Source organism: Nicotiana sylvestris, chromosome 12, assembly GCF_000393655.2.
Source record: "Nicotiana sylvestris chromosome 12, ASM39365v2, whole genome shotgun sequence".
Lineage (NCBI taxonomy): Eukaryota > Viridiplantae > Streptophyta > Magnoliopsida > Solanales > Solanaceae > Nicotiana > Nicotiana sylvestris.
Genome location: NC_091068.1, coordinates 159,426,101 through 159,497,906, shown reverse-complemented (window position 1 = coordinate 159,497,906; position 71,806 = coordinate 159,426,101). Strand labels below are relative to the sequence as shown.

General features: G+C 39.0%; 4 protein-coding genes and 1 long non-coding RNA gene across 5 annotated transcripts; 4 read left to right on the top strand and 1 right to left on the bottom strand.

Annotated features, from left to right (window-relative positions):
• The first annotated feature begins 34,676 nt into the window (after nt 1–34,676).
• LOC104238682 (uncharacterized) lies at nt 34,677–37,082 on the top strand. The gene is made up of 2 exons (XR_011404424.1): nt 34,677–34,973; nt 36,887–37,082. It is a non-coding gene; the product is annotated as an uncharacterized lncRNA (long non-coding RNA).
• Nucleotides 37,083–40,644: 3,562 nt separating this feature from the next.
• Nucleotides 40,645–44,032, bottom strand: LOC104238683 (pentatricopeptide repeat-containing protein At2g15980). The gene is made up of 2 exons (XM_009793119.2): nt 42,210–44,032; nt 40,645–41,429 (listed from the first exon to the last, which is right to left on the bottom strand). Exon 1 carries the CDS (start codon nt 43,927–43,929, stop codon nt 42,454–42,456), a length of 1,476 nt encoding a protein of 491 aa, XP_009791421.1. The 5' UTR covers nt 43,930–44,032; the 3' UTR covers nt 40,645–41,429; nt 42,210–42,453.
• A 12,142-nt stretch (nt 44,033–56,174) lies between these two features.
• LOC104238684 (uncharacterized) lies at nt 56,175–57,402 on the top strand. Its single transcript, XM_009793120.2, has 2 exons — nt 56,175–56,523; nt 57,106–57,402. Exons 1-2 carry the CDS (start codon nt 56,266–56,268, stop codon nt 57,337–57,339), a joined length of 492 nt encoding a protein of 163 aa, XP_009791422.1. The 5' UTR covers nt 56,175–56,265; the 3' UTR covers nt 57,340–57,402.
• A 2,632-nt stretch (nt 57,403–60,034) lies between these two features.
• Nucleotides 60,035–62,415, top strand: LOC138884012 (uncharacterized). The gene is made up of 4 exons (XM_070164749.1): nt 60,035–60,187; nt 60,257–60,410; nt 60,792–61,613; nt 61,682–62,415. The coding sequence occupies exons 1-4, from the start codon at nt 60,035–60,037 to the stop codon at nt 62,413–62,415; spliced, it is 1,863 nt and encodes a 620-aa protein (XP_070020850.1).
• A 12-nt stretch (nt 62,416–62,427) lies between these two features.
• LOC138884011 (uncharacterized) lies at nt 62,428–64,501 on the top strand. Its single transcript, XM_070164748.1, has 3 exons — nt 62,428–62,526; nt 63,695–63,884; nt 64,005–64,501. The coding sequence occupies exons 1-3, from the start codon at nt 62,428–62,430 to the stop codon at nt 64,499–64,501; spliced, it is 786 nt and encodes a 261-aa protein (XP_070020849.1).
• Nucleotides 64,502–71,806: the final 7,305 nt, after the last annotated feature.

The following is a 71,806-nucleotide window of genomic DNA, read 5'->3' as shown; positions in this document are numbered from 1 at the left end:
ACAAATATTACAAAAACTGAATACCCATTTTGATACGAGTTCAACAATATAAAATTTATCAAATTCTGATACCATTTGTTCCCTCAAATCACGATTTTTCATTTTAGAATTTTTCTTCAAAACCAACTCCTTCCCCAATCCAAAACACAATTTAAATGATAAAAATAAAGACAGATTCATGGAGTATCCGAGGCCGTTTATTCAAAAGTCCAATTCTGGTCAAATTCTCACCGTTCAAACTTCCAAAACTAGATTCCTTCTTCCAATTTGACTATGAATCATCTATTAACTGAATTCAAACATGCACAGAAATCGATGCTCATCTTACGAAGTTGTTCAAGACCGTATGCTGCCGAACGAAGCTTAAATTCTCAAAATGACCGGTTGGGTCGTTACATTTATTAGTCAAACAAAGTATACAAAAGAACTCATCAAAAAAATTGGTATGTCTAATGTAAAGGCTATAGGAACACCTAAGAGTCCATCAACCTCTTTGGATGAAGACATAAACGGTAAGATTGTTGATAAAACAACGTATCGAGGTATAATTGGCTCATTACTCTATCTTACAGCTAGTCGACTAGATATTATGTTTAGCATTTGGAAATGTGCTTGATATTAGTCGGATCCTAAAGAATCTCACTTGACTGTTGTTAAACGTATTATCGGTTATTTGATAGGGACAGTCGACTATGGTTTATGGTATGAAAGTTTAGAAAGTTTTGACCTCAAAGGCTTTTCAGATGCAGATTTTGTAGGAGATAAACTTGATATAAAAAGCATAAGTGGAGCGTGCCAATTACTTGAAAAATTCCTTATATACTGACACAATAAAAAAACAAAGTTGTGTAGCTCTATCTACCACAGAGGCATAATATTGGCAGTAGAAAACTGCTGCACACAAGTACTATGGATCACGCATCAACTGTTAGATTATGATTTATGCCTTAATTATGTGCCCTATTATGTATGACAATACCACTACTATTTGTTTATCAAAAAACTCTATACATCATTCTAGGACAAAACATATTGAATTAAGCTTCATTTTATACGTGATCATGTTGCTAAAGGGGATATTGTGTTAGAATTTGTAAATACTAAAAATCAGTTAGCAGATAATTTTTACAAACCCTTTACCTGAAGAAAGATTTTGTTTCCTTCGGAACAAAATTGGTATTTGTACAATTCCCTTATAACTTTGTTTAATGTTTTCCATAATTGCTGTAATTTATTTCCATATATCTCGTTATTTTCACCCAAAAAATCTTGTAAGTACTTGATTAGTCTTCACATGCATTTATTATAAACTGACGGCGGGTTTTTCAGAAGGCAACTTTTCAGTTGCCTTTCATACGTCTCTCCGGGAATCGAGGCGACCACTCTTAATCCTTTTTAACCCCCTTTTCCTCGAGTATATCTCCCATTCTCTCAAAGAAACCAAACTCATATCCCTCCGTTCTCTTCTACTCATGGCTAAAACCAAACCCTCTCTTTTGTCTTTCACACCCAGAAGAAGCCACTGGATTAAGAAACCAAAGATGACCCTATTGATATCGAATCCTCCGAAAGCACAGATCACTTACTGACAGATGAAGATTTGGGTGGCTCTCAATAACACATTCTCATCTCCCAAAAGAGGGAAGGAAAATGACCACTGGAGTCCATCCCCAAACAACTCTCTTAGAGAATGGAAAAAACTGAAAGTGTAGAGTTTGATCCTGAAGACAAAATGAATTTCTATGGCCCTGAAGAGAAGGCTAGGTTTGTTGACTTCAAAGGGAAGTCAATTGCTTTTGGTCGCACTGTAAGTTTAAAGTCTATGCAAAACTTTTACTCAGATGTTCTGTCTATTTTTGAAACTCAGAAACTTGTCTCTTTATTTGCTACTGTTGGTGATACTGCCTATGAAGAGCCTGTGCATATGTTTTATGTAAATTTATTTGTGAATGATAAAGACGATCTAGAATCCATGGTCTTAGGAACTCGTATTATCCTTGATTCTTATCAGTTTGAGAAAATCTTTGGTACAAAGTTTGTTGGACACAATTTCTTTGTGCAACATTCCTGGCCAGATAATTTTGAAGTATCTTTTGAAGAGGCTAAGAATGTATTGTCTAAAAAACCCCTAATATAGAACCAAAGAACTTGAAGTTTGAACATCGTGTTTTAGCCCATATTATTGCAACAACTCTGCTACCTCGTGCTGGCTCTCTGAGTGCTCTATCTCTCAAAGATGTATTTGTTCTGTATTGTTTAGTAAATGGTAAAATTATCAATTGGTTTGCTTGGACACGTCAGTACATGCTTGAAAGTATCAAAGATGTTTCATCTTCTGCGAGCAGTCTTCCCTATAGTTTATTAATCTCTCACATCTTGAAAGTCATGAAAGTGGATCTGGCTCCCTATGCTCCTAAGACTATCTCCAGCATCTATGATAAAACTGTCTTTGCCATGATGAGGTATACCTTGATTGAGGAAAATTGGCTTAAGAAAGACAAAGCACCAGAAGTTATCCCTACTCAGAACAGTGGGGGAATCAAATATGAAGCTAATATATCTTTCTCCTCGGACCAGCTGATGATGATGCATCAAAATATTACAGGTATCAAGGAATTACTAACCTCTATGCAGGAGCAGGTGGATAAGATCAGGGAAGTAACCAAGGAAACTGGAGCAGACATGGCTAAGTTAAGGATCACTCTCCAAGCCACAAGGAGGCAAAGAATCATGGCCATGCAGGATGTCACTGAGAAGTTGGCCAAAGTTACCAAAGACATTGATGCCTATTATGACAGCTTCTGCCATAAAGTGATCAACACCCAGAAGTACTTCCTTGGAAGGAATTGAGTGACCGGGATGCTTAAGACAATCTTTTTACTCTTTCTATTTTATGTGGTAGTTTAAGACTATCTCTTTTGGTTGTGTCTTGGATGAGCATGTCGGTCGACTATACTCCCTATAACTGCTTAGTTGTAAATAATTTTTTCCTGCCTAGTTAGAAATATTATTGCACATTGCTTCTCTTGTTCTTTTTGATTGATGTCAAAGGGGGAGAAGAAAGAAAAAGAGTACAGGTATTCAAGAGTACACGTAGTCAAGAACAACACACAAGAACCAGCTTGAAGACAGGGGGAGCACACCAGATAGGGGGATCACACTTGAAAAAGGGAAGAATCCATAAATTAGTCAAACTCTTTTAAGATTATTGTCATTATAAAAAAGGGAGAGATTGTTAAGTTTAAAATTTTAATAATGATAAATAAACCTAAAGAAGCTTTGACTAATGATATATTTTTGTATGCAGATTCTGATTCTTGTAAGTAACATCATTGCTAATAGGAAAAATGATCTACTCAACGACTAGATATCTTGAATTGGAAAGTACATCAATGAAGCCTAAGAAGAAGGGAATCAATCAGTATTGACCAAGATTTTATCAATCACAGATAGCAATCAAGATTGGAATGAAGATTCTACAGAAGTTCAAGAAGGAAGCAGTTCGCCAAGATTGGAATGAAGAAAGCAATCAACCAAGATTGTCTCCAATCAAGGAAGATTGAAGGAAGCAATTCATAAGGAATAAAGATGAATCTAGCTACCATTCTAAGTTGGATTCACGCGGCAACCCTTGGGTCATTCTCTTAGATGTATATGCCTCACAAAGAAAGGACTCCTAGAATTGTTGCAATACAATCCCAGAAGACAATGGAAGCAGAAGACTCAAAAAGGCTATAAAGGAAGAAGCAAAAGAACTTAGAAAGCTACACAACTACGCAAACTGTTTTCTAAGCCTTTCTAGTTCTTCGTACAAACACTGTATTCTTGAGTCTACAAGTGTCACAAAAGATAGGAAGAATTAGAACACAAAAGAGATTTGTGTCAACATTATAAATATCATTATTACTGAATATCATTGATGGTGAACGAACTAAAACCATCACTTTTGTAATCCTTTATCAAAGATCTAAGAGAACCCTTGTGACCCAAGGGAACTGGACGTAGGTACCACACCGGTACTGAACCAGTATAAAAACTGTTGCGCTTTCTTTACTTTTCTGTTAGTTTATTTCATTCTTACTGAAATTTTCACTGTGCAAAACCTAGTCGACTAAACTCACACGTAGTCGACCAAAATTCTAAATTAGTTATAATTCCCCCTCCCCCCTACTTTCAACTCAAGTACCTAAATTTGACCCATAAGAAACCTTGTACAAAATTGCAACAAAATTCTTTTATGTTTTCTTTGTCATGTAAATTATCAAATTTAGTTGTTTTTTTAATCATAGGCGAGATCAGTTTTATGATCCACTATAGATTTTAGGTAAATTTCACAAATCATCATATAACTATTTTTTTTACCAAAGTCATATAACTTTATTTTCTCACATAAAATTCATATAACTATGATTTTTTTCATCAAAGTCACATAACTATACTTTCTCACACAAAAATTATAAACTTTTACTAACTTACACAAAAATTATAGTGATCGAAAAATATAATTATTTAGAAGTATTTTCTTATTTTGTGGTTTTTTATATTTTCTTTTCACTCTGATAAATAATAATCCAATTAAAATATGAATGATTCAACCCGATTTAGCCCACCCGACACAATACAAAAATTGAATAATAAATCCTTCAAAATATAATACTTCTATCTTTTATTTTTCTTTTCAAGATTTTTATTCAAATTGATAGCATTTTTATTTTAAGTGCTCTCTAATTATACATTTTATTTTTTTATTTTTTTGGTCAGAATCTCATGCAATCCGAACTAAATTTTTTATAAGGAAAGAATTCACTTTTAATATTATTTTAACTTACGTATATGGGTATCAGATCAGGCTGGGTTAGGTCATTCCAATTTTAAGAGAAAAATATAAAATTAACCAGCCGACTGAAGCTAATTGCATTTGCTAACCAAAATATATATAAAATGTGTATGTCATATGATATAATACACACACACACACACACACACACACACACACACACATATATATATATATATATATATATATATATATAATATTTTATCGGCTATTATTTTTACGAGCGGCAAAAATATACTCATACTTCTTCTATTTTAATTGGGTAATTATTTATTAGACTAAAAATAAAAAAAAATAAAAAAAATGTAAAATAAGAAAATACTATCGGGAAATTTATTTTCCGACCACTATGATTTTTGTGTGAGTTAGTGAAATTTTTTTGATATTTGTGTGAGAAAATAAAAGTATATGACTTTGGTGGAAAAACTCATAGTTATATGACCATTTATGAAATTTACCTATTGATTTTATGATCACTACAAATATATTATTAATTGTATCACCCTTTATCTATGAGATCAGTAATTTAAAATAAAAACATATATGATCACTAAATAGAACAGAAGAAATCTTGCAGGATCATTTTCTTATGTTACAATTTTAAATGGTCACACCAGGTTATTTCCTCCATTTTCATTCTCTTTCGGTTCTAGTCAAAAAGAGGATATTAAGATTCAAAATTTGTTCACATAGGACATGCATTTTCACTACTATGAAATTCATAAATAAAGTAGCTAATGGTACGATTACAATTTTTTTATAGTGATGAATTTTCATGTATTCTTGATTGGGTAGATCAATGAAACTATGATAACAGTTGCAATATGAGCTAAATATGCAACAACAATTCAAGATTGCATACCTAGACGGAAACTAAGCTCCCACTCATGACCCATGTAACAAGCTACCCTAAGTAAAGTGTAGAACAATTAGTAGTCATGTGTAACGACCCGGTCGGTCGTTTCATGAGTTTTCACTCTGTTTTCCCCATTTCTGCTTTCTTATGTGTTGTTCAGCTACATTTCATTGTATCGTGTTGGTTGGTTCGGGCTTGGAGTAGTTTTGGAGTGTTATGAGACACTTAGTCTCTTAAGTTGGTCATTTAGTTGGAAAAGTCAATCGGAAGTTGACTTGTGAGAAATCTCCAAATTTGGTTTTTATGATTCGGATAGCTTCATTAGGTTATTTAGGACTTAGGAGCATGTTCGGAATGTAATTTAGAGGTCCGTGGTAGATTTAGGCTTGAATTGACGAAATTAGAAATTTGGCATTTTCTGGGCGGCAATGGAAATCTTGATGTAGAGGTCGAAATGGAATTCTGGAAATTAAAGTAGGTTTGTGGTATCATTTGTGACGTGTGTACAAAATTTCAGGTAATTCAGAGTTTATTTGATAGGTCTCGGCATCGTTTGTGGAATTTGAAAGTTTCTAAGTTCTTAGGCTTGAATCCGAGGTTGATTTGGTATTTTAGTGTTGTTTTGAGTGATTCGAAGGCTCGCCTAAGTTTGAATGATGTTATGGGATGTGTTGACATATTTGATTGAGGTCCCGAGGGCCTCAGGTAAGTTTCGGGAGGTTAACGGACCAAATTCTTGGTTTTGAGAGTTGTAGATTTTACTGGTTTTCTGTTGTAGAGATTTTGTTCATCGCATTCGCGAAGAGTGTCTTCTGTGGTGGCGGATTTTGTTCTACGCTTTCGCGAAGGAGGGGACTCGAACGTGAAGGTTAAGGCAGCATGTGCATCGTGGACGCGAGAGTGGGGTCGCGTTTGCCAAGAGGAGTGAGGTAGTTGGGGACCCCAGGTCTTTGGTCTACGCGTTCGTGAGGTGGTGTCCGCGTTCGTGAAGGAGTGAGCTGGTTAAGCATCGCATTCGCGAAGCAGTTTTCGCGTTCACAAAGGGTTAAGTGGAGGCAGTCTGAGTTTGGCCTACGCAAACGCGAGAGGACGGTCGCGTTCACGATGAAGAGAGCACCTGGGCAGAATGTATAAAAACCCATCTTCGCAAATTTTAGCCATTTCTCACAATTTTTGAACGGTCTTGAAGCTTTTTGAGAGGGATTCAAGAGGGATTTGAAGGGAAACACTTGGAGGTAAGGTTTTTGAACTCAATACTCGATTCTATGGTGATTTCTAACTAATTAGACATGAAATTAGTGGGATTTAAAGCTTAAAATTGGGGAATTAGGGCTTGAAATTGGAGATTTGAGGGGCCATTTGAGGTACGATTTTGATGTTCTTGGTATGTATGCGCTCGTGGGAGGATAAGGATTCTATTGATATGATTTTTATCGAATTCCAAGACATGGGCCCGGGGGTCGGGTTTGGCCAATTTCGGGATTTTTGAGTTAATGTGATTATTTTTGATTGGGCTTTGTTCTTTTAGCGTGTATTAATGATGTGAAATTGATTTTGGTTAGATTCGGAGTATTTGGAGGCCGATTCGAGGGGCAAAGGCATCACGAATTAGGGTTTGGACCGGTTTGAGGTAAGTGATGATTGTAAATGTTGTCCTGAGGGTATGCATCACCGGATTTCACATTGTAGTGCTGCTTTGAGGTGACGCACACGCTAGATGACGAGCATGGGATCGTGCACTGTTGGAGATTATGACTTGGTCCGTCTCGTACGACTGTTAAGTGGCGTATTTGATTGAAAACTATTTGATATCATTGTATTTTGGAAAGTATTACCATGTTTTGGACTGAATACCATATTTGGGCCTCGTGCCAACTGTTTTGGATCCTTAGGGGCTTTTTACTATTATTTTTCACTGTTTTGACTTAATATATGTACTCAGTCATGCTGTCTTTTTACTGTTTTCATAACTCAACCGTATTTACTCTGTTTTGATATTTTAAATGATATTTTGGGCTGAGCCTCATGTTTTACTATTGCCCGAGTGGCTTGAGAGGTTTTCTGACTGAGTGAGGTCGAGGGCTTGTGTTGTGAGGATATTATGGGATTGGGATGCATGCCGCAGCATGTTGTACGGATTTGTGATATATGAGAGGCCGAGAGCCTAATCTATCATACCACGAGATGGCTTGTAACAGTGCTTGGGCTATAGGAACCCTTCCGGAGTCTGAACACCCTCAGTGAGCACGGGTACCCAGTATGAATGATGTGATATTGCCCGAGTGGCTGTTGTTGTTTCATGTTGTTATCTGAGGGGCTGATTGTGAGGTAGCCTGAGGGGCTGGTTCTGTTGATATTTTGCCTGAGGGGCTGGTTCTGTTGATATTTTGCCCGAGGGACAGTTTAAGGTACATGTTTTGACCGAGGGGCTGTTTACGTTTCTATCCATTTACTCACTGTTTTCATCACTCGTTTGAAACTATTGAAAGATGTTTTAAAAAGGTTTTACTGAACTGAGTTGTTTTTACAAGTTAATTGATTTACTGTATTGTACTGGACATATACTGTTTTGTTGTAGTGATATGACGTGGAATTACCTGTTTTCTTACTGCTCAACTACTTTTACTTTTATTGCTTACTGAGTTAGCGTACTCACATTACTCCCTGTACCTTGTGTGCAGATCTAGGAGTCTCGGGATGCGATAGTGAGTGCTGATCAGTCTTCCAACAGGTTTCCGGAGTTGGCTAGGTAGCTGCTTGGCGTTCGCAGCCCTGCACTTCTCCTTCTTATCTTCTCAGCTTGTCTTAGTATTTTATTTTCAGACTATGTTAGCCTTTCTTGTTCGTAGAAGAGTTTTTAGTTGCTTATGACAGGTGACACCCCGATGTCGGGCTTGTGTTATATTTTTGCATTATTTATTTTAACTTATATTATGGGATTTTAGTTAATTAATGGCTTAAAATGACTTCTTATGATTTTCTGGTTTGTTTTGGGTTTGTGTTAGCTGGCCTAGTTTCACGATAGACGCCATCACGATCGGGTCAGTTTTAGGGTCGTGACAAGTTGGTATCAGAGCCTAAGTTACATAGGTCTCACGAGTCATGAGCAGGTTTAGTAGAGTCTCGCGGATCGGTATGGAGATGTCTATACTTATCCTCGGGAGGTTGTAGAGCCTTTAGGAAAAACTTCACATTCTTGAATTCCTGTCATGTGAATCTGTTGATTCTAGTAACTAAAATTTTGTTATTCTATTCTCTCACAGATGGTGAGGACACGTGTTACCGGTCAGGACGGATGACTACTAGTAGCACCAGTTGGGACCACTAGAGGCCGAGGACGCGGTCGAGGACGTGGTAGGGGCAGGGGTGTAGCCCGCACAACAGCTAGAGTAGCACCTGCTATGCACCAACCACACTAGTTCATGATTAGGTCCTAGTTGCGGAAGCTCCAGCAGCACCAGCTCAGGCACCGGCTATGCCTTTTGTGATTCCAGGCCTTCAGGAAGCCCTGGCCCAGATTCTATCAGTGTGCACTGGCCTAGCTCAGGCTGTCTCAGTTACTACAGCCGCAGATACTTCTCATGCCAGGGGAGGCACTCAAACTCCCGTTGCTCGTACACCTGAGCAAGTCGTGCAGGGACTTCAGATACCGGGGGCACCTCCAGCCCAGCCGGTTGTAGCTGCTCAGGACTATGTAGCTCCTGTTATGCCAGAGGATGAGCAGCGCACATTGGAGAGGTTTGGTAGACTTCAACCTCCGACTTTCAGTGGTGCAAAGGGTGAGGATGCCTAGGTTTCTTGGATAAGTGTCAGAGGATGCTTCGGACCGTAGGTATTCTGGAGACCAGTGAGGTCTCATTCACTACTTTCCAGTTCTCTGAGGCTGCACTTAGTTGGTGGGAGGCTTATGAGAGGTGTAGGCCAGTTGGCGCAGCACCCCTTTCTTGGCAGCAGTTCTCTGTTCTCTTTCTAGAGAAGTTTGTACCTGAGTCTCACCGAGAGGAGCTGCATAGGCAGTTCGAGCAGCTTCGTCAGGGTGACAAATCGGTGACACAGTATGAGATACGGTTCTCCAAGTTTGCTCGTCATGCGGTCTAGTTGGTTCCCATAGATCGAGAGAGTATCATGAGGTTTATAGATGGCCTCGGTTTTCAGCTTTGGTTGCTTATGACCAGAGAGAGTATTAGGTGTTACTTTTGATGAGGTTGTTGACATTGCTCGACAGATTGAGATGGTTCATGGTCAGGAGTGGGTTGAGAGGGAGGCTAAGAGGCCTCGTGGTCAGGGTGGATTCAGTGGTACTCATCAAGGAGGTCAGTTTTAGCATGGCAGAGGCTGTCTATTTAGGCATGCTCAGTCAACTCGCCTAGTTTATCGTGGGGCATTATCGGGCCATGGTTCTCACAGTTCTGATCAGGGTCATTCCTCACTCAGTGCCCTTCCAGCCCAAAGTTTGTCTCGTGCTCCATCAGTTCAGGGCCCTTCTATACCAGGTTCTTCTGCTAGTCATCCCGGTGCTAAGGGTTCCCTTCAGTCCCCGTCTCCAGCACTAGGGGGTTGTTATGAGTGTGGAGAGTTGGGGCATATGTGGAGACAGTGTCCCATTGTCTTGGGGGTTTATCTCAGTAGAGGAGTCAGCCATCAACTTCAGCACTAGTTACTTCACCACCCACCCACCCAGCTAGGGGTGGAGGACAGTCAGCTAGGGGTCATCCTAGAGGGGGAGGTCGATTAGGGGGCGGTTAGGCCCGTTTCTATGCACTCCCAACTAGACCCCATGTTATTGCTTCAGATGCTGTGATTACAGGTATTATCTTAGTTTGCCACAGAGATGCTTCTGTGTTATTTGATCCTGGTTCCACTTTTTCATATGTGTCATCATATTTTGCTCGTTATTTGGATACGCTCCCGTGAGTCTCTTGTTTCATCTGTTTATATATCTACTCTGGTGGGCGACACTATTGTTGTGGACTGCGTGTATCAGTTGTGTGTGGTGACTATTGGGGGTTTGGAGACCCGAGTGGACCTCTATTGCTTTGTATGTTTGAATTTGATGTGATATTAGGCATGGATTGGCTATCTCTGTGTCGTGCTATCTTGGACTGTCATGCTAAGACAATGACGTTGGCTATGCGGGGTGTGCCATGGATTGAGTAGCAAGGTTCGAATGATTTTGTCCCCAATAGGGTGCTCTCGTTTTTGAAGGCCCAGCGGATGCTTTGGAAAGGCTGTCTTGCATACTTAGCTTTTGTGAAGGATGTTAGTGTAGAGACTCCTAATATTGATTCTGTTCCAGTAGTGAGGGATTTTCTCGATGTGTTTCCTACAGACGTGTTGGACATGCCACCAGATAGGGATATTGACTTTGGTATTGATTTGGTGTCGGGCACTCAGTCCATTTCTATTCCACCATATCTTATGGCATCGGCGGAGTTGAAAGAGTTGAAGGAGCAGCTTCAGGAACTCCTTGATAAGGGGTTTATTCTGCCTAGTGTGTTGCTGTGGGGTGCGCCTGTTCTATTTGTGAAGAATAAGGATGGCACAAAGAGGATGCGCATTGATTACAGGCAGTTGAACAAAGTTACAATCAAGAAAAAGTATCTTTTGCCTCGTATCGATGATTTATTTGACTAGCTTCAGGGAGCGAGAGTGTTCTCCAAGATTGATCTCCATTCAGAGTATCATCAATTGAAGATCAGGGACTCGGATATTCTTAAGACAGCCTTCAGGACCCAATATGGTCATTATGAGTTCCTTGTGATGTCTTTTGGGCTGACCAGCGCCCCATCATCGTTCATGCATTTGATTAATAACGTGTTTCGGCCTTATCTCCACTTGTTTGTGATTGTTTTCATTGATGATATTCTAGTATACTCGCGTAGCCAGGAGGAGCACGTTGAGCATTTGAGAGTTGTGTCGTAGCGGTGGAGGGAGGAGAAGCTTTATGCAAAAATTCTCCAAATGTGAGTTTTGGCTAAATTTAGTGGCTTTCTTTGGACACGTGGTGTCTAGTGAGGTATTCAGGTTGATCCGAAGAAGATAGAGGCGGTTCTGAGTTGGCCCTGACCGTCCTCAGCCACAGAGATTCACAGCTTTCTTGGTTTGGCGGGTTATTACCATCAGTTCATTCTAGGATTTTCATCTATTGCATCACTCTTGACCAAATTGACTCAAAAAGGTGCTCCATTTAGGTGGCCGAATGAGTGTGAGGCGAGCTTTCAGAAGCTCAAGACTGCCTTGACCACAACTCCAGTGTTAGTTTTGCTATTAGCTTCAGGTTCATATATAGTGTATTGTGATGCTTCGAGGGTTGGTATCGGGTGTGTGTTGATGTAGGAGGGTAGAGTGATTGCTTATGCTTCTCGTCAGTTGAAGCCCCATGAGAAGAACTACCCTGTTCACAATTTAGAGTTGGTTGCCACTGTTCACGCATTGAAGATTTGGAGGCATTATCTTTTTGGTGTGTTTTGTGAGGTGTTTACTGATCATCGTAGCCTCCAGCACTTGTTCAAGTAGAAGGATCTCAATTTGAGGCAGCGGAGATGGTTAGAGTTGCTAAAGGACTATGATATCACTATCTTGTACCATCCGACAAAGGCCAGTGTGGCGGCTGATGCTTTGAGTAGGAAAGTGGTGAGTATTGTTAGTTTGGCATATATTCTTGTTGGGGAGAGACCTCTTGCAGTTGATATTCAGGCATCGGCCAATCGCTTTGTGAGGTTGGATATTTCGGAGCCCAGTCAGATCGTAGCTTATGTGGTTTCTCGGTCTTCCTTGTTCGATGATCCTCATTTGCTTGTCCTTAAGGATAGAGTTCATCATGACGATGCCAGAGATGTGACTATTAGTGATGATGAGGTGTTGAGGATGCATGGCCGGACATGTATGCCCAATGTAGACGGGCTTCAGGAGTTGATTCTGGATTAGGCCCATAGCTCGCGGTATTCCATCCATTCGGGTGCCGCGAAAATGTATCAGGATTTGAGACAGCACTATTGGTGGAGGAGAATGAAGAAGGACATTATGGGATTTGTAGCTCGGTGTCTCAATTTTCAGTAGGTGAAATATGAGCATTAGAGATCGGGTAGCTTGCTTTAGCGGTTAGATATTCCAGAGTGGAAGTGGGAGTGGATCACCATAGATTTCGTAGTTGGACTCCCACGGACTTTGAAGAAGTTCGATGTTGTTTGGGTGATTGTGGATCTGCTGACCAAGTCCGCGCACTTCATTCCTGTGTGAACTACCTATTCTTCAGAGTGGTTGGCAGAGATTTATATCCGAGAGAATGTTCGCTTGCATGGTGTCCCAGTTTCCATCATTTCAGATAGAGGTACTTAGTTTACTTCGCAGTTTTGGAGGGCTGTGCAGAGAGAGTTGGGTACTCAGGTTGAGTTGAGCATAGCTTTTCACCCTTAGACGGGCGGGCAACCCGAGCGCACTATTCAGATATTGAAGGACATGTTGCGCGCTTGTGTCATTGATTTTGGTGGTTTGTGGGAGCAGTTTCTACTGCTCGCGGAGTTTGCATATAACAACAGTTATTAGTCGAGCATTCAGATGGCTCCATATAAGGCTTTATATGGGAGACAGTGTAAATCTCCAGTTAGTTGGTTTGAGCCCGGCGAGGCTAGGATTTTGGATACAGACTTGGTGCAGGATGCTTTAGACAAGGTGAAGGTGATTTAGGAGCGGCTTCGTACAGCGCAGTCAAGACAAAAGCGTTGTGTTGACAAGAAGGTCTGTGATGTGTCTTACATGCTTGGGGAGAAGGTTCTATTGAAGGTTTCACCTATAAATAGTGTTATGAGATTTGGGAATAAGGGTAAATTGAGTCATCGGTTTATTGGGCCTTTTGAGGTGCTTCGAAAGATTGGGGAGGTGGCTTATGAGCTTTCTTTGCCACCCAGCTTATCGAGTATGCATCCGATACTTCATGTTTCTATGCTATGGAAGTATATTGGTGATCTGTCTCATGTTTTGGACTATAGCACGGTTTAGTTAGACTATGATTTGACTTATGACGTAGAGCCAGTGGCTATTTTGGAGCGTCAAGTTCGAAAGTTGAGATAAAAGGATGTAGCTTCAGTGAAAGTACAGTGGAGAGGTCGGCTCGCAGAGGAGGCTACCTAGGAGACCTAGCGGGAGATGCGAAGCAGATATCCTCACATATTTGAGGCTTCAGGTATATTTCTTGACTCGTTCGAGGACGCGTTTGTTAAAAGGAGGAGGATGTAATGACTCGGCCAGTCGTTTCATGAGTTACCGCTCTGTTTCCCCCATTTCTGCTTTCTTATGTGTTGTTCAACTACATTTCATCGTATCGTGCTAGTTAGTTTAAGCTTGGGGTAGTTTTGGAGTGTTATGAGACACTTAGTCTCTAAAGTTGACCATTTAGTTGGAAAAGTCAATCGGAAGTTGACTTGTGAGTAAACGATCTCAGAATTTGATTTTTATGGTTCAGATAGCTTCGTTAGGTAATTTGGGACTTAGGAGCGTGTTCGGAATGTAATTTGAAGGTCCGTGGTAGATTTAGGCTTGAATTGGAGAAATTGAAAATTTGACGTTTTTCGGTCGGCAGTGGAAATCTTGATATAGAGGTTAAAATGGAATTCTAACAATTGGAGTAAGTCCGTGGTGTCATTTGTGACGTGTGTGCAATATTTCAGGTCATTCGGAGTTGATTTGATAGGTTTCGGCGTCATTTGTGGAATTTGAAAGTTTCTAAGTTCTTAGGCTTGAATCCGAGGTTGATTTGGTGTTTTAGTGTTGTTTTGAGTGATTCGAAGGCTCGACTAAGATAGGATGTGTTGGCATGTTTGGTTGAGGTCCCGAGGGCCTCGGGTGAGTTTCGGGAGGTTATCAAACCAAATTCTTAGTTTTGAGAGTTGTAGATTTTGCTGGTTTTCTGTTGCAGAGATTTTGTTCATCGCGTTCGCGGAGGGTGTCTCGCATTCGCGAACAGTGTCTTATGTGGTGGTGGATTTTGTTCTACGCGTTCGCGAAGGAGAGGACGCAAACGCGAAGGTTAAGACAGCATGTGCATCGCGGACGCGAGAGTGGGGTCGCGTTCGCAAAGAGGAGTGAGGCAGTTGGGGACCCCGGGTCTTTGGTCTACGCGTTCGCGAGGTGATGTCTGCGTTCGCGAAGGAGTAAACTGGTAAAGCATCGCGTTCGCGAAGGGTTAAGTGTAGGCAGTCTGAGTTTGGCCTACACGAGTGCGAGAGGACGGTCGCTTCGCGATGAAGAGAGCAACTGGGCAGAATGTATAAAAACCCATATTCGTGATTTTTAACCCATTTCTCACCATTTTGAACGGTTTTGAAGCTTTTTGAGAGGGATTGAAGAGGGATTCAAAGGGAAACACTTGGAGGTAAGGTTTTTGAACTCAATACTCGATTCTATGGTGATTTCTAACTAATTTAAAGCCTAAAATTGGGGAATTAGGGCTTGAAATTGGAGAGTGTAAATTGGGGGTTTGAGGGGTCATTTGAGGTCCGATTTTGATGTTCTTGGTATGTATGGACTCGTGGGAAGATAAGGATTCTATTAATGTAATTTTTAACGGATTCCAAGACGTGGGCCCGAGGGTCGGGTTTGGCCAATTTCGGAATTTTTGCGTTAATTTGATTATTTTCGCTTGGGCTTTGTTCCTTTAGCATGTATTAATGTTGTGAAACTAATTTTGGTTAGACTCGGAGCATTTGGAGGCTAATTCGAGGGGAAAAGGCATCGCGGATTAGAGTTTGGACTGGTTTGAGGTAAGTAATGATTGTAAATGTTGTCCTAAGGGTATGAATCCCCGGATTTCACATCGTGGTGCTATTTTGAGGTGACGCACACGCTAGATGACGAGCGTGGGATTGTGCACCATTGGGGATTATGACTTGGTCCGTCCCGTACAACTGTTAAGTCGTGTATTTGATTGAAAACTGTTTGATATCATTGTATTTTGGAAAGTATTACCATATTTTGGGTTGAATGTCATATTTGGGCCTCGTGCCAACTGTTTTGGATCCTTGGGGTTTTTTACTACTATTTCTCATTGTTTTGACTTAATATATTACTCAATCATGCTGTATTCTATTGTTTTCATAACTCACCCGTATTTACTCCGTTTTGATATTTTAAATGATATTTTGGGCTGAGCATCATGTTTTACTGTTGCCCGAGTGGCTTGAGAGGTTTCTGACTAAGTGAGGCCGAGGGCTTGTGTTGTGAGGATATTATGGGATCGAGTTGCGCGCCGCAGCATGTTGTACTAATTTGTGATATATGAGAAGCCGAGAGCCTGATCTATTATACCACGAGATGGCTTGTGATAGCGCTGGGGCTGTAGGAACCCCTCCAGAGTCTGAACATCCCCAACTAGCGCGGGTACCCAGTATGAGTGATGTGATATTGCCCGAGGGGCTGTTGTTGTTTCATGTTGTTGCCCGAGTGGCGGTTTATGGTACATGTTTTGCCTGAGGCTATTTATGTTTCTATCCTTTTACTCACCGTTTTCATCACTCGTTTGAAACTATTGAAAGATGTTTTAAAAAGGTTTTTACTGAACTGAGTTGTTTTTACGAGTTAATTGATTTACTGTATTATACTGGACATATACTGTTTTGTTGTAGTGCTATGACGTGGAATTACTTGCTTTCTTACTGCTCAGCTGCTTTTACTTTTATTACTTACTAAGTTGTTGTACTCACATTACTCCCTGCACCGTGTGTGCAAATCCAGGAGTCTCGGGACGCGATAGTGAGTGCTGATCAATCTTCCAGCAGGTCTCCGGAGTTGGCTAGGTAGTTGTTTGGCGTTCGCAACCCTACACTTCTCCTTCTTATCTTCTCAGGACTCAGCTTGTCTTAGTATTTTATTTTCGGACTATGTTAGCCTTTCTTGTTCCTAGAAGAGTTCGTAGTTGCTCATGACTGGTGACACCCCGATGTCGGGCTTGTGTTATATTTTCGCACTGTTTATTTTAACTTATATTATGGGATTTTAGTTAATTAATGACTTAAAATGACTTCTTATGATTTTCTGTTTGGTTTTGGGTTTGTGTCGGCTGGCCTAGTTTCACGATAGGCGCCATCACGACCGGGTCAGTTTTAGGGTCGTGACATCATGGACGGTGGCGGAGCCGCATTGAAGCAAGGGGTGTCAAGCGACACCGCTTCGCCGGAAAATTACACTATTTTGCTAGATAATATTTCTTTATTTTATGTATATTTACTATACGCTGACTTCCCTTAACTTTGCGATATATCTAATGATTTATGTTTTGACACCCCTTGATGAAAATTTTGGATACGCCACTGGTCATGGATACCACTTGTGAGCACGTGATTTTTGCCCTATATGAATTACTCCCGTAAATTCAAAACAAAATAACTTCTTTTCATTATTTGGAATTTTTAAAATTTGGTGGCATTTTCTGATAATTGTTTGCATTTGTCTGCGCATTTTTATTTTTGTTTAACTAATGAAAAATACAAAAAAATATAATAAAATATGTTGCATTTGCATTTAGGAATTAATTTTATATTTTTAGGATTAATTGACAAATTATTTTATAAAAATAGGAAAAATCACAAAAATAGTTTATTTTGCACTTTTTATTTGTAACTTTGAATTTTAGTAGTTTTTTTAATTGGGTTTCTAATTATTTGTAGTAACAATTATTAGAATTAATTAATTAATTTAATATGGTAGGTTAATTCAGTTTAAAAATTAGTATTAATTAATCTAGGATTTATTTTGATTTTGGGAAAAGAAAGGAATTGTGAATTGAAAAGAGAATGAATTAAAAAGGGGTAGGAAATAATGAAAAGGAAATTTGGGCCAAAATCAATCCCAACCCCCAGCCCAAACCTACATCATCTGCCTACCCGCCCCAATCACACAGAAACCCGGCCCAAACCCGCCTGACCCGATCCACTCCTCAAAAATACACACCCTAGATACAGAGCTCAAAATCAGAGACCCTAAACGATGAACGCTACTATTCGTCTTCTCCAAACTCGCGCGAACAAGCCCCAAATTCAGGCAAATCCATGGCGAGTGAGCATCAAACCCTTAACTCACGCGTTCCTCCTTCTCTCATCTCGCTGTTACTAACGGTTTCTGACCCAAGATTCCCCTCTTCTCTCACTCGTCCAAATTTGGATTTATATAACGATTGGAAGGTTCTGGAGGGGGATTCGCTGGATGAGTGTGAGGCATTGGATTGATTTCACTCAATCCGAGCCCCACATTCATCAAGGGGTTCATTCTCAAAATGACTCAACCCGATTTTTTGAGGAGGAGGATTTTTCGGAGAAGAGATGAAATTTTGAAAATGGTCTTACTTCTTCTTCTATACTGAAATTGAAGTTGAGTTCGAGAATAAGAAAAGAGATATATATAAATATGTTCATGATTCTTTGATTTTTTTTTTTGGTTTTCAATTACTTTCCAAAACAAAAAATCAAAAGAGATATTCCATCCTTTCCTTCTGGGTTGGAGGTGGTTTGAAAATGGTGCTTGATTGAGAGTCGTTGAGTTTGTTGTTGTCCGAGTTTTGATTTCTACTCGATTTTGTTGGTGGTTGTGCTGATATTAGCTATTGTATTTCATTTGTACGCAATGTTTGAGCACAGTTGATCGGAAGTATTTATTGATTCCAGGTTCATTTCTTCTTCATTTATATTTTTCTTCCGTGATTTTGTGTTGTGTGCGCATGTTCTGTTATGTTTTCAATCTAAGACTGCTTGAAAGTCAGTGTTTGGCTGTTTGAATTAAAAGCTGAGTCATGTTGGCCTTGGTTCAGGTCTATTTCTGGTTGTTCTTTGTATGTGTTTATTCTGTATTGGGCGAGCGATTGTATGCATTGGTATAATGGCTGCAGCTGTATGAAGTCGTCCCATTCGTTTGTTAAATTTAAGCATGGAAACAGATTCATAAACCTTAAGGGTTGAAGCTTTCTTATTCGACCATTTATGTCGGTTTAGTTGAGTTATAGACTATTCGGCTATATGTTTTGTTTGTGAAGAGGTATTAGTTTTCTGTGTGCAAATGTGAATCCATTGCGCTTGCTAGATTTTTACATGAATGGCCAAACTTCTGATCCACTCTATGGTTGTTAGATTAGACGTATTTGTTGTTTGTCGATTCATTGAGTCACAGAATTTCTCACCCATCTCGAGTGCAATATGAGTTTATGAAATAGACACTGGTCATCTTTTGTTGTTGTTGTGTTACTCAGTCAATGGTATTTACTAGGACATGCTACGAATGCACGAAGATAAGCGATTCAATGCTTGTTCTAAAGCAGTAGTTGGTCTAAACTTTGGCTATCCAAGTACAATTGATTTAAATTTCAACAATAGCTTCTTGAGGTTTGGTTCATTCCTGTTGTGTTTGGATTAGCTTTGCGTTGGTCTAAAGGGGTCGAAGCTCCATCGTGTCGCTGTTTGTATATGCTCAGATTTGCGCTATTTGCCTTATCTTGCTGGAAATCTATCTGTATTTTTACAGCTATAAGAACTTTGTTCTTTCGCACTGCCAAAAACAGTTGATTCAAGTGATGAATCATGCTGAAATATGCAGTATTGTGGGATATATGTTTGGATTGTTAGCCTGCAGAAAATCTGCCTTTGTTTCATTTTTGTTACTCTCCTTCAGACGTCGCTGTTATTTTTCTTGTGTGTTCCTCCTTTCAAGGATCGGCAGGCAGTCATGATTCACTCAAGAGTTTCATATGATATTCGAAAATGCCTACTTGTCTATCATTTCCTTTTCAAAGTAAATCTGCCTTCTTGTTGAAAAAATGCATTAGTGTACTGTTCACTTGCTTCAGGATACAAGGAAAGTATCAGTGGTAGTTTTTTTTTTGAAACACAAAGAGCCTTCAGTTCATTTTGCAATATTGATTGATAAGTGATTACATTTGGTTTATGGGAAGCTTTGGAATGGCCTTGTAAAGGTTTATTTCTCACACTACTTCTTGGTTGAGATATGATTCATGAACATATGAGTTTATTTCTTATCTTGAGTTTATTTCTTATCTTGAGTTTATTTCAAACATAGGCCTGAAACGATTCTCGCTGTTACTTGTTATGGCTCATTTGATCTGGTTAAGCTTGTTTGTCCAGTTTGGGCCAATCTCAGGCCCAATGACTATGTTTATTAGAAATTCTACCCATGTGCAAATATTGAAGCTTGGGCCCTCTTGGCTTCCTGACTAATACGTCTGGCCCATATTTTAGTTAATTAAGTTTTCTTTTGTTTATTTTTAGAGATAAATAAGTAGAAAAAATATAGTTGCTTCTAAGTTTTCCCTTAAAATAAAATGAGACGAGCCTCGCCCAATAAACACAAAATTGTGGGGCCCTCAATAATGGCTATAAAATAATTAGAATTTGGGAGGGCCGTTTTGAGAATTTCATGGTCGTCCCTAAAAATAATGTTACGTTAGAACCCTTAGGCACGACTTAACTAAATTACTTCCTTAAACTCGAGTGCGCATTGATGCGACCCAAATTCAAATCTCGACGAAGTCAAAATGTGCCAACAACCACGGGTGCATTGATTGCAACGTAGTTCGAAACGCATTTTCACGACGTCGCAATTCTTTTAAAATAAATAATGATAAAAAGCGGTTTACGAATAAATGACACATAAGCTAGCATGTGTTAAAATCAGATAAAATCAAATGCAGCAGTTAAGCGACCGTGCTAGAACCACGGAACCCGGGAGTGCCTAACACCTTCTTCCGGGTTAACAGAATTCCTTACTCGGATTTCTAGTTCGCAGACTGTAACAGAGTCATATTTTTCCTCGGTTTGAGATTCAACCGGTGACTTGGGACACCATTAATCTCCCAAGTGGCGACTCTGAATAATTAATAATTAAATCCTGTTCCAATTGTCCTTTAAATGGAAAAACTCCTTTGCGCCCTTACCGGTGTAGGTAAAAAGGAGGTGTGACAGCTCTGGCGACTCTGCTGGGGACCGAACCCAGAATCTCTGGTTCAGGGTTCAGAATTCGAGCTTAGATAAATTGTTGTATTTAATTGTATCTGATTTTCCTACATGTTTTATGTTGAATGTGCTAAATGTTACCGCTTTGATATTATCTGAACTGTATATAAACTATGACGTCATCCTTCTCTCTTTACCTACGGGGATGTGCTTACTGGTTGAGACTCCCTATTCTGTTAGTGTCATGCCTTGAAATAAGAAAGAGGCCGGACAAGTTACGAAGCCGGATGGCCTTTTGGTTCCCGGTAAGTTGCCCCCTCCTCGACTCGAGTTGTTCGCTCGGGTACACAGTCTAGAACACTGACCCAGATTTTGAACATAGAATAACGTGACTTCATGCCGTATCCCTAGTAGGAACGCTTATTTGCATCACGTTGCATTTGACTTAGAGGACTCAACACAGGGGTTGGGTCCGTCCAGGACTAGCAACCTGAAATGAAAAGACCATCCTGATGCATTCTCTTGTGCTGTGCATTTATTTGTTCTGAACCTGCATGTTGACCGGTTTCTGAATCTCGAAAATGTTGGAAATTTGAGGAAAGAAAAAAAAGAGGAAAAGAAAAGAGCGAGAAATAACAGGTAGGGAGTTAAAAACCCAATGCCCAAACACTGTCGAAACTCTGCCGAAATTTTGAGAAAATGAAAAAAGAAAATGCTCTATTTCTAAGAGTCTGTTTTACTAGAAGCAAAAGAAAAATAGAAAAAAAAAAGTCTTTTATTGTTGGAAAAGTGTTTGTTGATAAAAAAATAAAAATAAAAAAAAAGAAAGTTTTTTATTTTTTAGTTTGGAAAGTAGATTTATTGTTTGTTGAGAAAGAAAAATTGAAAATGGAAAAGAGTATTGTTTTAAAATAGTTCGGTTAATTGGCCCGAAGTACGCATGGTTTGATTCTCACAGGGCGTGAGATACGTAGGCAACCCTCATTGGGTCCAACCTCCCCTTTACAAAAATAGCCCAAAAAATATCAAAATTTTAATTTTTGTCATAAATAAACCAGGTGATGCCCTTTTTGCCAAAAATAGCCAAATGTTCCCAAACGGGGCGCCGGAAGGCTGACTTTGCGCAAATAGCCACCTTTGGTCATATTTTGATTCTGACCCTCACAGCCTTAAAATCTTCGTCCCCGAGGCGCTGGAAGGCCGTGTTTGCAATACCGGGTCATTTAATTTAATTTGGAAAAACAAGAAAAAGACTCAGTGGTCAAGTGAATATCGTTCAGATTTTGGGTCAAAATTGGCATATAGGGGAAAAAATCTGTCATTTTTGGGGTTTGTATTTCTTTTGATTAGAGTATATGGGTCGTTTGATTTTCGAGTCTGTATTTCATCATTAAGTTGGTCAGTTTTGTTGTTATTATGAAAATGGAAAATTCCAAAAAATGTTTTATTGTCGTTTACCTTTTATTTGCAAGAACTACGCACGGTCTGATTCATGTGGGGTCATGATACGTAGGCAATCTCCATAAGATTCGACCGCAACCAAAAAAAATGAAAAATGAAAAATGGAAAAGAAGAATTGAAAAAAATGGGAAAAGATGTTATGAATAATGAGGACCGACCCAATCCATTCTAACATGTTTTGTTTTGAATTGTGAAGAAAGTTGAGGTGGTCGGTTGTGGTAAGCTGGAAACACAAGATCCAAGGAAAATGATAACTGACATCGAAGCTGTTACGAGTGCTCAAGAGACTCAGGGTCAGAGGGTTCAACAAGGGTCTACTGTGGTTGAGGAAAATAGAACACTGAAACAACAAATGACCAAAATGCGTCAAGCCTGGGCCAATGGCCAAGGACAGCCTTGTCACGAGTCACAATTTGCTACACAGCAAGAACAGTACCACTATCCCGAGTACCACTCGTACTCGTTTGAGCTTCCTGTAAACATCGAGAAACCTGCCCGAAAGAGAGTACATGAAGAAATAACCCAAAGAGTGAAAAGATTAGAACAACGGTTGAAAGACACGCAAGCAATGGCATGTCAAAAGAGTGTTGCCTTCAGAGATTTATGCATGTTCCCCGATGTCCACTTGCCGCCTGGTTTCAAGGTTCCAAAATTTGAAAAGTACAATGGACATGGAGACTCCATAGCCCACCTGAAAAGGTATTGCAACCAATTGAGAGGTGTGGGAAGAAATGAGGAATTGCTTATAGCTTATTTTGGGGAAAGTCTCACGGGAGTAGCATCTGAATAGTTTTTGGATCAGGACACATATTGCGGGTACATCTGGGATGACATGGCATGAGCCTTTGTCAAACAGTTTCAATACAACATCGACATCGCCCCAGACCGCATTTCCCTTTCTAACCTAAAAAAGAAACCAACTGAAAGTTTCAGGGAATATGCCATCAAATGGAGAGAGCAGGCAGCTAGAGCTAAGCCACCCATGGATGACCACGAGTTAATCACTGTCTTTCTACAGGCTCAAGAGCCAGATTATTTTCAATACATGACATCCGCAGTGGGTAAATCCTTCCCGGAAGCAATCAAAATGGGAGAAATGGTGGAGAACGGTCTTAAGACAGGCAGAATTATAAGTCAAACAGCTCTCAAAGCTGCAGCTCAAGCTGTCCAAATTGAATCTGGTAACACGAATGAGGGGGATGAAGAAATCATGGTGATATCAGGGTCGAGAAGAGGTCCTAGGAGAACACCTCGAAGGTATGTGTAGCCTCATCAAGTTTCCCATGACCCCCTTAAGCATTACTATCCACCTCCAAACCCCTCATACTCTGTTGATCCTTCCCAGTATGTTGCCCAGCCATCAAATCACCCAAGAAAGCGAGCACGAGTATCACAAAATCTCCACCAGCCTCCGCAAAATTTTCAATTACCTTGTAACCCACATCCAAGCCAGGGGTATAGAAGGGAACAAAAGTTGAAAGATAGTTTTACACCAATAGGAGAGTCCTATGCAAGCTTATTTGAGAAGTTAAAACAACATGACATGATTGCACCCATTCCTCCAAATCAGGTGGACCGACGTGCGAGAAGCTTTGACTCATCTAAAAGGTGTGAATACCACTCCAATGCTCTGGGGCACAATGTGGAAAATTGTCGGGATTTGAAAAGAGAAATAGAAAGGATGATCCAGGAAAATTTGATTCAAGACAGTGGCACCCAGAATATCACGCTGCATCCCTTACATGAGGAGACACACTTGGTGGGGATGATGCCCGGTGACATGGGGGATGAGAATACTCTTGGGAACTTGTTGACTGAAGTTGAAGATACTGAAACAGATAGTGGTCATGGCAATATGGATGCGAAGCTTAGTGGCTAAGATGTCGTGCTTGTAATTGGAAAGACGCTCCATTCCTAAGTCAGCTGGGGAGGAGCTTTGGTGGTCCATTTGGCTGTCATTTCTGTTGTCCGGATTATTTGCAGGGTTGTAATCCGGCTATTGTCTTGTGTTCAAACCCTCATATCCTTTCATTTTTGTCTAGCTTGTTTAGTCGTAATGGTTCGTTTAAGTGTTGTCCATGGATGTTTCAGGTTCATTCTAGGGTTGTACTCCAGTTTGTTTGCTTGTTTTGTTATTCGAGTTATTTCGTCGTTGTCTAAATGCAAAATTCTGGTCTTTTGTTACTTCCAATCATTGTTCTTCGTTTAGTTCTTTTCTATCCTTTTGTTTTGTCTTTTGTCTAACGCTGGTTCTAGTGCCATGACATGCACGCATAATTCTCAGTCGGATCTTTAAAAGCTATGTTGGTCGGGAAGCAAGGAAACCATTTTTGAAAACGATAAGGGCACTTGAGGGAATAAGAACAGATTGATATGTCTTGAGATTGTTTGACACCCGAACCATGTGAAACTGGGGCAAGTAAAACATAAAAATCCCCGTAAAAGCAAGTTGGCCACCGGTCGGAAATGGCCGTCAATTCCGATGCGGTCAAGAGATGATGTGTATGGTTTCTTTATTCTGATTGTACTTGCTTTGTATTTGGCATATTTTGAAGTCTGAAATGACGAAGGCGTTTTGTTCTGCTATCTAAACACTTTACCCTTTTGTCAACCTCTTTGAGCCTTATTTGTTTTTTTTTCATACTCCTCTTTCGGAATCAACGGCACAATTAAAAAAATGCAAGTGCCGGAGATACGCAAATGGAAAAAGAAGGAAAAAAAAGGAAAAGGAAGAAAGGAAAAGGAGAAAGAAAGAAAGAAAGGAAGAAAGGAAAAGAAAAAAAAAGAAAAGGGGAAGAAAAGAAAGGAAAAGAAAAGAAAGAAAGAAAGAGAAGAAAGAAAAAGAAAATGAAGAAAATAAAGGAAAAAGAAAAAGAAAAAAAAAAGAAAGAGAGAGAAAGAAAATCGCAACAACGTAGTTTCTATGACGTGAACTACGTATTGACTTGATCCCGAAAGGGTACGTAGGTAGCCTCTCTGAGGTTCAGTCATACCGAAAAAAAAATCCAAAAGTCCCCAAGCAAGAAACTAGGGCAGAAATTGTGGTTGTTGTGAGAAGTCGGATTCCGAAAGTTGTAAATTTAACCCATTTTGAAATTGTTTTGAGCCTTTTGATACCCTTTCTTTCTAACCATCCAAAAGCCTACATTACTATCCAAAGAAAGACCTTCTGATCAGTCTATGAGAGATGCCAAGTCAAGCAGGTAAGGTAATTCATGTCAGGGGCAACACTCCGGTCCAAGCAAAGAAAATGAAAATGAGAGAATCTTATTAATAAAAATCCTCATGGATATCGCAAGGTGATGAAAGCTGAGAGAAATAAAAATGAGAGAGTATTATTGGTGAAAACCTTCACGGGCACCTTGAGGCGATAGTAAGTTGAGAGAAAGAACGAAATGAGAGAGGTTTGATGGTGAAAACCCTTTGGGCACTACAAGCCGAATAAAGAATGCGAATCAAATTGGATAAGCGGAGCAATGAAGCCCAGTTTCACGGCAAAAAAGAACAACAAGAGCTGAACATCAGATTTGCTTAACAGAATAGGTCGCAGGTGCATGTCAAGGTCATTAGAGTCGGTATCCACATCCGATAGGTTTCTACTGTATAGTTTTCTTGGTAGGAATCATCTCTTTCTATTGTCCTTTACTCTGTTCTTTTTGTTTTGTTTATTTGCCCTTTCTGAGTCTTTTGGTCGTAACAAGTGAGGAATGACTTTAAAATTGGCCACCAGCTTTCCAATTGCACAAAATGGGGTCTCAAGTCTGGAAAAATAACAAGAACACTGAGCTGGTAATAATCCACATACTTTGGGATCCTTATGAAACACAAAGTTTGGTAGATGTTGGTTCAGGAATAATGCAACAGATAGAGGGTATTGGGATTGAACGGGGAAAAAGGGTATTTTAGTGACACAGATGACGGGGAAAGTGGTTAATCAGTAAACATGCAAGACCTTCATGAAGAATCAGTTGTCACAGAAAACATATGGGGTCAGATAAGAAGACTAGAACTAATAATTAAGAGATAATCGTCAAGAAGGGTGGAATTTATCAGCCAAGTTTCAAAGATGGTCGGACAACGAAAAGCATGGAAAGGATAAAAGGAAAGTCATCCCAGTGGGAGTACCACAACCAACCACCGCACTTTTAAACTGACAGAATTTTCTTTGATTTGAAACAGGGGCATGGAAATATTATTTATGGCAGAATATATGCTACAGGAGGATTATCAAACTGGGGCAGAAAATTTTCTGTCGTGTTGAAATTTTTTTTCGGGTACCCATCTGAAGAACATGAAGGTCAATACAAGTGTCTTTAAAAAAAGAGAAAAAGATAGGGAAGTAGTTTTCAGGAAAGAAACACCAGTTCTAAGAAAAGTAATTTTTGGAGGAATGAAACACTAGTTTTTAGGGAAGTGGTTTTTTGAAGGAGGACAACACCAGTTTTTAGGGAAGCAGTTCTGAAGGAAGATAATTCAAGTTAGTGGGTAGATAAAACAAATTTTGAAGGAAAATGGTTAAAAGAAATCTTAGTCTGATGAATTTTTCACCTTGGATAAAGAAATCTTAGTCTGTTGAATTTTTCACCTAAGATAAAGAAATCTTAGTCTGATGAATCTTTCACCTAAGATAAATGCAAAAGTTGGAAAAACGAAAGGAAGGCATAATTTGGAAAAAGATAAAGGCAGAAGTTGGAAAAGAAAGGAGGGCATAATTTAGATAAAGGCAGAAGTTGGAAAAAAGAATGGAAGGCAAAATTTGAGGAAAAAGAAAGGAAGGCATAATTTAAAGAAGGAGAAGACAGAAGTCGAAAAAAAGAAGAAGAAAAGAAGACATAATTTGGGAACAAGAAAAGAAGACAGAATTTGAAAAGAAAAGAAGTTGGAATTTGGAAAATTAAGAAAGTCGGGATCACATAAAAATGGACCTAGTCTGATGAATTATCTCCTAGAGTCAAAATCTCAGTCTGATGAATTTTCCTCCTGAGACCACACAAAAATGGACCTAGTCTAATGAATTATCTCCTAGAGTCACAATCTTAGTCTGTTGAATCTTTCTCCTAAGATGGAAATCTTAGTCTGATGAATTTTTCACCTAAGATAAAGATAAAAATCTTAGTTTGTTGAATCTTTCTCCTAAGATGGAAATCTTAGTCTGATGAATTTTTCACCTAAGATAAAGATAAATCTTAGTCAGTCGAATCTTTCACCTAAGATGAAAATCTTAGTCTGATGAATTTTTCGCCTAAGATAAATTTTAAATTTTAAGATACATTTTAGTCTTTAAATTTTTAAAAGTTGCATTTCAGTCTTATCACAATTCATGTTTTAGTTCTTATTAGTATGTGGTAACAAACACCCAGTTTCCAAACTGGGGCAGAAAGTTTTCTTTGTTTTGTCTATTTTTGTGAAGTCAGGAACCCGCCTGGATAATAGAGGAATACATTCAATTTCAAATTCAGCAATCAGGAGCCCGCCTGAAGAGTTTTCAATAGACCTTTTGTCTTTTGAAGTCAGGAGCCCGCCTAAAGAACAGAGGCATACAATTCAAGTTTCGGAAGTCAGGAGCCCGCCTGTATAATAGAGGTATTTCAAGTCAAGTTTTAATCAAATTCTTATTAATATCAAGTAACATGTACCCAGTTTCCAAACTGGGGCAGAAAGTTTTCTTGGTTCGTTTATTTTTATGAAGTCAGGAGTCCGCCTGGATAACAGAGGAATACATTCAGTTCAAGTTCAATAGTCAGGAGCCCGCCTGAATAACAGAGGTGATACATTCAATTTCAAGTTTCGGAAGTCAGGAGTCCGCCTGGAGAATAGAGACATACAATTCAAGTTTCAGCAATCAGGAGCCCGCCTGAAGAACAGAGGTGATACAATTCAAATTTTTAGTTCTCAATCGATTTCTTTGTCTTTTTGAAGTCAGGAACCCGCCTAAAGAACAGAGGTATACAATTCAAGTTTCGAAAATCAGGAACCCGCCTGGATAATAGAGGAATACATTTCAAATTTCAGAAGTCAGGAATCCGCCTGGAGAATAGAGACATTCAATTCAAGTTTCGGAAATCAGGAGCCCGCCTGAAGAACAGAGGTATTACAATTCAAGTTTTAGTTTTCCATTAATTTCTTTGTCTATTTTGAAGTCAGGAGCCCGCCTGGAGAACAGACGCATACATTTCAAGTTTCAGCAGTCAGGAGCCCACCTAGAGAACAGAGGCATACAATTCAAGTTTCAGCAGTCAGGAGCCCGCCTGAAGAACAGAGGTATTACAATTCAAGTTTCAGCAGTCAGGAGCCCGCCTGAAGAACAGAGGTATTACAATTCAAGTTTTAGTTTTCCATTAATTTCTTTGTCTATTTTGAAGTCAGGAGCCCACCTGGAGAACAGAGGCATACATTTCAAGTTTCAGCAGTCAGGAGCCCGCCTGGAGAACAAAGGCATACAATTCAAGTTTCAGCAGTCAGGAGCCCGCCTGAAGAACAAAGTCAGGAGCCCACCTGGAGAACAGAGGCATACATTTCAAGTGTCAGAAGTCAGGAGCCCGCCTGGAGAACAGAGGAATACATTTCAAGTTTCAGCCGTCGGGAGCCTGCTCGTATAACAGAGGAGATACGTATCAAGTTCAGCAGTCTGAAGGAAAGGAAAAACATCTTAGTTTACAATTCAAGATGGCAACAAACGGATGTCTCCGAGAGAATAGAGAACAACAAGGCAACAAGAAGCACAAGATTAAGTTTGAAGATACAGATAGGACTTTTTGTAATCCATAGATCATAGTGTAATAAGGGGGTTCAGTAAGCAGCAGCTGCAGCAGCAACAGTGGAAACCCAACTTCATGGTAGTCCCAGCTACCAAACACTCCCGAACTACACTGACCTGATTCCTTTATAGCCAAGGATATGTAGGCAACCTCGGAAGTAGGGTGCGGTCAAATCTTTCAAAAGATGCTTCCCACGGAGTATTCAAATGGGCAAAAATCGCTCGTGTCTGCTCACTTATCTTTGCACGTAAACTCTTCGTGTTTTCGGGCAAAGAGGGGCAGCTGTGAGCACGTGATTTTTGCCCTATATGAATTACTCTCGTAAATTCAAAACAAAATAACTTCTTTTCATTATTTGGAATTTTTAGAATTTGGTGGCATTTTCTGATAATTGTTTGCATTTGTCTACGCATTTTTATTTTTGTTTAACTAATAAAAAATACAAAAAAATATAATAAAATATGTTGCATTTGCATTTAGGACTTAATTTTATATTTTTAGGATTAATTGACAAATTATTTTATAAAAATAGAAAAAATCACAAAAATAGTTTATTTTGCACTTTTTATTTGTAACTTTGAATTTTAGTAGTTTTTTTAAATTGGGTTTCTAATTATTTGTAGTAACAATTATTAGAATTAATTAATTAATTTAATATGGTAGGTTAATTCAGTTTAAAAATTAGTATTAATTAATCTAGGATTTATTTTGATTTTGGGAAAAGAAAGGAATTGTGAATTGAAAAGAGAATGAATTAAAAGGGGGTAGGAAATAATGAAAAGGAAATTTGGGCCAAAATCAATCCCAACCCCCAGCCCAAACCTACATCATCTGCCTACCCGCCCCAATCACACAGAAACCCGGCCCAAACCCGCCTGACCCGACCCACTCCTCAAAAATACACACCCTAGATACATAGCTCAAAATCAGAGACCCCAAACGACGAACGCTACTGTTCGTCTTCTCCAAACTCGCGCGAACAAGCCCCAAATTCAGGCAAATCCATGGCGAGTGAGCATCAAACCCTTAACTCACGCGTTCCTCCTTCTCTCATCTCGCTGTTACTAACGGTTTCTGACCCAAGATTCCCCTCTTCTCTCACTCGCCCAAATTTGGATTTATATAACGATTGGAAGGTTCTGGAGGGGGATTCGCTGGATGAGTGTGAGGCATTGAATTGATTTCGCTCAATCCGAGCCCCACATTCATCAAGGGGTTCATTCTCAAAAGGACTCAACCCGATTTTTTGAGGAGGATTTTTTGAAGAAGAGATGAAATTTTGAAAATGGTCTTACTTCTTCTTCTATACTGAAATTGAAGTTGAGTTCGAGAATAAGAAAAGAGATATATATAAATATGTTCATGATTCTTTGATTTTATTTTGGTTTTCAATTACTTTCCAAAACAAAAAATCAAAAGAGATATTCCATCCTTTCCTTCTGGGTTGGAGGTGGTTTGAAAATGGTGCTCGATTGAGAGTCGTTGAGTTTGTTATTGTCCAAGTTTTGATTTCTACTCGATTCTGTTGATGGTTGTGCTGATATTAGCTATTGTATTTCATTTGTACGCAATGTTCAAGCACAGTTGATCGGAAGTATTTATTGATTCCAGGTTCATTTCTTCTTCATTTATATTTTTCTTCTGTGATTCTGTGTTATGCGCTCATGTTCTGTTATGTTTTCGATCTAAGACTCCTTGAAAGTCAGTGTTTGGCTGTTTGAATTAAAAGCTGAGTCATGTTGGCCTTGGTTCAGGTCTGTTACTGGTTGTTCTTTGTGTGTGTTTATTCTGTATTGGGCGAGCGATTGTATGCATTGGTATAATGGCTGCAGCTGTATGAAGTCGTCCCATTCGTTTGTTAAATTTAAGCATGGAAACAGATTCATGAACCTTAAGAGTTGAAGCTTTCTTATTCGATCATTTCTGCCGGTTTAGTTGAGTTATAGACTATTCGGCTATATGTTTTGTTTGAGAAGAGGTATTAGTTTTCTGTGTGCAAATGTGAATCCGTTGCGCTTGATAGATTTTTACATGAATGGCCAAACTTCTGATCCACTCTATGGTTCTTAGATGAGACGTATTTGTTGTTTGTCGATTCATTGAGTCACAGAATTTCTCACCCGTCCCGAGTGCAATATGAGCTTATGAAATTGACACTGGTCATCTTTTGTTGTTGTTGTGTTACTCAGTCAATGGTATTTACGAGGACATGCTACGAATGTTCGAAGATAAGCGATTCATTGCTTGTTCTAAAGCAGTAGTTGGTCTAAATTTGGCTATCCAAGTACAATTGATTTAAATTTCAGCAATAGCTTCTTGAGGTTTGGTTCATTCCTGTTGTGTTTGGCTTAGCTTTGCGTTGGTCTAAAAGGGTCGAAGCTCCATCGTGTCGCTGTTTGTATATGCTCAGATTTGCGCTATTTGCCTTCTCCTGCTGGAAATCTATCTGTATTATTACAGCTATAAGAACTTTGTTCTTTCGCACTGCTAAAAACAGTTGATTCAAGCGATGAATCATGCTGAAATATGCAGTATTGTGGGATATCTGTTTGGATTGTTAGCCTGCAGAAAATCTGCCTTTGTTTCATTTTTGTGACTCTCCTTCAGACGTTGCTGTTATTTTTCTTGTGTGTTCCTCCTTTCAAGGATCGGCAGGCAGTCATGATTCACTCAAGAGTTTCATATGATATTCGAAAATGCCTACTTGTCTATCACTTCCTTTTCAAAGTAAATCTGCCTTCTTGTTGAAAAATGCATTAGTGTACTGTCCACTTGCTTCAGGATACCAGGAAAGTATCAGTGGTAGTTTTTTTTTTTTTGAAACACAAAGAGCCTTCAGTTCATTTTGCAATATTGATTGATAAGTGATTACATTTGGTTTATGGGAAGCTTTGGAATGGCCTTGTAAAGGTTTATTTCTCACACTACTTCTTGGTTGAGATATAATTCATGAACATATGAGTTTATTTCTTATCTTGAGTTTATTTCAAACATAGGCCTGAAACGATTCTCGCTGTTACTTGTTATGGCTCATTCGATCTGGTTAAGCTTGTTTGTCCAGTTTGGGCCAATCTCAGGCCCAATGACTATGTTTAATAGAAATTCTACCCATGTGCAAATATTGAAGCTTGGGCCCTCTTGGCTTCCTGACTAATACGTCTGGCCCATATTTTAGTTAATTAAGTTTTCTTTTGTTTATTTTTAGAGACAAATAAGTAGAAAAAATATAGTTGCTTCTAAGTTTGCCCTTAAAATAAAATGAGACGAGCCTTGCCCAATAAACACAAAATTGCGGGGCCCTCAATAATGGCTATAAAATAATTAGAATTTGGGAGGGCCGTTTAGAGAATTTCATGGCCGTCCCTAAAAATAATGTTACGTTAGAACCCTTAGGCGCGACTTAACTAAATTACTTTCTTAAACTCGGGTACGCATTGATGCGACCCAAATCCAAATCTCGACGAAGTCGAAATGTGTCGACAACCACGGGTGCATTGATTGCAACGTGGTTCGAAATGCGTTTTCACGACGTCGCAATTCTTTTAAAATAAATAATGATAAAAAGCGGTTTTCGAATAAATGGCACATAAGCTAGCATGTGTTAAAATCAGATAAAATCAAATGCAGCAGTTAAGCGACCGTGCTAGAACCACGGAACCCGGGAGTGCCTAACACCTTCTTCCGGGTTAACAGAATTCCTTACTCGGATTTCTGGTTCGCAGACTGTAACAGAGTCATATTTTTCCTCGGTTCGGGATTCAACCGGTGACTTGGGACACCATTAATCTCCCAAGTGGCGACTCTGAATAATTAATAATTAAATCCTGTTCTGATTGTCCTTTAAATGGAAAAACTCCTTTGCGCCCTTACCGGTGTAGGTAAAAAGGAGGTGTGACACCACTTATTGATAGTGGTGGCAAAATGGTTCAAAGAAAACAGTTAGCCACCCATATTATCCCCAAAAAAATGGATTGGATAATGAACTTTTTAAAAACGGGTAAAATATGGATAAGAACCATATTATCCATTTAGAAAATGGATAATAAATGGGTAACCAATGGATAACCAATGTGTCTAACTTTTACATTTGTAAAGCCTCAAATTAGGGGTTCCTCAAATTAGGGGTTCCTCAAGTTAGAGACACTAAGAATTCTGCCAAATGTGATTATATGCAATAAGTCATGGATAATATGGTTACTCTTATTATCCATCGATTATCCCGTTTTTTATCCGTATTAAATATGAGTCTAATCGAATAATTTATTCGTTTTTTATTACCCACTTTCAATCCAAATCATATCCGATCCGACCCACCCGTTTGTCACTCCTACTTATTGATATGAAATTCGGAGACAAGTAATGCAGAATGGTCATAATAAAGTTCATAAGTCATTTTAAAAAGTACTTGAAGGAGAGAAGATTTCGTGAGACTCTACTCGACAAATAAACCAATTATTGTCGTGGGTCGTTTGTGACATGGATTTGTAAAGCAAGGAGTATATACAACTGTGGGCCAGAAAAGGATAAAAGGGACTAAGCACCTAGTTTTCCAATTCCCGGGGATACCACAATTACTTTACTGGCTTTATCCAAATCCTTAATCTAAAAGCACACAGATATTTTTGAATCTAACAGCTAAAAACTATAACGCATATGGAAATTAAATATGTGGGCGGCCTACACTTCGTATCCTGTCGTTGCGGTTTCACCCTTTATATAAACAAAGACTTCAAATCATAACAAAAGCATCTACAAAAATATTACTACTACCTTTTTTTTCTCCTCTGTTGTGAAATTGAAAAAGTGATAGATATTTGAACAAGAAGAATGTCTGGGCTAATTGATATGTGGTCAAATGAGGTAGCCAAGTTGCGAAACAAGACAGGTCAAGATCAAACTGGATCAATAGCTGCTGAACCCATTTTCTCAAACGCAACTAATTATAATGAAATGGTTCGTGGAAATCATGAATCTCTCTCCTTATTTCAAAGATATGGGTTGGCATCCAACTTGGGTAAACTCAATAAGTTGGTGAATTACTCTGAGGCTTCAGTCTCTATGATTGTGGATTGTGTTAGTCCCTGAGCAAAGCAATTAAGCATATATATCTTTCTGTTTTTCTTGAGTTGAGGAAACTGTACTATTACTACTTCCTTTACTCATATTCCAACCTTTTATGTTATGGTGGGTATAAGTTAGGTTCTTGAATAACTTGTGTACATATACTTACAGTTAATCGAAATCCTTCAATGCAATTTCTTTCGATTTTTTTTTTAATTTAAAATACTAGTTTTTCTTTCTTTCAAAACATCAGCGCGTGGTATACAAGTTTAGATCTAACGACTGGTCTAGTAACCTTTCGGATTGGGGATCCACGTTGGCAACAACCACACCCCCACAATATTTCAGTTTATGCTCATATCGTCACCTTAGTAGGGTTTAATCACCAAATCAGAATGAATTAATATGATTCCTTTACACTTAGGACATCAAAATACCAAACCATGAACGAAGAAAGTTACGAGAAGAAAGCATATTGACGTAAAAAGGTGATATAATTTTTGCGATAGAATTAAAAGGTAAAGTATGTTAAATAATTTAACCAGCGAGTATAAAAGCTAGTTACAGTCGAAAATAGTCTGCCTTTAAAATAATAATCGAAAATATGTATTTTTATATAGTTTTTGTATATGTATCCACTTTGTATGTTATAAAAAAAATTATATAAATTTTATACACTTTTTTGGCTATCGAATATAAATAGTTTGTGGTGCGGACTGAGTCGGGTTTAAACAGCCCAGTCCAAATATGTGACCAGCTCACCCAGCTTTAATTAATCACGAACTCATCAAAGCTAGGGTTTAAGCTCGTTTCATCTCTCCCTCAGAAGAGAAATCTTGCAAACGACGAAACCATGTTTCCAGGATTGTTCATGCGTAAACCTGACAAAGCAGCTGCTCTCAAGCAGCTCAAGACTCACGTCGCCCTTTTCGGAGCTTGGGTCGCCGTAATTCGGGTCACCCCATACATCCTTCACTATTTTTCGGATCAGAAAGAAGAACTCCTCCTCGAACTCTAAATCCCTATTCTTTTTTGAACTTCTTTCTACTCAGGTAAAATTTTCTCTTCTAATAGAAATTATATACTCAATTAGGCTCAATATTATTAAGTGATCATGTCCGAATTGGAAGATTAGATACATTCACTCAGATATTCTGCCTTGACTTTGGATTAGAAGGATTATAGACTTAGTCCCGGTTATTCAGTTCACTATCTGTAGTTCTATGGAGACTTGTGATTTTTTTGTTGGGTCAGCTTGATAATCTGGTTAATTGCTTATGTTCATGTATAAAACTCAAGTGGATTAGGGCGCATCTATCTTTTCCACTTAAATACCAGACTTAGTTTGGTCGCATGATTCGAACTCGTGAAATGCGCCTCCAACACATTCACTGGTGTATTAACTTTGCCCGTTGAACCAAAGGCCTGGGACGCTTCCTAGATTAACATCTCTTGCTAGTGTTATCGTTGTCCTTCATTCTTTTGATTTTCCATACTGTATTTGTTGTGTCTCAATAAGAGTGGCTTATCCTGGGGTTTTTCTCTTCATGTCACCATGTGTCGGCATATCTTTTGGGGGCTGTAAGGCCGTTTGAATCATCTTCTGCACTAGAGTGTTCCAAGGTTGTGAATTTCAGCTGAATAAGAAGTAGTTGGTTGGTAAGAGTGCTTGAGCTTTAGCAACAATGAGTTGGTTCATGGATGGATGAACATTTATGCTCCTTTCAAATTTCAAGAACCTCCTAATGTGATATTAAAATCTAAGCCACTAAGGTAACTCGTAAGTGCAAAATCTAGTTTCATGAGCTTGCTGAATCAATATGAAGAATGATATAGTTTTCATTGAAAGATAACTTGGAGGCTCGTTTGATGTTGTGTTTAGTTATATTGTTAATGTGATTGAGCAATAATGGAATAGAATTGCTTTTTCATCCTAGTAAATCTTTTGTGGGTTGACAATCTTGCCTCTAATGTTATTCATATATCAAAATTTGAAATTAAGAAACACATGACTGAACCAAGGTCGTGGCGTTTCTTGTGTTTTTGGTGTTGTATGTAACTTAGGTTCTGGTGCATAAAGTAGTTGGATTGAGTTGTGTAAGTTGCCGAGCACCAATTATGAAATGATCTATGATTTGGAGTACTCTGGTTGAGGGTTAAGGAATAAACTTCTACCGGAAATTCCTATGTGTTTATATTTTATGAGCTTTATATCTACTAGAATATGAAAGTAATCTTAAGCTCTTTACTAATAAATGCAAGAAGAAGCTTGTATGGTGATGGTCCCTATCGCCTGTGCATGAGTTTGGATTTCATGGTTCTATTTGGTAGGTGATTAGAAGTTTGAAAATATGAATTTTACAATGCAAGTGGATCGAGTTGATTCTGTAGATGCAAAGTAAAGTACTAGGAATTGAATGATTATATGTGTGTGAGTACGGCAAAGTTGATGAAGTAACATGTTTCATCATCTTTTCTTGAATCTTGTGAATATTACTGTTGTTCCAGGACTTTGTTCAACAGCAAAGGATGTGTGGCAGGCGCATATCATGAGTTCGAATCTTGGGCGGTGAACCAAGTCCGGTATCTAAATGGAGAAGAGTAGAGGGGCCCCTAGCCCATTATCTACCAAGTGTCGAACCGTGGCACCAATGGCCCTTAATTTAGTATGGCTTTCGTGCAGTTCCTTAATCTTGATATGTTTAAGTTGCTTACTCCTAGTATATCAGTTGCTTATAATTTCAGTTTGGACTAGAATTCATGCATGTGCTCACATAGGTAATTATGGATTGGGATTGCTGTGTTGTTGCTCGAGTACAATTTCTGATGCAATTCCATTTTAGGCCCTTTCAAAGTTGTACCATTCTTCAGTTAATTGCCTGATTTAAATACAACTTAAGGTCTGTCTTTCTTTATATACAAGTCTCTGATAATGTCCTTATCTTCTTGTCTTTCCCTTCTGCAGTTTCTCTAGAGGAAGGAATGTTTGGAAGAAAAGGAGCTAGTGTTCTCTACACATCTGTTGACCCTCTTCTCAGTCATTTCTGTCTCTACTTTTCATTTTCATTTGACGATATGATTCCGAAATTTGTCAGGTTGGCATATAATTGGGAATTGTATGGTTGTACCCTAGTTATTTGAGATAAAATTTGCTGCGGAAACTCTCTTTTGGTTTATCGACACCAAAGTCATGTGTGAATTTGATGGCTTTCCCACCTAGATTAGATACCCATCTTCCCCAGTAATCTTTGCACTATGTTAATGCATAAATGATCCCATAAGTGAGATTTAGCGTGGCTCGATATGTATAATATATGCATTATATATATATAGTTTATATGTATTAGATAGTATATCAAATTTAAATACAAAATAAATTGCAAAGAAATATTCAAGGAAATGTCTTATAATTTTTATTATTACGACATTAACAAAAAATGACAATATCTTTCTTAGTCTTCCTCTCTCCAGTGGAATGAGCACAACAAGGTACTAATACCACCATTAAAAGGAAAAAAAAACTAAGGAAGATGTGTCAAAATACAAGTTACATATTAGTCTATGTATTATCTCTAACAAATTTCATAAATCCTTCAAGGTCCGGAGGAATTTCTGTTGGTGGTGGCGGAAAAGAAGCTTGTTCATCACCGCTTCCGGGCGAAGTAGCATCCTGCGCAAGTTTCGCTAGCATTTCTTCATAAGCTTCGTTTATCTCCGGTTTTGATTCTGCAAGTCTAAAATTTCTTCTTTCCGAACGGATCCAATCTTTGAAGAGTACTGATTTTCTAAGCTCTCCCTCATAGACGCTCTATGATCACCGATTTGAAGTCTTGCTTGACTGAAAGCGCTCTCCGATGCCACTGTTGAAGCTTGAACACTTAAAATATCTCGAGTCATCCTTGAAAGAACCGGATAGTGTTTTTGTTTGTCCTTCCACCATTCCAAAACATCAAAGGAGCCGTCGAAATTCTCTGATTTAAGTCCCTGCGACAAATAAACTTGAAGCTCATTTAGTTGTGAACTATCACCAATATTATCACCTTGAGAACCCTGAACTCCATCCAAGCACTAAGGGCTTTTAGGCCCGCAGTTCTTTTAGATGATTGCGAACTAGACGAAGTAGGAGTTGGAACATTTGGTCTAGCATAATCTAAGGCAAGTTGATAAGCATTATAAATTGTTTAGCATTTATTTTAATTGAGGCTTTTGCATCTCCAAGTGTAGCAAATTCTTCATCTGAAAGTGATAAAGCGTTATAATTTTTTGTGTACCAAAAGTGAGTACCTCCTAATTTCATTGTAGGATTTAACATGGCAGCAACACCAAAAATAGGGGGGATAGGGAAAAAATATTTTTTAAACTTATCTTTCATAGAATTAATAGCAAGTTGATAAATTACCCTACCCTCTGAAAATTGAGTAAACAAATCTGTAAGTGCTGCAATATAAACTAAACAATTAAAAATAGTAGGATAATATTGCCCAGATAATTCATTTGTAGCAACATGAAATTGTTCTAAAAAGTCTACAAGCATTTTAACATTAGTCCAATCCTGATTTATAAGGTGCTCATCATCATCACCACCAACACGAGCATTATACGTTGCGTTTATTGGGTTTCTATATTCATATGCAACAACTAAACTTTCATACATGTAATTCCATCTAGTCGGACAAGGTTTAGGAACCTTTCTTTCTCTAAGGCTAAATTCATCACATTTTTTAAAATATTCTCTAAGTCTACTTCTACGGTTTGAATAAAACAGTCAATTAAGAGCCATTTTAGCCTTTTCAATTTCCACATTTAAAACTTTCATACCATCACCGACGATTAAATGGTAAATATGACAAATACATCTAACATGAAAAATATTACTAAATGCAGGATTTAGTGTAGTTCTAAGCAAGCCTATAACATTAGTGTTACTATAAGTATTATCCATTGAAACTGACATTATTTTATCTCTAATACAAAAATATCTACAAATATTTGCAACTGTGTTAGCAATAAACTTACCTGTGTTGCGTGAATTAATTATTCTATAAGCAATAATGCGCTTTTGCATTATCCAGTCCTCATCAATCCAATGACTTGTAACAGTTAGATAATCACAGTCATTACCACTTTTATCACTATCAGCAGTAATAGCAATGCGACAATCTATATAAGTAAATAAATAGCGCAAATATTGTTCATTATGTTTATATTTATAAATATCGCTCTTTACGGTTGCGCGAGGTCATACTTTATAAGTAGGATTAAAAACTCTTCTAATATAATGCACAAAGTGAGGGTTAGAAGGAAAACTATAGGGTAAGCACATAGCAGTAACCATTTTTGCCAATTCTTCACGATCTTTATTTGGATCATAATATAAAATGTCACCGGTAATAGTGTTAATTCCCGGTTGAACTAGATTTGACTGTAAAATAGGGTTAATCTCAGTATCTAAACTTCTACCCTCTTGCGCAACTTTCATTTGTAAATATCTAGCTTTATCTCTAGGGTGTTTCTTTATGTGTCTAGTCAAAGTACTCGTACCGCTACGCTCTCCAATATATTTATGAGCCATCAAAGACCCACAAATTTTACACTTAGCCTTATTTTGTTCTCTTAGTTGAGTAAAAAAGTGCCAAATAAGAGATGTTTCGGTCCGTTTAGAAGGTTGTCTATTAAAAGTAGGGGTTACTACAGGAAGGTCAGGCGGAGCATCATTTGGATTATTATTAGTTGGGTTATTAACAGGACTAGTATGTGTATCATCTAAATCCGATTGCATTTCATCTAAATCATCATTTTCAAAGATAGTTTGATTAGGATAAAGAGCATTCATAACTTCATCATTTAATTGTTGACCTGGTGCAACATCATGGCAAAATTGACTATCGAAAAATTAAAAACAAGGGTTATCACTATCAAGAATAACAGGTAGAGGAGGACGGGTAACAGGTCTGGGTCGGGGAGCCGCGGGAAGAGTAGTAGCTTGGCGACTAGATTCACCAATTTTAAATTTTTCCTTACCCTTACCACCAAATATTTTTTTCAAAGAAAAGTCCATATTAATTATAATTAGACTAGCTAAAACAAACAAAACTATAATATTAAAACTTAAGAGTTGGAACGAGTTTACCGAATTGACGAACAACTTCTTGAAAATTGAATATCTTTGAAGACTTGAAGACTTCAATTCACCAACTAAACAATTTTTCACAAAATTGTAATAATAAAGTAAACAATTATAGAAGAAAATTAGAGAGAGATTGATGAATTTGTGAGTAAAAATGAAAGAATGAGGTGGTTTTTATAGTTGAGAATAGAGAAAAAGTGTAATTATAAAAAGTTTGGGGTTAAAACAAAGTTTGGGGGCCAAATGGCTATTTTTTAAAAAGCCAAACTGCTAAAATTGCAGGCCAACGGCAAGTTTTTAAATTTCAGACCGTTGGCCTTTATTTTATTTTTTTTGAAAAATAGTTGTTGGGTCCTCTTGGCCCGTTAGGCCCGGTTGAACCGACCCAGGCTCGCCTGCCGGTCCCCGGCTAAACGGTCCCGGGCTCGCGGTCTATTTGATGAGGACCGGCCCGTTTGGCCCGTTTGCTAGCGGTCCCAGGTCGGGCCCGGGCTGGGCCCGGCCCACAATACACCCTTATCGTATGGTTTTTTGACTTGTCAAAACCACCCAATAGAAAAGAAAGAATGAAGCAGATAAACAAGTACTCAATACCATACCATCAACACTGAAAACTCAGTTATAGAAATGTTGCATCAAAAAGTTAATCTCTCAGTTTAGTTCAGAAGCATGCCCCCTTCACTAATTACATTAAGCAAAATCAGAGATGATATATGCCAAGGAAAGCACCAACTGCTGATGCAATTTATCTATACAAAGCCAATGTTCATGAGTAGGTTGAGAGTGATAATAGAAAGATTACACAATGTCTGAATTAGTTAGAGTTCCATACTGTGAGTGATGCATTGCATTTTACACAATCTCATTTTGGCTGCCGGGCAGCTACTTCATAACATTCAGGGGTTTGGTTTGGTCATCTCCTCAGCCTCTCTGTCTTCTTAAAGGCAGGGGTAAGGTCTGCGTACACTCTAACCTCCCCAGACCCCACTTGTGGGACTACACACTTGGTATGTTGTTGTTGGTTTGTTCATCTCCTGTTTTATACTGTCTGGATCTGGCACCCCGTTTGTCAGCCAGCTCAATCTTTTAGAAGATTGGATGTGCCGAGGATACACATCAAGTCATTTTTGAATAACTGGGAAGACTATAAAAAGTTGATCATCAACCAGCAAAAACAGTAGATAATGAACCAATTCATCACTTAGAGCCAACAGAACATTATGTCCTTCAAAGTTATGCAGTAGTTAACAGATATATGCAGGATTGGCCTTCTTATCATGGAATCTCCATGGCTTTATGACATTCTAATCTTCGGTTACTTTTGTGTCAAGCAGCTGGAAGTCTTCTCCAACTTTCACAGCATAATAGCTTCAGGAAACAGCTGTAAATTTTTCGAAAAGCCATCTTTGTGGTATTGTCAGTTTGTAAAGAAATAACATAAAAGATATTGGAAGAGAATTCATTTTCTGTATGGAGCAGTAATAGTAAAATCAGTTGTTACTCGGATATAGCAGAATTTGACATTTCAAAAGTAAAAATCATCCTAGAAAAACATCTAATGCAACAACATTGACTTGTGAGCCAAACGAATTTGTTACATGTCTTGACATACCCTTAGGGTGACAAAATTAGCCCATGAAAACATGACCTGCCCAACCCGTCTATTGTTCCCAATCTTAAAATGTAGGAACACTTACTTTTGCAGCCCTCCGTTCTTAAACTCAAACCTCAGAGACTCATGCTTAGGCAAACTTAATCAGCTATTTAACTATGATAATGGTATTAAAGTATCTAAGCAGGTTATTCAGCTCTGTGAGAAAAGCAGGCTATCCTCTAGGCATTCCACAAATAGGAATAGGACAATAGGTAATAAAGCCTCAATTGTAATTTGAGTGGTGAAACATAAAGCGCACTGTGGGAAACATAAAGCACATTGTGGGATGTAACTTTTATCTCCGACTAGGAAAGCGATAAAAGAACATTTATGCTGGTACACTGCAGGAAAGAGTCTAGGATGAATCATCTTAAGATCCTGACCTGTAGCGAGAACTCTTCAAGCAGTTAGAAAAAACAACAACAACAACAACAACAACAACAACAACAAACCCAGTGTAATCTCATATATGGGGTCTGGGGAAGGTAGTGTATATGCAGACCTTACCCCTACTTATAAAGGTAGAGAGACTGTTTTCGATAGACTCTTGAAGCAGTTAGTTAGTGTTCATATTCTTCAGCAAGAATGCACTGCTCATGTTCGAAAAATCATGAAGATGCCCTTCAGAGAGTACCGTGCTTTGATGTACAGATAGACTTGCACCTCGACAAAGTCACCTTGTCTGTTCTTAACTTCATAGCCTGAAGTCAAACTTAAGATTTGGTTAAAACTCTGGATGCTATACGAACTTCTAGCTATCTTTACAAGGGATCTTATTCGTAAGCATTTCATTCCTCAAACTTTCAGCCATTTTATCATCCCCTTGCTTGATGTACCCGTCAATGAAAGCACTATATATTTCCAAATTTGGTGCAAATCCTTTCCCCACCATCTCCACCTGAAGTTTCCGAGCTTCTTCCATCCACCCCTCCTCACACAAGCTCCGTATCAGAAGTTCGTATGTTGTCTTCCTTGGTACGATATCATGTTTCTTTATTACACCTCTCACAAATTCCAAGGCTTCAAGAACTCCACTTTTGTCACAGAGCACCTGAGCAATTGCATCTATCATTGAACTTTCTGGCTTGAACCCCTTTCGACACATATCCTTATACAAGACCAGAGCTGCTTCAGCATTCCCGCTCATACAATGTCCATTTGTGAGATGCTCAAGTGTAACACAAGTACACTCCACCCCATTGAAAACCATCTCCGTGTACATCTCCTCAGCTCTCTCAACCTCCCCAACTTTACAAAACCCCCCAATTATGGTATTATAAGCTACAATATCATGTTTCACGCCCTTATCACCCATCTCCTCCCAAACTTTCATGGCATTTTCAATCCTTCCATCCTCACAATACACAGCCATTAAAACGCTATAACTATATGTATTAGGGGCACAATTTTTTTCCATCATTTCCTTCCAAACCTCCTCAACCTTCTCCACAACTCCTTCTCTATGAAAAGCAACCATAAGAATGTTAAACGTATAAGCATTCGCGATCACACCCTTCACCACTCTACCTTTAAAGATTTCCCGATACATATCATAAGCACCAAAAGGGCCTCGACTTTTCGCAATCAACTCAATCAAAGAATTGCATGTAACAACATGTGGAAAGATATTCTTTTTAGCTAAAATCCTCACAAGTTGAACAGAAAGATCAATTTTTTTAGAATCTAAATAAGCTTTAATCAACAAATCAAACACAAAGGGAGCTGAATCACAAGTCCTGTAAGTTTTAACCAAGATTTGGAAAATCCTTGGTGGGTTTGTTAAATCAGGTTGATGGATTTCAGGGAATTTACGAATGGCGGATTTTAGTAGCTCTAAAGCTTGGGATTTAAGGCGGGATCGGGAGAGGATGTGAATGATAGTGGCGTAGGAAGAAAGAGAGTGAGAGCAAATGGAGCGAGTGATTGTGAAATGAAAGAAACGGAGGGCAAGATGAGGTGTGTTGCGGAGTTGAAGAATGATTTGAGAGACTTGGGTGGGAGTGAAGCCGGAAGGGGGTGGGGATAGGGAAAGAATTTCAGACCATCTTGATTTTGAGCGATGGTGTTTGAGGATTGTTATGGCTGTTGAGACTAGAGTTTCATCTTCGTTTGAAGACGATTGAGTTGGAGAAGAGGAAGTCGGAGAAGAGAAGGAAGAGGAAGATGCGTGTTTGGTTAATGGGGTTGAGAAAATAGTGCGTCTTGCAATAGTTGATAGCATCGCCATCGATGGCTATTTGCTGCTCCGTTCCGGCATTTTGTCGAACAGCTTCTGTTCCAAGTATAAGACATTTAACAATCTGTACCATGAAGTTTATTGACCAACTGTGCCAAGAAGTTATGCTGGAAAAACCTTTTTTTTAAAACGGAAAAAGGTCAAAAATGCCCCTTTGCTATACAAAAAGGTTATATATGTCTTCCGCTATACTTTTGTTCTATTAGTACCTCGACGTTATAAATTTGGTGCAAAAATACCCTTTGTCCGTTAAGTACTCTATTGTGACCAATGTATTAGTCAAAATCTAATCGTCACGACCGAACTGACCAATGTCCCGCCAAAGTGACCGGGCAGTGAAAGATAACATAGCCCACTCTATATACCTTTCCCGACATCCGTCGAGTCGGAAAGAGCAGCGCCTAAAAGGACGACCATGACACATTGGAGGAGAGAGAGCGTCGGACCAAGTAAAACATGTAAAGTTGTCCCCCTATCGATCGATGGGAGGCACAATGTTGAATTTCAATAAGATCGTTTACATCTTTCTCATCATATATACAATCCACACTATTAGCTCTTTGATCTGGAATTTATTATGTCTGACTAAGATTTACCCATTCATCTTCTTTGATTGATTTGTTCAAAAAGGTTTTGATATCTTTTGAGTCAAACAATTTGGCGCCGTCTGTGGGGATTTCTTAGTGAAATTTTCTAGTCTCTCCCAGATCAAAGACAAGAAAGACGATCACCCACCGAAAGGAGCGCGAAGGAAAAACCCAACCCACGTGAGACAAAAGCACAACACGGTAGGGGGAGGAGAGCCGAGTAGAATTGCCGAATTTAGAAGTCTCTGCCCCATCAACCATCGAAATGCCGAACAAGACGAACAATGTTACCAACCTGTTCTCCCCCATTGGACCACCAGGTAGGGGCAAGGAAAGTATCATTTTAACTCACATTCTGCTCTTTGCTCAAGAAGGAACACAAAGGCCGCGGGGAAGAGCGAGTAAAGAAACATCTCAATTAAAGAAAGAAAACCTACTGCGAAACAACCGAAATACTGCCCGCCAGTGACATCTCCAAGCCGGAAAGCAGAATTCAGACAAGGAAACTACAATGTGTGCGCAGAGCAAACCTAAGCGAAGTAACCACGTTTCGTATTCTCCAACGTTGCACCCCCTGATGCAAGCAATGTCAAACGAACTGGGACTCTCCCAGAAAATGTCTGGCTCTCCAAAAACTAGGACTGACAAAGGGTTACTATTTCGATAAGTTCGAAATAACACATTTTAAGGCCAAGTTACTTCTCTAAAAAGAAGAGTTCGACCTCGATCGAACGATGATGGGTTACTATTTCAATAAGTTCTAAATAACACCCTTTAAAGCCAAGGGCCTTCGCCAAAAAGAAGAGTTCGACCTCGATAGAACGACAACGAGTTACTATTTCGATAAGTTCGAAATAACACCCTTTAAGGCCAAGGGCCTTCGCCAAAAGAAGAGTTCGACCTCGATCGAACAACGACGGGCTACTACTTCGATAAGTTCGAAATAACACCCTTTAAGGCCAAGGGCTTTCGCCAAAAAAAAAAAGAAGAGTTCGACCTCGATCGAACGACGACGGGTTACTATTTTGATTAGTTCGAAATAACACCCTTTAAGGCCAAGGGCCTTCGCTAAAAAGAAGAGTTCGACCTCAATCGAACGACAACGAGTTACTACTTCGATAAGTTCAAAATAACACCCTTTAAGGCCAAGGGCCTTCACCAAAAAGAAGAGTTCGACCTCGATCGAATGACAACGGGTTACTATTTCGATAAGTTTGAAATAACACCCTTTAAGGCCAAAGGCCTTCGCCAAAAAGAAGAGTTCGACCTCGATCGAACGACGACGGGTTACTACCTTGATTGAACGACGACAGGTTACTATTTTGATAAGTTCGAAATAACACCCTTTAAGGCCAAGGTCCTTCGCCAAAAAGAAGAGTTCGACCTCGATCGAGCGACGACGGGCTACTATTTCGATAAGTTCGAAATAACACCTTTCAAGGCCAAGGGCCTTCGCCAAAAAAAGAAACAAAGAAGAGTTCAACCTCGATTGAACGACGACGGGTTACTATTTTGATAAGTTCGAAATAACACCCTTCAAGGTCAAGGGACTTCGGCAAAAAAAAAAGTTCGACATCGATCGAACGATGACGGGTCACTATTTTGATAAGTTCGAAATAACACCCTTTAAGGCCAAGGGCCTTCGCCAAAAAAAAGAGTTCGACCTCGATCGAATGACGACAGGTTACCATTTCGATAAGTTCGAAATAAGACCCTTTAAGGCCAAGGGCCTTCGCTAAAAAGAAGAATTCGACCTCGATCGAACGACAACGGGTTACTATTTTGATAAGTTCGAAATAACCCCTTTTAAGGACAAGGGTCTTCGCCAAAAATAAGAGTTCAACCTCGATCGAACGACAATGGGTTACTATTTCGATAAGTTCGAAATAACACCCTTTAAGGCCAAGGGCCTTCGCCAAAAAGAAGAGTTCGACCTCGATCGAACGACGATGGGTTACTATTTTGATAAGTTCGAAATAACACCCTTTAAGGCCAAGGAGCTTCACCAAAAAGAAGAGTTCGACCTCGATCGAACGACGACGGGTTACTATTTCGATAAGTTCGAAATAACACCCTTCAAGGCCAAGGGCCTTCGCCAGAAAAAAAAAAGAGTTCGACCTCGATCGAACGACGATGGGTTACTATTTTGATAAGTTCGAAATAACACCCTTTAAGGCCAGGGGCCTTCGCCAAAAAGAAGAGTTCGACCTCGATCGAACGACGACGGGTTACTATTTCGATAAGTTCGAAATAACACCCTTTAAGGCCAAGGGCCTTCGCCAAAAAGAAGAGTTCGACCTCGATCAAACGACGACGGGTTGCCATTTCGATAAGTTCGAAATAACACCCTTTAAGGCCAATGGTATTCGCTAAAAAGAAGAGTTCGACCTCAATCGAACGACGACGGGTTACTATTTTGATAAGTTCAAAATAACACCCTTTAAGGCCAAGGGCCTTCGCCAAAAAGAAGATTTCGACCTCGATCGAACGACGACGGGTTACTATTTCGATAAGTTCGAAATAACACCCTTTAAGGCCAAGGGCCTTCGCCAAAAGAAGAGTTCGACCTCGATCGAACGACGACAGGTTACTATTTCGATAAGTTCGAAATAACACCCTTTAAGGCCAAGGGTCTTCGCCAAAAAGAAGAGTTCGACCTCGATCGAATGACGACGGGTTACTATTCGAGAAGTTCAAAATAACACCCTTTAAGGCCAAGGGCCTTTGCCAAAAAGAATAGTTCGACCTCGATCAAACGGCGACGGGTTACAATTTCGATAAGCTCGAAATAACACCCTTTAAGGCCATAAGCCATCACCAATGAGAAAGTGCGAAATATTCCAAAGGCCAAAGATCATCGGAAAGTGCAAAAGACCGGGACTCACCATGCAGAAATCTATCTTGTACCAGAATCACGCGAAATGAAAACAAGAGTAGAATACAAGACAAATAACAGCGAAAATTCTCCTTTATACAAAGTCTCCGCGCAAATGGTCGCGGATTACATAAGACCCAAGTCAACAGTCTAAAAACAAAAAAAATAAAGGAAAAAAAGGAAGAAAGGAACAATGACAATTGACTACGAACGAAAAATTGGGAAGAAAATAACTAATGGAAAACAGATCAATATCACTATCCCTCTACTATGCATCGTTATCGCCACCCTCGCCACTGCCATCTTCGGGAAGTTCTCCTTCAGCGTCCGTGCCCTCATTAGCTTCTGGCGTCGCTGTATCATACCCGTAATTGATGCAAGCCTCCCGCACTTTTACTCGTGCCTCTTCATATGCAGCCTCAGTCACAGTACCTGCCTCCCACAAACTCTTGTATATATCCCATTGGGCTTCGGCGTAAACCCAAAACTCGTACATGTGGCGGGGAACGGAGATGGAGGAAGACTCAATCTGAGCCAACAGTCGCCTATTTTCTGCCTGCAGTGCTGCGACCCTATCTCCCAGAACCGATGCCTCTTGATCAATCTCGCTAATGCGCTCCTCAAACCTTGCCTCCATAAGGGTAGCCGTAGCTCTTTCTGACTCCTGCTCGAACTGGAGGACTTGGATGGCATTCTCCAAGGCCTCCACCCTCGTCGAAGCCGCAGACCAAGCACTCTCAATGCTCTCTAACCCAGCAACCTTATTCTCTAGCCCAGTCAATTTCCCCATCCATTCCGTGCTCAGCACCTCGACCTTAATCAAGTTCTGATCCATCTCCAACTACATTGACCTCAATTTCTCCTGCAGATGCTCTCACTCTGCTACGACCCCCTTGCCCAACTCGAGCTCATCGTCCTTTATTCGAAGTTGCTCCTCAAGCACACTCCTGCTACAGATAGCCTGCATCAATTCCTGGTCCCTGTTCTTTAACTCCTCACCAAGAGCCCGATTGCCGGGGTTTGCCTTCAGCCGCTCATGCATCTCGTGACACTTGTTGTGGTAGCGATGATATTTCTCTAATATCTTCAAGAAAATCTTGTCCCGAATATTGGCCCTGCGGATGCTTTCCACTTCCACCATATACATTTGAAAAATGTAAAGGCCGATTAGAATCGTATCATTAAGAAAGGTGAGGGAAAACATGAAGTAAGCGTAACATACCCTTAAGCCCATAGCGACCACCTCATCCATCAAATCAATATCAGGAACGGACCGAAGGGACGCATTCTCGGCTGTGGAGCATAACATGCTGAACTGCGACACCAGATCCTCCGTGTCCCCCAAGAGATTGGTATCTGAAGGGATCTCAAGAATATGGACCGAGCCTCTCGCATGAACCACCAAGTGAGTAAGGCCCTCCTCAAACATCCTGACATCATCAGGGTCGAGGTCTGATTCGGATTTGTAATCGTCGACCACCATGCCTTTTCCTCTTTCAGCAGCTGAAGAGGAAGCACGCCCAACTGCAGAGGACGAGGGTACGTTCGAAACTACAACGTCGGCCCCAGAAGTCTGACTTTCTGCCAAGAAAGGTTGCTGACCACCGACAACGGCGAGAATTTCTAATTGAGCCGAGGCAACGGCTGGTTCTGTCCCTACGGTGGGAGCCACGACAACCCCCTCTCCAGATCCCGTCGTAGGGGAGTCGTCTAGATGAATCACTGTTGGGGGCGCGGTCTCAAACTCCACTCGTCGTCTTTTCGATGGCCCCTCCTCTTCCCCAATAGATGGAGAATCACCCGTCGTGAGAGCGACACAGGTCGGAACTTCGGCTTGAGAAGCATCCCTCGCAGGAGTAATCACGGCCGCAGACTCAACTGAAGCAGCCCTCGACGAAGGTCGGGCTGTAGGTACCGCGATAGGGTGAGTAGATGAGGCGGGCTGCCGGAAAGCCAATGGAGGAGCCCTGACTCTCCTCACCCTCCCTGACACCAACGAACAACACGTGAGGAATTAAATACAAAGAGGGAAAAGAGAAAAACGGCGAACAGAAACGACATCTTACCAGAAAGAGGCATGTGCCCATACTTGTCATAAAAGGCCGCCCATGTGTAGACCCCCACCGTATGAGGGAGAATGGCGCTCACCTACTCGCGAATATTTTCGACAAGGGAAGGCAGCAATTTCTTAGCTGCAAAAAAAGCATAACAGGATTTAGTATTGTAACAAAAATGGTCGGATATATCTCCTACTAGAAGCATGAGACTTATGTGTAAAGTTCCATTTCTCAGAGAACCTCGTCGGATCCGCCACAATGTGCTCAGACCGCACAAAGAAATAATTCTTATAAAAATGGCGATTGGTCCTATCGTCCATTTTCACTACCAGACTCTTAGACCCCCGAGGACGCATGTGAAGCATCATGCCGCGGATGAGTTGGGGGGCGAAGAAACTGAGCAGATGGTCCAAATTGATCTCATGACCGGCGAGTTCCGCAAACTTGAGCAACATAAGGAACAACTTGTACATGTACGGCGAAAGTTGAGCGAGGCATACCTCATAAAAACGACAGAAGTCTACCACCAGGAGAGGGAGAGGAAGCGTATATCCAATAAGGAAGGGGTAGGCGTAAAATATACAGTACCCAGGATGGTCAAAATGAACAATGTCGGTTCCTACCGCCGGTCGCATGTCGACGTAGCCGGGGATCCCCCACCTGGTTTTCAACTCTGCAATGTCCGCTTCTCTCAGAACATAATGGACAGGCTCCGGTTCCGCCCCGACGCGAATGCTGAAGTCGGTCAATTCTCTTCCAGGGCAAGGTAAAATCTCGACTATCGACGGGACCTCCTTGTTTACCACCGCCATCTACCCCTCCGGTGGCCTGAGCAACACTTTTCGGTGCCAACTGTGGTAGGAAGATCGGTGGAAGAGGAATCACCAACTATTTTGTCCAGATGATGCGGCAAAAAGACAACGGTAAGAAAGGCTGGAGATTTTCAGTTGATTAACGACAAGCGAAAACTTGGAGTGTCAGAAAGAAAGTATATCTGCAGAACTCTCTCGAGTAAAAGGTAGAGAAGTGTGTCAATCGAATGATAAGCTCCCTCTATTTATAAGAGGCATAAATCCCCCAAGCACGAAACCCAAGAGTCGCTAATCGAATCTGATAGGGCACGAAACGTTTCAGTCCTCTAGGAACATGTGTCATAATGGCAGTAACCACGAAATAGCTCTTTGATACCAAACGATGTTTCGGTTTTGAAACCGCCGCAACGGTCCATGGGTATCGAAAGAACGCCGATGTCAGATTTCGCTCAAATTCATAGCAATCATGATCCATCTGCTGAGCCCGATAGAGGACGACCCTGACAGATGGAGGGACTAACTGTATTGGTCAAAATTTGACCGTCACGACCGAACTGATCAATGTCCTGCCTAAGTGACCGGGCAGTGAAAGATAACATAGCCCACTCTACATCCTTTCCCAAAATCTGTCGAGTCAGAAAGAGCAACGCCTAAAAGGAACGACCATGACACATTGAAGGCGAGAGAGCGTTGGACCAAGTAAAATGCAAGGGTGTCTTAACTATATATAGTAAGGGAAAACCTTCGATTAAAGGGGGTTTTGCCCCCCTCCTTTCTCTATACCAAGCTCGCTTCTTTTAATCTTGATAGAAAAAGAAGCAATCTACAAAAGAACATGTAAAGTTGTCCCCCCATCGATCGATGGGAGGCACAATGTTGAATTTCAATAAGATCGTTTACATCTTTCTCATCATATATACAGTCTATACTATTAGCTCTTTGATCTGGAATTTATTATGTCTGACTAAGATTTACCCCTTCATCTTTTTTGATTGATTTGTTCAAAAAAGTTTTGATATATTTTGAGCCAAACAACCAACACCATCCAAGGTGGCCTAATATTGAACGCCACACCATATGCCACATCATCGCCCCAATCCAGTTTTAACCCCAGCCCCCCACTTTTCCCTTCACCTAACTACCACCGCCCCTATTAGCTCTTCCTAAGGTTCCTCCTCTTTCTATGGTAATTTCTTCTTCCTTTTACTCTTCTTATAAGCTAATAGTTCGTTTCTTTTATTTGTAATTATAGTATATGGTTACTAAAAAATTGGTTGTTTGCTACTAAATTCTTTCACTCTCTAATTTTTTCCCACGAATTTTTTTTGTGCTTGTTTTGACATTAGTTTTACACAAATATTGATTTAAGTTTTAGCCTTTTTGGTTGTATAATTAGAAAAGCTCTGATTCAACAGCCAAACAAAGGGAACGACTGCTGCGTAGTTTAATTTACTAGAATGTTCTCTTTTGTATTTGTAAAAATTGAAGTGAAGAAACTTAGTGTATCTAATATTTGATACATTTGTAACCATATTCTTCCTTAAAAGGCCATAGATAATGACTAGGAGCTCTTTCGTTTTTCGCTTACGGCACCATGGATGATGCACAAAGCTCTTTATTTTTTCCGTACATATTATGAGTATAAATTGGGTAGGGAATAAGTCTTTTATTTGTTTTGTATTTGAATTATGTAATGGGAGTTTATTAGAATCTTTCAGTATTATAGAATGAAATGAGTTACAGAAAAGAGAAGAGTTTTGGAAGGTAAGGTCCTTGTTGTGAACCCACACATTGAATTCCTTTTCTAGTTATGCTTTGTTGGGTGAATTGTAGCGGGGCTAGTTTTAATGGGCAACTATGCAAGAAGAGTTGCTAATGCGAATTTAACCTTTAAATTTTGTGACGGAAATGTGGCATTAATTTAGATGCCCATTGAAATTATTGGAGGATATGGTATTGGATGGATTCGAACCCAGTTGGGGTGGGGGAGGGATGGTGGAAGAAGTGATAGAAGAGGGTTAAAATAGAATTGGGGCAGTGAGGTGGGATATCATATGGCGTGTACATCATTAAAGTTTTAGGCCACATAGGATGGTGTGGCCATGGTGGAGGACTTAACGGATGAAGGGTAATAATAGACCGAAAGTATAACACAGGGTATATATGATCATTTTTGTATAGTAGAAGGGTATTTTTTAGGAAGAATTACATCTTGTGTCAGTCGGCACAATCTCACAACTAAAAAGAGCCCATATTTTTTAATTTTTCCCGACATAGCCCATTTTGCATATAATGTGTAAAAAGAATTTTATCGGTTAACCTAGCGTGAAGAAGAGAAGTGGACAAACTCCTTTATCCATTTTATTTTTTCTTCAAATTTTAGAGTAAAGATGTCGACAACGAAGTCAATCAAGAGGCCGCCGACAAAGTTAATGATGTCATCGGAAAAATAAATCTCCGGTGTGGATAACCTCATCTACCCATTTTTTCCCTTCTATTCAAGGTAAAGAGGTTGACGACAAAGTCATTGAGGTCATCGGAGAATCAATCTCCGGTGGTGAATAGCCATTTTTTACTCACTTTATGTTATTTTTGTTCTGCCGAAAAAAGTCCATTTAAAATTGAACCATTTTTGTGTTTTAGCAAATGATTTGCTCTGGTGTTGCATTCAGACAATTTTCAAGTTATTCAGATGATGTTCAAGTGATTTATCTTACTTCTTTTATGAAAAAAAATTTCACCTCCATCTTCTCTCCTCTTTAATTTCTAGATCTAACTTTCTCTTAAAAACTCTCTCTTTTGATATTTTGGTGCTGAAATGGAAGTGTAATAGTGAACACAAGATATTTTCTGGTATAAATATTGTATAGCCACTGTTTACTTATACATTGTTGTATAATTGTGTATATATGTTTATAACATTATATAATTATTTATTTCTTAATGTATAAGGATATATATACATCGTCATTATATAAGAGCCCTCCATGGAAGTTTGACACTTCTCTTCTTCTTCTTTCTCTTATTTTTCTGATATATATTATTATACATTCCATATACAAGTTTTTACATAGTTTATACATCATTATACATGTACTGTACATGTATAATAAAATTAAATTTTTTTCATGTTTTCTTACTTTTTCTAGAACAAATCATGTATAAATGTATTTTCCTTGTTGATTTCTCCGCCAAATCACGAATTTGCAGCAATTGTTTTTCAATTTACCATATAAGTTGAATCAACGAAATTGAAAAAATGTAAGATACTCAGTTTTTTATATTGTTTACCATTTTTGAGGAAGAATTCTTTGGGAAAGGTTACAAACTTATCTATGCTCTCTATTTGTGATGATCTTTTACAATTATGCATAGTATGTTTTAGCTCAAACTCTTTATTGTAATTATATAATTGCATTTTCCGCAAGCAGCTCTTATGTTTTGATTTTAGGATGATATAATAGGAGAGATTACTAAAGACAAATTGAGGGAGAAAGATCAAAATCAGATAATGGAAGAATAAAAAAATCCCCAAGACTTCATAAATAAGATAATAGTCCTGATGAAACCTTTGTTGAATAAAGAACCCAAAAAATCTCTTTTTCAAACATTAGCCTATTATTTTTGGGTTATAGATTTGTAAAGTTGTAACTGGCTATTATATTGCAACATATGTCTATGGGTTGTACTTATGTGTAATTCTCCATAATTTTTACCCTTTTCCGTTTAAAAAATGTTTCGAGAAAATGGTCTTACACCAGAATTTTAAAGTACATTGGACAGGATTTTATTCGATACTAGAATTTTGAAGCATCACTTCCAACAGTCACTAGAATTTTACTATATTGTGGCTGAAAATTCTAATGATTCGTTGGGATTTATGGCAAAATCGTATTTTAAAATTTTGACGCTTAGGGAAAATCCTACCTAGCGTGCTTTAAAATTCTGTTATAGAGTTTTTTTTCTTATCAAAACTCCCATTATCAGAGCCAAAAAGTTGAAAAAATAATTTTAGGTAGTCACTTTTAAGCATGTTATTTAAAATATATTCATAGTTTACAATGTATTTAAAGATTATCCAATTTGCTCAAACTTCAGAATACTGCAAACTTCAGGACATTATGTCCTAGAGTTCGAATATAGTGTCCACAAAATTAGAATTTTATGTCCTGAATTTTAAATTGAAAATTTAGAAATTTAGGACACTAAGTTCTGAATATTAAATTAACAGCTCAAAAATTTAGGAGACAAAAATTCAAAATACTTAGTTATGAAATTTGGCTAACTAGCTTATCTTTAAACATATCGTAAATTGTAAATATATCTTTAGTAGCAGACTTAAAAGTAGTGCACTTCGTCTAAAAAAATTAATATTTGCACAAAAGTGTCCTATTTGTATATCATTAGCCTGTGCATAGCACCCTCGGCCCAAAGGGAAAATAATGACAAAAAATTGTAGAAATGACACTTTTTTGGATGGTTTAACCTTTTGACCTCGCTTGTCCTATGAGCGGAATTTCAAGGCCAAAAATTAAAAGTATTGTTTATGGGACAAGCAAAGCACTTGTTAAATTTAAAATTCTGCTCACGAGACAAGTGAGCAAACTATTTGTGTACTTCACCCCTTATATCAGAAAATTGTGTACCATCCACTCCTATATTTTATTTTATTGGTGAAATTTCATCTTTTCAGTTAAGCAATAATGAGTTAAAATTTGAGTACATCAACTTGTTGACCCATACTTTAGTGCTAGTCACTCTAGCAAATCCTTTTGTCTTTCGTTCGATATGGATGTAAGCACCAAATTTTCTTTATGTTGCTTGAATTCTAATATAGTGCTGCTTTTGTCTTTATGTTATCAGTATATATAATTTAAATATTTTTGTCTGCATACGACAGGAATAATTTGAAACTGAGAAAACTAGTTTTAAATCAAAAATATAGTTAATGTGAAGAGTAAAAACTCAATTAAGTTAGAATTCAAACTGGTGACATTAAATTTGAAATTAAGATCTTTTTTATCAATAGATTGTCATCGTGTGACCTGAGAATAATCAAAGATTTAGCTGGAAGAAAAGATACTTTAGGCACTGTTATTTAAATCCTAAAACATTAACCAAATTATACCCAAAGAAAAAAGATCAGTAAACATGTCAATACAAAAGGAAGTGGAAGACTCAAGATTCTGAAAGTGATTCGGCCATACGAATTATCAGGAAGGTAGATTCAATTCCAGTATTAAAGAAGGAAAAAATACCCTATATAGCTGCCGTAAAAATAATAGTCAAAAAAATATATAAAATTTGTAATTTATATATATATATATATATATACATTTTGTATGTTATATACAAAAATTATACAAATTTTATACACTTTTTCAGCTACCAAATATAAATAATTTCTAGCGCGGACTAAAAGTAATAATACTCTCAAAGAAGGAATGAATATGCCTTATCTTCAATGGAATCTTTATTATATTAGCGTCCATTACTCTTAATATTTAATTGAACTTGAAAGCATTTAAATTGTATGAAGTAACAAGCAACGTTGTTCTTAGTATGATCTTGCCGAATATGAAATATTCCATAGACCACCGGCAATTTCAACGCGACAACAAAGAAAATTAAGAATGAAGCAAACAATAAGACTTTTTTTCAAAATTATTTATTCATTCAGTATCTGATATTCGTATTGGAGTCTCAGATAGTTCAATTTCATATTGTATAAAGTTGATCAAAGGACGAAGTACTCCCTATTAAGATTTTTCTATTTATATGGTTCGAATTCGAGACTTCTAGTTAAGGTTGAAAAAACCGTATCCATCTCACCATAGCTCTGGTAATAACCAATAGACTCTTTCTACGAACAATAGACTCTTTCCTTAATTTCAAGAATAAACTATAACCCTATGACCTAGAATATATAACACCCTACTCCAAATAGAACCACATTAAATCTATTATATTTATGGGAATATCAACTTATTAGGCAGATGGGAAATTGTGGTTCTTGTAAATCGAGGTCTAAGGTCACGGCTAAGTTAATCCATGTAAATGGTGAACTTGAAGAATTCTTTTCTCCTATCAAAATCTTTAACTTGCTGCAATTAGAAACCCCCACTACTTTCATATGTAATTCAGATGAAATGGAATTTGATGGATTCGCTTCTCCGCTCGGTGATGACGATGAGCTGCTGCCTGGTCAGCTTTACTTCGAGCTGCCGCTGGATTGGTTGACTCATCGCCTTCAGGTCAGTGGCTGAACCACCTTTGACACCCCTCGCCGAAGGTATATGGTTAGGTAATTTTTTCATTTTAAGAGAAGAAGCATAGAAGCCAAAGTTAGAAGATGCGAGATGTTATCTTCGGTGGGTATCACGAGGGTAGAGGGCGTAAAAAGTTTTGGGGAGAGGAGATTAGGCGGGACATGGCGCAACTGAAACTGATTGACGACATGACCTAGATAGAAAAGTGTGGAAGTTAAAGATTAGGATAGAAGACTAGTAGGTTGTCAAACGTCTCTCTTTGTCTTACTCAGTTAGCTAGCGTTAGTGTTAGTAAAATATTATTTTATTCATAGATTGCTATTACTATATATTTAACTGCTTTCTTGGCTTCGGTCTTATTTTTATCTTGTTGTTGTTTCTACTTATTGCCATTACTTTGCATACATCCTACCCTTCCCAGACCCCACTTGTTGAAAATCACTGAGTTTTTTGTTGTTGTTGTTGCTGTTGTATATTATATGTTGAATCCCCTTGATTTTTTCGCGTGTTTACTTATTTATAGTGCTACTTCACTTAATAAAAATTCTGGCTCCACTAATGCTTCAGGTGGAGGACATGGCTACTTTGGCCGTAAAAGCCATTGCTGCAATAAAAACAAGTGATAAAAAGAGCTGTGGTAGTTGTTGTAGGATGAAAAGGGTTGATCCCTTGATGTATTTTGAAGGATCAGAAGATCATGTCAAGTACTACACAAGACTACAGGATCTTGTCCCAATCGATGGTTCAGGCTTGAAACGAAAAAAATTTACTGCTAAATTAAGTGTGATTCTTGAAGAGTGAAGAATTAATGTTACTGAGTTTTGATTATAATTAATAAAGTTCGGAGTACTATCTATTAATGAACGAGTTTTTTTTTTCATTTTGAAATTACTTTACGAGAAATCATTTCATTGTCCAAAGTTATTTAATAAAATGCGTTCGATCATTATTTGTTACTTCTTACTAATTGAATAAATAGACATCCACTACGCATTTGTTCATAGATTATTTTTCCTTTTTTCTGGAATATATTTTCAAAAATGTGTTTGTAGGCATACAAAATTTATTGAATTTAAATTCAATAAGTAATTTGGATTATATTTTAAATTTAAGATATATTGGTCCAAATAAATATTATGGGCTAATATAATTGACCTAATTATATAAGTCCAATAAATATGGATTAAATAAATAAGTCTTAATCTATTGGGCTATTTATTTAATCCATTGGGCTAGCCCATTTAAATTGGGTTAAAGTGATGAGCCCACTTCATTAAGCCCAAGATGTCATCTTTCTAGAGGCCCAGTTTGGTGCCACATGTCAAATGACGTGGCGGGCCAAGTCAAGCGGAAAAGCCAATAAGATCATGACACGTGTCAAAATGACAAGGCAGGCCCAGTCACACTGAAAGGCCAATGAAATCGCGCCACGTGTGTAAGTGACATGTTCTGGCCAATCAAATGCGGCCGTGTCACACTTCAATTTGATTGGCCGGAAAGAGTTTGTTCTTATCACAACTATTCCCTCCCACAACTATAAATATGGGTCTTCATAATCCAGAAAAGGGACCAGAAGTTATAACAAGAAAAAAAAAAAGCTCGTGGATCAAACGCCGGAAATTTCTCTACAAGTTTCAAGCTTCAAGCAATCAAGTTCAAGTTCAAGCTCAAGAACGAAGAACGAATCAAGATCAAGTTCAAGCAGTCAAGCTCAAGCTCAAGAACAAGATCATCATTCGTGGAAATAAATATAGATTCAAGATCAAGCTAAAAAGCCCTTGAATTTATTTACTATTGGAAGGAAGAATCAGAGGATTCATAGAGATTGTACACTCAAATATTTAAAATCAAATACTACGATTGTTGCGATATTTTTTGGTCTTGATTTTATTTTCTCGACGTAAATTTATTGTCTACAAATTCTGGCACGCCCAGTGGGACAATCTCTACATCTCATCTCAACCTTTCAATCACCAAATTCAAGAACATTGAAATGGCTTCAAAGAAAATCAACTCCGGTTCAACTTCCACCAAGGCTGCTAACTCCAGGTTCTATGCTGATGTGGAAAGCATCCTGGATGTTACCTTTGGAAGCTTTGGACCAGTTACGAGGAGCAAAGCAAGCTCTTTAGGACAACAAGCACCCCAAGTGTCATCCGCATCAACCCTTGTTTTCGTATCTTCATCCTCAAAAGGAGCAAGATCTTCCACAAACGCACCTGAAGGAGGAAGCGATGCTGCTGAAAAGATCAAGAAAACTCTTGCTATGCTTGACCTCTCCGGATCCAAGCACTCTACTATGAATAAAGATGATGATGCTTCAAGTGATGGATCCTCCCCATTTATACCACATAGACTGAGCCAATCAAGGATCAATCTATGTGAAAATCCATGCTACTCTCCATCGTCCACGAGAATCATGCAAGCCATGGTGACAAACACTTCATCTGTGGAAGAGCAATTGGAAAACTTGACGGAAGCAATCGCTAGCTTGACCAAATGCATGCAAAATCAAGAGGCTAGAATTGATAAGCTAACAGACAGTGTAGGAATCTTGATGGAAGAGGAATCCATCCATGCACCCGACAAACTCCCAGAAGTTCAAGAGATTGATCCTCCCCCAAGACAAGCAGCATCCACTAAGGCTATCCCTATTTTGTCTGAAGGGATGATTCCAATCGATCAACTGAAGGAGTTCATCGAAGGAACCATTAAGAACAAGTATGAAGTTTCTGCCAAATCCTCTCTTACATATGCAAAGCCGTACACTACAAGGGTCGATATGTTGAAGATGTCTGCTGGCTATCAACCTCCAAAGTTTCAACAGTTTGATGGTAAAGGTAATCCAAAGCAACATGTTGCGCACTTCATGGAGATGTGCAACAATGCTGGGACTTATGGAGATTACCTCATCAAGCAGTGTGCCCGCTCGCTAAAATGAAATGTTTTTGACTGGTACACGAACCGCGAGGCTGGATCTATCGATAACTGGGATCAACTAGAGCAAGAGTTCCTCAATCGCTTTTATAGTACGAGATGTACTATGAGTATGATAGAACTTACAAATACTCGTCAACGAAAGGGGGAACCAGTTATCGACTTTATCAATCGTTGGAAGAATGCAACCCTCAACTGCAAAGACAGGCTTAGTGAAGCTTCAGGCATAGGATGTGCATCCAAGACATGTATTGGGTATTGCGCTACATCATGCAAGGTATCAAGCCTGACACATTTGAAGAACTTGCAACTCGTGCCCATGACATGGAATTAAGCATGGCCTCTGCTGGAAATGAAAGGCTACCCATCTATGAACCTCGCAAAGGGAATGACAAGCAAGAAGTCAGGAAGTGGGGCAAGTTCGTACCCAAGTTTGAAAGCAAAGAAGCTATGAATGTCAATACGTCACCTGTGAAGTTCACAACGAAGGAGAGCAAGAAGCAGAGTATGAAATCCACTTCTTCAAGATAAGCCAAGTGGGAAGCTGACTCTAAAAGAAATGCAAGAGAAGGAGTACCCATTTCTGGATTCTGATGTTCTAGCCATTTTCGAAGAACTCATCGAGTTAAATCTTATTAAGATTCCGGAGATGAAGCGACCAAATGAAGCTGGGAAAACAAATGATCCAAATTACTGCAAATATCACCGACTTGTAAGCCACCCTCTGGAGAAGTGCTTTGTCTTCAAGGACAAAGTCATGGACTTGGCTCGTAAAAAGAAGATCGTGCTTGAAGATGAGAAAGTAAGCACAAACCAAGTCTCTATCACCTTTGGCTCATTCAGTTTGGATGAATTATGTAGTTTTAAAGAAAGTAAAGATGAAGAATTACTGGAGAGCGACAAAGCTGAAGTCAATCAACCTGATGATGATGAAGGTTGGACATTGGTGACTCGTCGTAGGCACCACAAAAGGAGCCCAGAAAAAGAATCAATAGAACAATCAACAAGGAAAATAATGGTGAAAAGACCAAGGAGATGAAATCCAGTTAACTATTTGAAGAAAGCAAAAGTGGAGGTGCACCATCCTCAAAAGCCACAACATCCAGTGACCTTGGAGGAGTTCTTACCAAGTTGGTTCCACACAAAGATTTCCCATGAGGGCATTGATGCCTCTTGTTGCCATGCTGACAAAGGGGAAGAAAAGAGTGATGACCTACCATTGGCACCAGCTTCGGAAAAGCCCATCGAGTCCACTCCTTAAGAAGTTAATGCTTGTGAAGAAAATGTCACATTCACAAATGACGATCTTTTGCTAGGTGACACTCCTCATAACCGCCCATTGTACCTGGTTGGCTATATGCGCGATGAAAGGGTAAATCGAATTTTGGTTGATGGAGGACACTCAATGAACATTTTGCCAATCCACATTGTGAAAGAACTTGGTATTCCCATGAACGAACTCTCAGAAAGTCGTGTGATGATCCAAGGATTAAACCAAGGGGGACAAAGAGCCATAGGCGCGATCAGGCTGGAAATCACTATTGAAGATATGCAATCAAGTGCATGGCTACATGTGATCGATGGAAAGACTTCGTACAATGTCTTGCTTGGAAGGCCTTGGATACATGAGAACAAAGTGGTTCCATCTACCTACCATCAATGTTTGAAATACTATGAGGGTGAAGTCAAGAAGAAGATAGTTGCTGATGATGAGTCATTCACCGAAGCTGAGTCACACTTCGCCAATGCAAAGTTCTACTTGAAGAACCGCATTGTGAAGGAGCTAAAATTTGATGGTGGCATGAAAAGCAAGAATGACGAGCCCATAACTAAAAGAGCTGAGGTGACTATTGGTAAAACCAAAGCTATTTCTAAGAAGGTACACGCCAACGTGAATAAATCTCATAAAGGGGTTATTGCGTCTTATGGAAAGAAAGTAAGTCTCACGCTCCAATATGTCCCTAAAAGGAAGAAAGACGAGGGCGAATCATATAATCTCCAAACCAAGACGCTAAGGGAGTTAACTCTTCTAGTAAAACGAATTGAGGCAGTAAAGTTGTCCCCAAAGCCGCTTGCAGGATTTGTAGCCCAAAATCATTTGCAGAATATGGCACTCCCTACAAAGCGAACAGATGAAGGTTTTGATCCTACGCTTACAAACTATTTGAAAAAGCTGGATACAATCCTAATGAGTCATCAAAGTTAGGGAAGCTCCCATCAGAAGCTGCAACGAGGCAACCACGTGAAGGTCTGAGATACAAGCAACCGTCACCAGTGCGCATCTCAATAAGAAGGGTGAGTAGCAATTATATCAGTGTAGAAGACGAATCTGCTGCTTCTAACAGGCCTTCTGTCTTTGATCGGCTTAGAAAATCAACTGTGAGAACTTCCATATTTGAGAGATTGGGTCCATTAAAGAAAGGGAATAAGTTCCAGAGAAATTATCGAAATACAAGAACACCCGCTTCACCCAAAATTCACAAGATCTCTAAAGATTTCCAAAGTTTGGTTCCTTCTAGAATGAAGCGACAAACAAAAGTCATGGTTTTGTGTGATGAAGTACTGAAGGTGAAGCCATACACTATGGTCTACACTAAAGAACGTGATAAAGACGAAGAAAGTGTGGGTTCTTCGTATCATGTTACTGCACAAGGCGAGCATGGTATTTTATTTCTAATGGAGGATGACGAGAAATTGGACGATGTTTCACCATGTTATCACATATCCTTCAATGATGGGGACCCTCAAGAAGATGAATACGCAAACGATGCTCCTCCAGAACTTGAAGAAGTGGTGAAAGCAACGATTGATGCCTTAAAAGAAGTTAACCTTGGCACTGATGAAGAACCAAGACCCACCTACCTAAGTGTTTTACTAGAAGTTGATGAAGAAAGTACTTATATTGAGTTACTCAAGGAGTTCAGGGACGTCTTCGCTTAAAGTTACAAAGAGATGCCTAGCTTGGACTCGAAAGTATTAGTCCATCACCTTGCAGTCAAAAATGGTGCTCGACCTGTTAAACAAGCTCAAAGGCGTTTTAGGCCAGACTTGGTTCCCTTGATTTAAACCGAAGTTAACAAACTCATCGAAGCTGGCTTTATTCGCGAAGTTAAATACCCAACATGGGTTTCAAGTATTATCCCTGTAAGGAATGGCCAGATTCGAGTATGCATTGACTTTAGAGATCTCAACAATGCATGTCCGAAAGATGAATTTCCGCTTCCTATTCTAGAGCTGATGATCGATGCTACTACTGGTTACGAGGCAATATCTTTTATGGATGGTTCATCGGGCTATAACCAAATACGCATGGCACCAAAATGAAGAACTTACTGCCTTCCGTACCCAAAAGGATATTTATTGCTACAAGGTAATGCATTTTGGCTTGAAGAATGCTGGTGCTACTTACCAAAGGGCTATGCAGAATATTTTCGACGATCTTCTCCACAAGAATGTCGAATGCTATGTTGACGACTTGGTGGTGAAATCAAGAGAGAAGGGTGACCACATGAAATACTTAAGGATGGTATTTGAATTGCTCCGGAGGTACCAACTTAGGATGAATCCATTGAAATGTGCCTTTGGAGTTACTTCTGGAAAGTTCCTTGGTTTCATTATCCAACATCGAGGGATCAAAATTGATCAAGCCAAAGTGGATGCCATTTTGAAAATGCCTGAGCCTCGAGATATCCATGAATTGAAAAGTTTGCAAGGAAAGCTAGCGTACCTTAGAAGATTCATATCAAACCTGGCTGGGAGGTGCCAACCATTTAGTCGCCTCATGAAGAAAGGCGTTCCTTTCAAGTGGGACCAAGCTTGTAGCAATGCCTTTGAAAGTATCAAAACCTACTTGATGAAGCCTCTAGTTTTAGTAGCTCCTATACCTAGAAAGCCATTGATACTATACATTGCGGCGCAGGAAAGGTCTGTTGGAGAACTGTTGGCCAAAGAAAATAGTGAAGGGAAAGAAAACTCTCTTTACTACCTGAGCAGGATGATGATACCAAATGAGTTGAATTATTCGCCAATTGAGAAGTTGTGTTTGGCGCTAGTCTTCTCAATTCAAAAGTTGAAGCACTACTTTCAAGCTCATGTTGTCCGTCTTATTTCTAAAGCAAATCCCATCAAGCTCGTGATGTCAAAACCTGTCCTTAATGATCGACTAGCGAGATAGTACCTCCAATTTCAACAATTCGAGATTTTATACATCTGTCAAAAGGTTGTAAAAGGACAAGCATTGGCAGACTTCTTGGCAGATCATCCGATACCTGATGACTGGGAGCTAATTGATGAACTACCTAATGAGGACACAATGGTCGTTAAAGTTCAACCTCCATGGAAGATGTACTTTGATGGTGCTGTGCATCGTGGGGGAGCTGGGGCTGGCGTAGTATTTGTCACTCCCCAAGGTGAAGTCTTGCCCTACTCCTTCACCTTGACACAACTTTGTTCCAACAATGTTGCTGAGTATCAAGCATTAATACTTGGGCTTGAAATGGCTGTTGATATGAAGTAATTACAATTGCAAGTCTTTGATGACTCTCAGTTAGTGGTAAATCAGCTTTTAGGTAGTTACGAGGTCAAGAAGTCTGAACTACGCCTATATCATGATTACGCTAAAAAGTTAATGGGATGGCTCGGTGATGTGACTATTCAGCATGTGCAAAGGAAAGAAAATAAGAAGGCGGATGCTTTAGCTGCCCTAGCTTCATTTTTAACCCTGCCTGATCAAGTGCAAGTTACTGTCTGCCAAAAATGGGTAGTACCGCTGCCAAATGAGGCTGAAGGTGAAGAAAAAGAACTCAAGCATCTTGTTGTTGTTTCTAAAGTCGAGAAAGAAGAATGGAGACAACCCATTATCGACTACTTGTGCTATGGGATACTTTCAGAAAATCCGCAGAGAATAACTGAAATCTGTCATCGTGCACCTCGCTTCCTTTACTACAAAGATACCCTATACAGAAGATCATTCGAGGGAGTACTCTTGCGATGCTTAGGGGAAGATGAAGCACTCAAAGCTTTGTAAGAAACGCATTCTAGGGTATGTGGGTCACACCAATCTGGACCAAAGCTCCACTTCCATATAAAAAGACTAGGATATTATTGGCCAATGATGGTAAAAGATTGCTTGGACTATGATCGAAGATGCAAGGTTTGTTAATTCCATGCGAATTTTATCCATCAACCTCCTGAAGTGTTGCACCCGACTGTTGCATCCTGGCCGTTTGACGCTTGGGGATTGGATGTTGTTGGACCACTACCAAAGTCCTCTGGTGGGCACCTATACATTCTGGCTGCAACCGACTACTTCTCAAAATGGGCTGAAGTTGTTACTGTCAAGGAAGTAAAAAGGAAAATATTGTAAATTTCATCCGAGTAAATATTATTTATCGCGTTGGCATTCCTCGCTACATAATAACAGATAATGGAAAGCCATTCGATAATAGGTTGATGAACAAGATTTGTGATCTCTTCAGCTTCAAGCAACGTAACTTTTCGATGTACAATGCTGCCGCCAATGGTCTAGCTGAGGCATTCAACAAAACTCTATGCAACTTGCTAAAGAAAGTCATCTCCAAATCCAAATGAGATTAGAATGACCGTATGGAAGAAGCTCTATGTGCATATAGGATGACTCACCGCACACCAACACAAGCGAATCCTTATTCACTAGTTTATGGAGTCGAAGTCGTCTTGCCACTTGAGCGTCAAATACCTTCATTACGACTGGCTATTCAAGAAGGGATCACTGATGAAGAAAATGCTCGACTTCGATTAGCAGAGTTGAAGGCTCTTGATGAGAAGAGGTTGGGAGCTCAACAAAGTCTTGAATGTTATCAAGCTTGATTGTCTCGCGCCTTCAATAAAAGAGTTCACCCGAGATCCTTTCAAGTAGGAGATCAAGTCCTTGCCGTACGAAGACCCATAATTACATCCCATAAACCTATAGGGAAGTTCACTTCAAAATGGGATGGGCCATATGTCGTACTCAAGTGGGGATTACAAGCTGGTTGAAGCCGATGGCATGAGAATCGGCCCTATCAATGGCAAGTTTTTGAAGAAGTATTATCCTTGAAGTTACAACGCTCCTTGACGTATGAGCCTAAACTGCATGTTACTATACTCCTGGTCCGCATGAGTCTAAACTGTGTACGTCCCACTATAAAAAAAGAAAGAAAAAAAATCTGTTAGGTTGAAAACTTCGAAAGAGGCGGCCTAGGAAAAAGTTAGGACGTAAAAAATTTAAAAAAAAGTCTACTAGGTTGAAAACTTTGAAAGAGGTGGCCTAGGCAAAAGTTAGAACATAAAAAAAATCACCCAGTCTGAACAACGGTATGACTTGATCCTCTTCGTCGAGGTACGTAGGCAGCATAGAGTTTCATTCTAAGTTCAGTTGCATAAGTTCAAAAGATAAATATTGGCCCCAATTATTGTTCGAATGAAGTATGAAGGAATGTAAGATCAAGCTGAAATGCCATCCTCCCGTTGAACTTTGATCTCATTTGATTTAAAGGGGGAAACCCTCCATGGTAAATTGATATCTTCAATGGGCCGATTTTAGGAGGATGTCAAGTATTTGCATTGAAGTCCAGGGATTCTTATGTCTTCAGGTTCTCCAAACCTTCAAGTTTGTTGGTCTCCAAGTCCGCCCTCTGCCTTTAAAAAAAAGAGGAAGAGAAGAGAGGCATCAAAAAGAAACACAAGTATAAGGAAAAGATTGCTTGGCACAACGTTTCAAATTCGGCGAGACTTGAACCCAAGATATTTGTGAGAATATATCTCTTAAATTTTGATTGATGGCAAGTAAGACATCTTCTGATCTTGAGGCTTCTATACCAAGATATGAATTTTTTTGTGAGACTGCGCAAATCTGGAATTGATAGCGTGGTGCAATATAAAGTTAATTTCAAGATATTATCTAGGACAATTCTGAAGTTGTTTGATTGAGAATTTTGGATATGTTATAGGTCTTGAAGTCTAGTTTTCTTGAAATTAAACGGTTTGCAATTTCGATATATCTACATCGAGATATGAAGTTTTTGGTGAGACTGCACAAATCTGGAATTGATAGCGTGGTGCAATATAAAGTTGATTTCAAAATATTATCTGGGACGATTCTGAAGTTGTTTGATTGAGAATTATGGATATGTTCTAGTTCTTGAAGTCTAATTTTCTTGAAATCAAGCAGTTTGCAATTTTGATATTTCTACACCGAGATATGAATTTTTTTTGGTGAGACTGCGCAAATCTAAAATTTTCAACACGGTGAAATCTAAAGTTGGTTTCAAAATATTATCCGGCGCGATTCTGAAAGTTTTTTATTCTAAGTATTGGATATATTTTAGATATTGAAGTCATCAAACGATTCATTATTTGGACTCTCCCACGACAATATATGAATCTTTTATTACAAGCGTGTAAAGCTGAAAATTATGCGACTAAGATAAAAATCCGATAATGTAAAGCAAAAGAGAAGCTGAAACATTTAAGTCCGCGAAGTCTCCAAGTTGAAGTCTTCAAGTCCGTCGGTATTCAAGTTGAAGTCCCCAAGTTGAAATCTTCAATTCCGTCGGTCTTCAAGTTGAAGTCTTCAAATTCGCCGATCTTCAAGTTGAAATATTTAGGCCCTCCAAATCTCAAAGTTGAAGTCTTCAAGTTCGTCGGTCTTCAAGTTTCAATCTTCAAATTTGTCGATCTTAAAGTTGAATTGTTTAAGCCCTCCGAATATTCGATGTCGTCTTCAAGTTGAAGCTTTATAACTTTTCAATCTTAAGGTGGACATATAAGTCCCTTTGCACCTTGAGTTGGCCTCTTCGTGGGTTTGTCCTTAAAAGGAACTCTAACTTTCCAATCTTAAGGTGGACTTATAAGTCCCTTTGCACCTTAAGTTGGCCTCTTCATGGGTTTGTCCTTAAAAGGAACTATAACTTTTCTATCTTAAGGTGGACATATGAGTCCCTTTGCACCTTAAGTTGGCCTCGTTGATAGTCGGGTCGCTTTGAGAGTAATCTCTCCGATAGTCGGGTCATTTTGAGAGTAATCTCTCTGATAGTTGGGCCACATTGAGAGTAATCTCTCCAATAGTCGGGCCATTTTGAGAGTAATCTCTCCGATAGTCGAGCCACATTGAGAGTAATCTCTCCGATAGTCGGGCCATTTTGAGAGTAATCTCTCCGATAGTCGAGCCACATTGAGAGTAATCTCTCCGATAGTCGGGCTGTTTTGAGAGTAATCTCTCCGATAGTCGAGCCACATTGAGAGTAATCTCTCCGATAGTCAGGCCGTTTTGAGAGTAATCTCTCTAATAGTCGAGCCACATTGAGAGTAATCTCTCCGATAGTCGGATCGGGATGGGTACTCATCCCTTGACACGCTAAGACCGCCTTCTTCATGCGTGGATCATCTTGTTGAACAAAACCATATCTTTCTCGCTTGACCTACAAAAAGGAAAAAAGACAACAAAACAAGAAAAGAAAGAAAAAGAAATTACCTCAAATACTAGCACTTTCCGATCGTTAAAGAAACGAACTCAAGAGCAGCTTGAAGATGCCGATAGCTGATTGATACTCAAAATATATGAGAATATGGGGTTTATATAGATTCTTCAAAGTCGATGTGGGAAAATAAATGCCGATGTGGGATGGTTGTAATCGAACTCCAAAAAGAATTCATATTGTAAGAATCATTCTCCTATTTGGGCAAGGTTGCTGTGAGGCGGTGATTTATTTATGCCATGCCAAGCAAAGCTATCAAAGCTATTATACTGCCAATGGGATTCTAGTATACTAATCCCAGGTGCACACGACTCACGTGAAAGTAGGTGCACATAACTTTGACTCTTTAGACGACTTTGCTAGAAATTAATCCATAAGTGCTTCATATTTAGTATACGGAATTAATGAATGAGATATATACTCTAAATGGATACTAGAAGGCCCAAAATTCAGCACAGTGTGTGATTTGGTTGACTTGTCATGGATTACAATGCAATTTCAATTGCAAAGAAAGTGATAGTCAAAGGACATTTTGTTGGCAAATGAAAGTGTCCCGCTTCAATGAGCAAATGAAACCATTTTGTTGTATTCCTGAATTAAAATGCTACTTTAGAAGTAAAACTTAATAAATTGAACGGTCCAGTCGTCCTAAGCTTTGGAGACGATTCGAGTTTGTAGAAAAAATGATATTTTTATCCAAGCTACCAGCAAATGGAAATATGTCTAAATTAGTTCGTACTTCCGGACGTGATTCGGTTTCAACGAGTCTACACTTTGACAAGTCTTGAAGTAGGGGGCATTTGTAGGCATACAAAATTTATTGAATTTAAATTCAATAAGTAATTTAGATTATATTTTAAATTCAAGGTATATTGGTCCAAATAAATATTATGGGCTAATATAATTGACCTAATTATATAAATTCAATAAATATGGATTAAATAAATAAGTCTCAATCCATTGGGCTAGCCCATTTAAATTGGGTTAAAGTAATGAGCTCACTTCATTAAGCCCAAGATGTCATCTTTCTAGAGGCCCAGTTTGGTGCCATGTGTCAAATGACGTGGCGGACCAAGTCAAGCGGGAGAGCCAATAGGATCATGCCACGTGCCAAAATGACAAGGCATGCCCAGTCATACTGAAAGGCCAATGAAATCGCGCCACGTGTGCAAGTGACATGTTCTAGCCAATCAAATGCGGTCATGTCACACTTCAATTTGATTGGTCGGAAAGAGTTTGTTCTTATCCCAACTCTTCCCTCCCACAATTATAAATATGGGTCTTCATAACTCAGAAAAGGGACCAGAAGTTATAACAAGAAAAAAAAAAGCTCGTGGATCAAACGCCGCAAATTTCTCCACAAGTTTCAAGCTTCAAGCAATCAAGTTCAAGCTCAATAACAAGAACGAATCAAGATCAAGTTCAAGCTCAAGAACAAGATCATCGTTAGTGGAAACAAATACAGATTCAAGATCAAGCTCAAATGCCCTTGAATTTATTTACTATTAGAAGGAAGAATCAGAGGATTTATAGAGATTGTACACTCAAATATTCGAAATCAAATACTACGATTGTTGCGATATTTTTCGGTCTTGATTTTATTTTCTCGACACAAATTTATTGTCTACGGTGTTTATCCATGAAATTTTGTAAGTTTTTTAGAGATATTTTGAAAATGAGTTTTTCATAAAGAATTCCAAAAAAAAATCTTTTTATTCCGCTCACAAAATTATAATATATTTTCAAGTCAATGTCCAAACATAATTTTAATTTTAAATTCCAAATATCATTTTAAACTTTAACTTTAAATATTAATTTTTTCAAAGATTACAATTTTTATATCCAAACGCCTACTAAAAATCGCTCTAGCAGTTTTCACTTTTTATATGTTGATTAACACATGAAATACGAGCATTAATAGATGAAGCTATTACACTGATTTCTAGCACTAACTATACTTCTTCCTCTCTAGTATATGACTAATGAAGCAAATGGGAATCAAGCAGAGCCAGCACACATCTGTCGGCTTTTCATTATACACTTGGTTATGGTTGGAGAAGCCCGTCCATCCTACCGTAACCCTAGTAACTCTAAGGTGTTTGTCCTAATTTTTTTATTATATTTAATTTTTTTAATGAACAGTAGTTATTGTTTCGTTATGACCGTTCCATATTTTTTGGCGTTTTAGGACCATAGAATTAGAATTAGGAATGATTCGAAGATTTTCGTGTGCTATAGTTCACGTTATCTGCATGAATTCGGACGACCGATCTCAAATCTCCAAAAAAATTAGTGGGTCCATAAAAACGACCTAATGAACAATAGTCATCGCTTTGCCATGATCGTTCCTAATTTTTTGGCATTTTAGGGCTATAAAAGAGGAATTCAGGACGATTCTCAGATTTTCGTGTGCTATAGTCTATGTCATTTGCATGAATTCGGGCAACCGACGTCGAATCTCCTAAAAAAATTTGGGCCCATAAAAAGACCTAATGAACAATGGTCATCGTTTCGCCATGACCATTATTCGTTATTTGACATTTTAGGACCATAAAACACAAATTCAGGACGATTCCCAAATTTTTATATGATATAGTCCACGCCATCTCCATAAATTCGAACAGCAGGCCCCGAATCTCCTAAAGTATTGTGGGCTTATAAAAAACAACCTAATAAAATCGCTTCGGTATGATCGTTACTCGTTTTTTGGAATTTGAGGGTCATAAAACTAGAATTAAGGATGAATCCCATATTCTCATATGATATCGTCCAGGACATCTGCATGAATTCGAATGACCGACCCTGAATCTCCTTAAATTTTCCAAGCCCATAAAAACGACATAATGAACAACAATCATCGTTTCACCATGATCGTTCCTCATTTTTTGGTGTTTTAGGCCCCTAAAAGAGGAATTCATGTCGATTCTCATATTTTCGTGTGCTATATAATCCACACAATCTCCATGAATTCAGGTGATCGACTCCGAATCTCCTAAAATTTTACGGGCCCATAAAAATGACCTAAGGAACAATAGTAATTGCCCTGTGTCACACCTTCTTTTTACGCACCCGAGGGGGCGCATGGGGAGTTTTTTCCAATTAAAGGACAATCGAAACGGGATTGGTTTAATTATTTCAGAGTCGCCACTTGGGAGATTTAGGGTGTCCCAAGTCACCAATTTTAATCCCGAATCGAGGAAAAGAATGACTCCATATTACAGTCTGCGTACCAGAAATCTGGATAAGGAATTCTGTTAACCCGGGAGAAGGTGTTAGGCATTCCCGAGTTCCGTGGTTCTAGCACGGTCGCTCAACTGTTATATTCGGCTTGATTATCTGATTTTATACAAGTGTGAACTTATGTGCAAAATTTAACTTTTAACCGCTTTTATCATTTACTGTTTTTATCAAGAATTGCAACGTTGTGAAAATGTATCTCGAACCGCGTTACAATCAATGTACCCGTGGTCGTCGACACACTTTGACTCCGTTGAGATTTGGATTTGGGTCACATCAATGTGCACCCGAGTTTAAGGAAATTAAATTATTAAAGGCGCGCCTAAAGCGACTAGCGTATTTATTTTGGGTAGGACCGTGGAATTTTGCTAAACGGTCCATCCCGAAATCTAAGTATTTAATATATACATTTAGAGGGCCCCACAGCCTGTATTTTTTTTGGCGAGGCTCGTCTCCTTTTATTTATTTATTTATTTATTTTTCTCTTTTTTTTTAGAAATAGGACAAGGCTAAAATAACTACGTTTTTTTTTGCTACATCGCGAGATCATAGGTTATAGATTGAACCTATTTGATGAAGCGAGTATTTTTCCGCGGAAT

What these genes read in the sequence shown, in the direction of transcription:
- LOC104238684 (XM_009793120.2), top strand. Translation starts at nt 56,266, where the DNA reads ATGGGAAATTGTGGTTCTTGTAAATCGAGGTCTAAGGTCACGGCTAAG. An exon ending in GGTTGACTCATCGCCTTCAG is followed by an intron (nt 56,524 to 57,105) that starts GTCAGTGGCTGA and finishes CTAATGCTTCAG; the next exon opens with GTGGAGGACATGGCTACTTT.
- LOC138884012 (XM_070164749.1), top strand. Translation starts at nt 60,035, where the DNA reads ATGCAAGAGAAGGAGTACCCATTTCTGGATTCTGATGTTCTAGCCATT. An exon ending in ACTGCAAATATCACCGACTT is followed by an intron (nt 60,188 to 60,256) that starts GTAAGCCACCCT and finishes CGTAAAAAGAAG; the next exon opens with ATCGTGCTTGAAGATGAGAA. An exon ending in TCAACCTGATGATGATGAAG is followed by an intron (nt 60,411 to 60,791) that starts GTTGGACATTGG and finishes ATCTTTTGCTAG; the next exon opens with GTGACACTCCTCATAACCGC.
- LOC138884011 (XM_070164748.1), top strand. Translation starts at nt 62,428, where the DNA reads ATGCCTAGCTTGGACTCGAAAGTATTAGTCCATCACCTTGCAGTCAAA. An exon ending in GGCGTTTTAGGCCAGACTTG is followed by an intron (nt 62,527 to 63,694) that starts GTTCCCTTGATT and finishes ATCTGTCAAAAG; the next exon opens with GTTGTAAAAGGACAAGCATT. An exon ending in AGTATTTGTCACTCCCCAAG is followed by an intron (nt 63,885 to 64,004) that starts GTGAAGTCTTGC and finishes TACAATTGCAAG; the next exon opens with TCTTTGATGACTCTCAGTTA.
- LOC104238683 (XM_009793119.2), bottom strand. Translation starts at nt 43,929, where the DNA reads ATGGCGATGCTATCAACTATTGCAAGACGCACTATTTTCTCAACCCCA.